At 38.8% G+C, this 66,014-nt stretch overlaps 2 protein-coding genes across 2 annotated transcripts; both read left to right on the forward strand.

Annotated features, from left to right (window-relative positions):
* Positions 1-540: 540 nt before the first annotated feature.
* On the forward strand, positions 541-55,628 carry Mettl14 (methyltransferase like 14). Its single transcript, XM_083142054.1, has 8 exons — positions 541-649; positions 24,634-24,700; positions 31,831-32,004; positions 39,830-39,973; positions 41,107-41,280; positions 43,646-43,855; positions 48,920-49,092; positions 55,196-55,628. The coding sequence occupies exons 2-8, from the start codon at positions 24,635-24,637 to the stop codon at positions 55,398-55,400; spliced, it is 1,146 nt and encodes a 381-aa protein (XP_082998180.1). The 5' UTR covers positions 541-649; position 24,634; the 3' UTR covers positions 55,401-55,628.
* LOC146003507 (histone-lysine N-methyltransferase SETMAR-like) lies at positions 20,437-21,357 on the forward strand. Its single transcript, XM_083141794.1, has one exon. The coding sequence runs from the start codon at positions 20,437-20,439 to the stop codon at positions 21,355-21,357; it is 921 nt and encodes a 306-aa protein (XP_082997920.1).
* Positions 55,629-66,014: the final 10,386 nt, after the last annotated feature.

Below are 66,014 nucleotides of genomic sequence, written 5' to 3' on the forward strand. Positions count from 1 at the left end.
TGGAAAGGTTATTTTATAAGGAATTCAACAAAGTAAATCCCAAGGCGAGGAAAAGTTTCCTGGATGAGAAACTCGAGAAAAACTGATGTTGTCCGGATATGAGTGATTGAATGTACTGAGGACATTTTTCGATGATGAAGCACATATTTAGGGGTGAAATGAGTGCTAATGGAACCTAACCTAACAGGCCTAACCTAACCTCGTAGGCATACCTCGTTCCCGTGAATGGTTAGTGACAGAAAGTGTAAAAAGAAAAACTTACTTACTCTACGGATGCCGGAGCGCCGGCTGTCTGCTAGCATGGTTTTGTCAACGAGCAAGAAGGAGTGCGCAAGAAAGACGTAAACGGATAAGAAGGAGTGGGCAAGGACGTAAACTAGACTCTAGCCTTTTCCTTGATTTGAAAATTTTCTGGGCGCACCCACGGTTATTATTAATTAATTATTTTGTGATCAGATAACTAATCTCATCATGCCCCGTATTACGTAGATATTTTACGAATGCACTACAAGCAATAATTATTGAACTACCTGACAACACTGATAGAGTTTAACATGGCGGTGTTTCATGTATAATAGTCTAAAATGTAATTGAAAGAACGCCGCAAGCGTCAAGGTCTTTACAAAAGTGATATATCACTCGGTCGTAGGTGAGTGCGTAAAATATTCTGAAATCTCTTTTTTTAAAATATAATGCTTCAATTAAAGATATGTTTTTTTTAAGAAAATAAGTCTAGAATTGAATATGTTGGAAAATGCCACAATCGCTTCAGAAACCTCAGTATTTTCAGCAATAGACAATGCCCCTAATATACATATATACTGTACATATTTATTTTTTTCTGATACTTTAAAGTTCCCTGTGCATATATCGCCACTGTGCCATCAAGGCACATTTAGGGGATGTGGGGGGTAGGGCCCCACACATAGTAGTTATCATAATAATATTTATTTGCGTAAACCTGTGATACATAGGCATTGATAACGTCAAGGGTAACATGTGGAGTATTGAGAGTTTAGTCTACAAATAGTTTACAATACATGATTGTTAAGAATGATATATCCTAAAATGTCACATTGAATTTATAATACACAAAAGGAGATGTTACTGTACAGAATTTCATACATGAGTGCATATATGTTTTAAACAGTACAAACTAATTTATAAATTTAAAGTTAAAGTAAATAATAATGAATAAATATGGCAGAATTAAATATGATAATAACTAGAGGTATTGTCACACTTTTTTGATATCTACCATTTCAGAGGTGATGTGATCAGCATCACGCTCTGGCCACCTTTGCTTCCCAGGGTTGCCCCAAGGTACCCCCTTGATTTGAGGTTGGGTTAATCCCAGAGCTGCTTTATGTGGGAACAAAGCTAGAAAAATTCCGACCTTAGATCACCCAACCATGGTCTCCTGCATGCCAGTCATAAGACTTTTTTTTTTTGTTATAAAAGGAATACCCCTATGCGGTAGTATACCTTCTCAACTTTCATACACATCAATTTTCACTATGTTCTCAGTTTTCTCATGGACAAACACAAACATCCATGTCCTAGCTGGGATTCGAACCCAGGACCCCTCACAAGACCAACGTGCCTCTTTACTGAAACTGCTGGTTGAAGTAATAGGCCAGTCAACAAGGGATGATTTTGGGGTCCAATAAGGAAAAAAAGGAGCGATTGCAGAATGTATAGAATGTCTCCAATTTTGTTAATATTTGGTATGCTAACTAAATTTGGCCTTCTAATCACGAATGTGTTGTTAAAATTTGGGTGTCACGCCTGGAAATCGCAAAAAAAGCTGATGTAAGTTGAGAATTTTTTTTTTAAAGCTGAATCACGTTGTTTTACGAACAAAATTTTAACTAAGCTTGCCTAACCTAACGTTACCGGAAATGGTTTGTGGTGCTATCCATCAATGGTTTGTGGGGTTACCCGTGCATGGTTCATGGCAACATATATAGACGTAAGTATACAATTTTTTCACGTGACCCCCGCATTTTAACAACAGATTCGTGATTAGAAGGCCAAATTTAGTTAGTATACCAAAAGTTAACGAAATTGAAGACATTCTCTATATTGTGCAATCATACCGAAAAAAATTAGGGAAAGCTGGAACAAATTTTGGTATAAATTTACAATACTGGAAGTATCTCAGATTGCTTTCAAATTCGGCATACTCACTAATTTTGGCCTCGTGATCACGAATCTGCAGTTAAAAATTGCCGCTCATGTCTAGAAATTGCAAAATTATGTGCAGATATTACCGCTATGATTGTCAATACACTAATATGGTAGCCATGTTTCATGATGTGAACAAGTGAAGTTCACTATTCATTACGCTGTCTGAGAAAATGGAGTCTTGCATAAGGTGGAAAAAATGTTTGCCCCACAAACCATTTACGGTAAGGTTAGGTTAGGCAAGCATAGTTGAAAGTCAGGGTTATCATAAACATAGTTATGAAATGCTAATCATGGCAAAAAATAGTTGTTTTCTTCATAAATCAATGGTGTTTACTCCGTTCACGGACCCACTTATTTCGGCTTATTTTGCAATTTCTAGATGTGACTGCCAAATTTTTACTGCAGATTCGTGATTACGAGGTCAAAATTAGTGAGTATGCCGAATTTGAAAGCAATGGAAGATACTTCCGGTATTGTAAATTCGCTCCCAAATTTTATTATCTTCCTAAAAGGGTTCTTAACAACATATTATTTTTGCACCCCTTTACCACCCCAGATTTAGCTGCCATCTTTGAAAAATGGCACTCAAAATCAGTTTTTTTTTTCCAAATATCTCGCTTGGAAAGCACTTTACAGCAAAAGAGGTTATGATGAAAAATAATCTACATAAAATTCTCTACAAAAAAGGTTGTGCATTTTTGTTGTAAGAAGCACTGTTAGGGTGCTTAAGGAGCAAGTAATTTCACTTATTTTTCTCCACTCTATTTTGTAAGAGCAATAGACAAGAAAACTTTCTTACATGGTAACTTATTTCTTATTATAATACCTATGCTAAATGTATGAACCATGGTAGATCAGTCTAGTCGACCTCCGTGGTGGAGTGGTTTTCACAGCAGGCTGCAATGCCAGGCATCCTGGGTTCGAATCCCGGCTAGGACATGGATGCTAGTGTATGTCCGTAATGAGAAAAACCTAGAATATTAGTACAAAGTAATACGTGTGAAAGTTGAGAAAATGGTGAATGACTGGGAATACTTCTGCATAGGAGTATTCCTTGTGAAAAAAAGAGTCGTTAGGGCATCTGACCACCACGTGAGAGACCTGGGTTCAATCCCCAGCGGGGAAGAACTGAGATTTTTTCCACCTGTTCAAGCAGCTCCAGCACCCAGACAGCATCGTATAAAGTGGGTACCTGGAGGAAACTGGGGGTAAAGGTAGCATGGTGCTGATCACATCACCCCCACCTTCGGCCGTGCTCAAGAAAGTGTGGGGCCCTAACTCCACACCACCCAACTCCAAACTCTGCATGAGATGGAACAGAATTGCAAGGAGGGGGGAAAACTATTGTAGCTATTAGCCGTTTACAGGAGCTTGTAGTGCGTCGCACCGCCCACTCACTTTATCCCCTTCTCTACTATAATGTGCATGGCCTTGCTCCAGATATTCCCCGGACAGAGTATAGAACAGTGTAAGTTTTTGAACAGGTCAATCTTTGCAATGTTCACAGATCACTGAACACTTTAGCCCAATTTTCTACAGCTACAAGGCCCCTTGTGGAACCTTGAAGGCGTTCACAGAATATAATGCGAACAAACTCTGGTGGTGCAGCTTCCTTGTCTGTTGATACCATCTGTGAAACTTTCAGAGAGTGGTTCAAAGAGGATCATAAAGAGAAGGCTTTTTGGTTTTCCACATCCCTACTTCATCAGCTACAATGGATATGGGACAGTTTGTACTCCGAATAGGTCTTGTGGTATTTTAGTAAAATATTATTTTAAATAAAAACTCTGGATCAACTGGATACAATGCATCTCTGATTTTCAGTTCAGAAGTGACTGATCCAGTGATTATCTCTTATTTCATTCAAACTTGACATTTGCCAAATACCTACTCAACATTGAAGATATTCCAACATCATGAGCAGCCGAAGGATTGGTTTTCTTGTTTCCTGTTAATTCTGTAATTATTGACTTTATACCATCAAAACCAGGGAATGGTGGGTGAGAGAGAATCACTGTCAAAAGAACTGGAAGTCTTTGCTTATCCCTTGATATAAGAGACTTTTGTACATCGACATGCAGCTCATCTATTTTATCTGTGAACTAGTAGGCATGCCAAAAATCCACTTGATTAGCATTGAGTCAGTCACTTCTCTGCCATCTCCCACAAATCTTCATGGGGCAAATCACGGCTCAGTCGTCATATCAGACCAGATCAGAGACCAAAACTTTTGTGATCGTGTTTTTGTGGTTTGATTTATTGTTTTAAGTCTACTTTATGCACGAATAGGCTAATCGAGACTGGACCCACAGGTCAAAATGGACTCCAAACCACCAAATGTGCCTCCACCGGGTATTGAACCTGGGACTCCTCGATTAGATTGGCGTTTTATTGTTAAATAGCCCTTTTGGACAAAGTCAACATGTTCCTTATGAAGATACATTGACTTTTCAACTAAACATATTATCTTCCGCACACACTAAACTGGCATGGTGCAATGCGGAAAGAAGCTTGTTTACCTTTTTTTTTACCTTTTTACACACTAAACTATTTCCTATAAAGTACTGCATGCAATGATAAAAGCAATTGAACCATAAATGACATTCTTAAAGAAAGAACAAATGTAATAAGTCCAGTTTTATAGAAGAGATATACTGCAAAACATCATGTAACAGGTGCTTCCTAGAGTTCCGCGCTTGCAAAACGGGGTGGGAAAATAACCTAAACTTTCTCGCTCATATAGCACCCAAACGAAGCATCCTAGAAGAAAAATGCACAACATTTTTTGTAGAGAATTTTATGTAGATTATTTTTCATCATAACCTCTTTTGCTGTAAAGTGCTTTTCAAGCGAGATATTTGCAAAATATCTGATTTTGGGCTCCATTTTTCAAAGATGGTTAAGAACCCCTTTTAGAAAAATAATGAAATTTGTTCCAGCTTTCCCTAAGTAGTGTATATTAGTCGTTTCAACGCAGTACTTAGTAGGTATGCCTTTTTTTTATCAATCGAATATCACTTTTTGACATATTTTGACAATTTTTTGTCGATGTTTTAGCGTTTAGCGATGTTTTAGTACAAATTTTCACCATACTCATTTTTTTCCACTCGTACTTGGTAGGTATATTATGATCTTACGTGATACAACTTAACCTATCCTTTTTTTACGATTATTTAATTTTTTTTACGATCCTAAGTGATATAACTTAACCTATCATTTTTTTTATTTATGCACTGTTTGAACGTTATTATTTGAGGATCATATTTTGTAGGTATTTTTTTTTTATCAATCGAATATAAGTTTTTGACATATTTTGACAATTTTTTGTCGATGTTTTAGCGTTTAGCGATGTTTTAGTACAAATTTTCACTGCACTCATTTTTTCCATTTATACTTGGTAGGTATATCACGATCTTACGTGATACAACTTAACCTATCTTTTTTTTACGATTTTTTAATTTTTTTTACGATCCTAAGTGATATAACTTAACCTATCGTGGAACTCGCAAACACCCACTCTACAAAAATTCTACTATATGATCTTTCACTGGCTAAGCTAACCTACAAATAGGAATTGGCAGCACTGACTTATAAACCCACTGGGTCTTCTTGGCATGTTTTTTCATGATGTGTTGCCAGGCTATTGGACATCTTGGCGTATACAATGTATATATTTTGAGAGGGGGGTTATAGCTTTTTATGCTGTACGAATACTAAAAACTTGACAGTGACAACCAACAGAGTAGGTAAACCTACATCCAGGAACTGGCAACACTAGTTTCTGACAGTGAATTTGAAATAAAATATTAAACAAAATACATGAGTAAGCACTGTGATTACAAATAGTACCAGTGTTATGCCCCCAACTCCAACTGGGCAACTGGGGGAAATAATTGTACAACAATTTGTACCTAATTGTACAATACTTGTACCTAATTGTACAACATATACACAGACATAAAAGAGAGAGCCTTCCTGTAACTTACCTCATGTACAATTTATATGTTTTTACAACTGTGAAAAGAAAGCATATGTGTTCTGTATGCACACATTTATTCTTATTTTTCGAAGTTGAATGAAAACACGTGTTTTTACGCTCTCGTAATACTGACCTTGCCCCAGTGATTTTAAATTGCTTCCATCCGCTTTTTTTCTGTGTTATTTCCGCATGCACGCAACATTCGCTTTCAATAGACAGAAGGAGTTTTAGTATAGCAGGCTCCGAGTTTTACAATTTATTAAATTAAACAATAATTTATGTAAGAATATACTTGTACTTACCGAACACAAAATAATAAAAAGCACATGTGAATATTTGCGTGTGTTCATGTTATATGACGGCTGAGTAAAAAATAATGTTGACGCCCCGAAAGATAAAAGTTCCCGGTTCGACATCAGATGCATGCAAATTTTATGTTTTGCTCTCCAAAATCTTGATTTTTATGTTTGTGCTATTTGTCATACAGCAGAGGAGAAGAGGGGAGAGGGGAGGGGAGGGGGTACTATTAGCGCCATCTATTAGCAAACAATAGAAATAAAAAGTAGGGTCAAACTTTTTCAACACCCAAAAATTTTAAACGTCCTTGCTTAGTAATACGATCTAGCTGAAGATGTTTGAAGGAGTACTCTTAGTCGACGAAGCTAATTGCTAGGGCCCATATATTGCTAAAATGTTCTTTAATTTACATATTTCTCATACCGCCATATGTTGTTCTAGTTGACTTCTTCCAAAAAAATGCTAATTAGCGAGAGTTAATTAAGCAAGGCAAGTAAAAGAAGCAAATAGGACAATATGTGGTGGCGTGGAAATATGTAAAAATTCGATAAAATTCGAATTAAAATTGGGGGACATTTTGCAGTTTTTTCCTATAATATACAAAACATTTACCGTACATAATTTTTTCTATTTACAACAGTATAAAATAAGAGGAATGTGTGACAATATCCATATTAATTAGGAAGGTATGTTGTATGCTAGGTTAGCTAATTGTGTCTTCTACAACTTTACTGTATAGAGGAAAGATGGAAAAAAGAGAGCTCTACAAAAACTAACGCTCTTAACAATATTGAACGCCCCGTGAAAATTACATATAAATAAGGCATAAGCGTATTATCTGCTTTCATGTCAGATTTTCCCGACCTGTGAGCTGTAGTGTTTAGGTGACAAGCGACCTGCTGAAATATAATACCGTTGACAATATTGAACGCCCCGTGAAAATTACATATAAATAAGGCATAAGCGTATTATCTGCTTTCATGTCAGATTTTGCCGACCTGTGAGCTGTAGTGTTTAGGTGACAAGCGACGCACTCAAATATAATACCGTTGACAATATTGTACGCCCCGTGAAAATTATATATAAATAAGGCATAAGCGTATTATCTGCTTTCATGTCAGATTTTGCCGACCTGTGAGCTGTAGTGTTTAGGTGACAAGCGACGCACTCAAATATAATACCGTTGACAATATTGAACGCCCCGTGAAAATTATATATAAATAAGGCATAAGCGTATTATCTACTTTCATGTCAGATTTTGCCGACCTGTGAGCTGTAGTGTTTAGGTGACAAGCGACGCGCTCAAATATAATACTGTTGACAATATTGTACGCCCCGTGAAAATTATATATAAATAAGGCATAAGCGTATTATCTGCTTTCATGTCAGATTTTGCCGACCTGTGAGCTGTAGTGTTTAGGTGACAAGCGACGCGCTCAAATATAATACCGTTGACAATATTGTACGCCCCGTGAAAATTATATATAAATAAGGCATAAGCGTATTATCTGCTTTCATGTCAGATTTTGCCGACCTGTGAGCTGTAGTGTTTAGGCGACAAGCGGCCTGCTGAAATATAATACTGTTGACAATATTGTACGCCCCGTGAAAATTATATATAAATAAGGCATAAGCGTATTATCTGCTTTCATGTCAGATTTTGCCGACCTGTGAGCTGTAGTGTTTAGGTGACAAGCGACGCGCTCAAATATAATACTGTTGACAATATTGTACGCCCCGTGAAAATTATATATAAATAAGGCATAAGCGTATTATCTGCTTTCATGTCAGATTTTGCCGACCTGTGAGCTGTAGTGTTTAGGTGACAAGCGACGTGCTCAAATATAATACCGTTGACAATATTGAACGCCCCGTGAAAATTATATATAAATAAGGCATAAGCGTATTATCTGCTTTCATGTCAGATTTTGCCGACCTGTGAGCTGTAGTGTTTAGGTGACAAGCGACGCGCTCAAATATAATACCGTTGACAATATTGAACGCCCCGTGAAAATTATATATAAATAAGGCATAAGCGTATTATCTATTTTCATGTCAGATTTTGCCGACCTGTGAGCTGTAGTGTTTAGGCGACAAGCGACCTGCTCAAATATAATACTGTTGACAATATTGTACGCCCCGTGAAAATTATATATAAATAAGGCATAAGCGTATTATCTGCTTTCATGTCAGATTTTCCCGACCTGTGAGCTGTAGTGTTTAGGCGACAAGCGACGCGCTCAAATATAATACTGTTGACAATATATTGTACGTATATTGTATTGTATAGGAGACTAGAAGCATATAATTTGGCGAAAAAAACCCAAATAAGATCATAGAAAATAGTTAAAAAAAAAGTGAACAATTATATTTTGCATTGCACAGCATTAGGTATTAAATAACATACCCCCAAAAAATCTCTGCATTATGCGTTCTGTAAAAAATTGCCCTACGTGCCAAACTGCTGTGTCAAGTAAACATTTTCAAAGGCACTGTCGTACTTGTGTGCCGGGAAAGCGAATATGTGCGACCAAACTGTGCTCTAAGTGTTGAAAAAATATTTCTATTGCCAACTTCAAGTTGTTGTTTTTTTTTTTGACGTATATATATTATTATTTTTTTAACAGAGGAAGAAAGTCCGTGCTTCGGAAAACGCGATGATGTGCGTAATGATATCTTCCGTCTCCTGCATAGACTTGTACCAATCTACTGTGTACCATCTTCTTCCCTGCCTTGCCTCCTCTAGTTCGTCCAACCTCTCGTCCAATTTTTCCCCTGCAGCCGAAAGCAGAATGTTGAGATCACCGCACCTCAGGCCGCTGATCCCCCGAAGACGGTCCTTGAGAACCATTTCACAAGGGATGCGAAATTCCGGCGTTGTTCTTGCTATGATTACAAGTTTCCCTACATCTCCGTTTACTATTTTTTTTGAATATTTTAGATAGTAGCTCGGGTGGCAAATCAGTTATACGAGACATGTTGTTATTATTATTATTTTTCACTTTATGTTATTTATATACCCTACCCCAATTTTTGTTTCGTGTTCATGGCGATGGTGGTAGAGTGCCACACACGTAAATTTGCCGTTGCGTAGAAACGAATTTTCGTTTCGTCTCCCTCTCTCTTAGCATCATGTGTTCTACCCTGCTCGATAACCTTCGCTATTGTTGCCACATTGTTATTCTATTCCTGGACACACTCGCGCAAACATTATTGAAAACAATTGAATAGCGCTCCAGCTCGCGGTTCCCACCGTTCGGTAGGGACGCTAATGTGGCAATATAGCACGGCGTAGTGCTTGCTTTTTTTATGCAGTGCATGTTTATTGGCTAGCTAGTAACTAGTGTTGCCAACTGTAATAATGAAGCACTATTTCTGTCATGGAAGGGGAAAAGGCAGGTAAAGTGGCGGTGAGTTTTGTTGGATTGGAAGCACCATATTTTTATTTTATACTAAGTATTTGACCGGTTTGACGTTGTGTGCGTGTATTGCGTGTGTGTATGTAAAAGTGTGTGTTTGCTAATGAACGTTAAATTCCATAATGCCTCCAGTTCTGTCGAAGTTGAAATCAAAAACCTTGCATAGCCAAGCTCGGGAAATTCTAAGCAACGTGCACGAGTTCATGAAGGAGGAAGCCAGTCATGGTGTTAGCATCCCAATAAAGCATTTTGGCAAGAGAGCAGCGAACAGCAGCAACAAATTGTTCATATTTCATAATTTTGGAATTATTCAAAATAAATAAATTATGTAGCTCCAACATCATTTCAACTCTGGCTCCGGCACGTGTTCTTGTAGAAATTGCATAGAGGAGGCTGTTATTTTTGCTGCTTAATGCGATACATATTGTTTTTTGTGTTAAAATTGCCATGTTTTGATGGGTGATAAGCCTATTGAAAACTGTGATCGAGCGAGATATTTTTTTGCGCTGAATAGTATTGAAATAGCATAAGAAGTTTTATTATTTATTTTATATTTTGATGTTTTAGTTAGGAATATATTGATTTTCAATTTTCTGTTGCTGCGTAATGACCGGGGGGGGGTCGAAATAGAGCGGCATCTGCCGCTACCTCCCAGGGAGGCAAAATGACTAGCGCCGGCCCTGGTTCATAACAAAAGAAAAAGCCGCGCAGCTTATCGTCTAGTGGCAGTATATGTACTTGTTATTGTTGTGGAAGCCGGCATTTTTTGTAAATGTACAACAAAGGCAACCGACTGTCGCCGATCTCAGAGAGGAAATAATAATACTGCTTCAGGAGGAGTGTTATGGTGCAATTGTAGCGGTTTAACACGTTGGCATGTTATTATCTGCCGCTGCAGTTCCATACCAGTGTATACGGGTTTTGGAAGTGAAAAGTTAGAACGCCACCAGTGCATTAATGCAATGAAAAATAATATATATATTTTTTTATTTTGTTTGAAATCACTCAAATAAGGAATCGTATGAAGAAGTCTTCTTTGCAGCATTTTTGGTAATTTTACTTATGTGTTAGTTTATATTTTGCGAATTTTTAGTCCATATGTATGTAGCTACATACAAAGTTACTTGTTAGTACATATTAATCCTAGTCCTGGTATAATGCATGACGTTTAAAACTCAACGTTAGATAGACCTGAATTCTCTAATTTTATTGTTGTACGTAACAGCTGTGCATCGGCGCACTGCAGCGATTTTTCTATCTGCTCCATTAGCAACACTGCTTCTTTAGTTGTTTCGCGCATCGCACGGCAGAATTATCTGCGCTGGACTCTACCCAGTGCGGCGACCCGTTCACCCAGCGATGCGTCTCTGCTCACGAACTTTTCGAAAGCTGCGTGCTCTAATTTTCTGTCTGCTTTGTGACGTGCATCCAGATCCGTCTGCGTGGTGTTGTAAGCGATGTCGTGATTTTTGCATGCGGCGTCCAACGGATTCACACCCTTGCCCCCTCTCTCCAATTTTTTCTCGAGTTTGGTACCCGGTCCGCAGTACTGGTAGCCAGGTAAATGCATCTGAAAAGGTAACTTGTTACCTTTTGAGAACAGGCACCTGTACGTGTTCTCGAAAAGTTTGGAGCAATCCAAATACTAGCAACTGATGAAACTGTACGATGGACTGGACATTGCAACGTTCGCCTCGGAAATAAAACCACTCGACGATTGTCGTGAAAATTCAGTCGTTGTGTTCGACGACGCCATCCCGGAAAATCAAAATGAAATTCGCAATTTTTTCACGCAAGGTCGTCACAAAAAAAATGGATTGCTTCTACCTAGCTCAAACGTTTTCCAAAATTCCAAAAACAGTTAGTATGCGACAACGCTAATTTCATATGCTTGTTTCGTCAAGATCACACCAACCTCAAGTACGCGTACGATGACTACGTAGGCGGAGACATGAACTACAATTAATTTTCGGAACGCTGCTGCTCTACTTGCTGGAACGGTGACGATTTCGGATTCGCGACGATCGACATGACGAGGAAACCCAACGACGGAAAATACAGAAACAAAATCAACGACTTTCTAAACGTTGCAACGTTGTGAGAAACGACGTTTATTTATATACGTATATAAATAAACGTCGTTTCTCACAACGTTGCAACGTTTAGAAAGTCGTTGATTTTGTTTCTGTATTTTCCGTCGTTGGGTTTCCTCGTCATGTCGATCGTCGCGAATCCGAAATCGTCACCGTTCCAGCAAGTAGAGCAGCAGCGTTCCGAAAATTAATTGTAGTTCATGTCTCCGCCTACGTAGTCATCGTACGCGTACTTGAGGTTGGTGTGATCTTGACGAAACAAGCATATGAAATTAGCGTTGTCGCATACTAACTGTTTTTGGAATTTTGGAAAACGTTTGAGCTAGGTAGAAGCAATCCATTTTTTTTGTGACGACCTTGCGTGAAAAAATTGCGAATTTCATTTTGATTTTCCGGGATGGCGTCGTCGAACACAACGACTGAATTTTCACGACAATCGTCGAGTGGTTTTATTTCCGAGGCGAACGTTGCAATGTCCAGACCATCGTACAGTTTCATCAGTTGCTAGTATTTGGATTGCTCCAAACTTTTCGAGAACACGTACAGGTGCCTGTTCTCAAAAGGTAACAAGTTACCTTTTCAGATGCATTTACCTGGCTACCAGTACTGCGGACCGGGTACCAAACTCGAGAAAAAATTGGAGAGAGGGGGCAAGGGTGTGAATCCGTTGGACGCCGCATGCAAAAATCACGACATCGCTTACAACACCACGCAGACGGATCTGGATGCACGTCACAAAGCAGACAGAAAATTAGAGCACGCAGCTTTCGAAAAGTTCGTGAGCAGAGACGCATCGCTGGGTGAACGGGTCGCCGCACTGGGTAGAGTCCAGCGCAGATAATTCTGCCGTGCGATGCGCGAAACAACTAAAGAAGCAGTGTTGCTAATGGAGCAGATAGAAAAATCGCTGCAGTGCGCCGATGCACAGCTGTTACGTACAACAATAAAATTAGAGAATTCAGGTCTATCTAACGTTGAGTTTTAAACGTCATGCATTATACCAGGACTAGGATTAATATGTACTAACAAGTAACTTTGTATGTAGCTACATACATATGGACTAAAAATTCGCAAAATATAAACTAACACATAAGTAAAATTACCAAAAATGCTGCAAAGAAGACTTCTTCATACGATTCCTTATTTGAGTGATTTCAAACAAAATAAAAAAATATATATATTATTTTTCATTGCATTAATGCACTGGTGGCGTTCTAACTTTTCACTTCCAAAACCCGTATACACTGGTATGGAACTGCAGCGGCAGATAATAACATGCCAACGTGTTAAACCGCTACAATTGCACCATAACACTCCTCCTGAAGCAGTATTATTATTTCCTCTCTGAGATCGGCGACAGTCGGTTGCCTTTGTTGTACATTTACAAAAAATGCCGGCTTCCACAACAATAACAAGTACATATACTGCCACTAGACGATAAGCTGCGCGGCTTTTTCTTTTGTTATGAACCAGGGCCGGCGCTAGTCATTTTGCCTGCCTGGGAGGTAGCGGCAGATGCCGCTCTATTTCGACCCCCCCCCGGTCATTACGCAGCAACAGAAAATTGAAAATCAATATATTCCTAACTAAAACATCAAAATATAAAATAAATAATAAAACTTCTTATGCTATTTCAATACTATTCAGCGCAAAAAAATATCTCGCTCGATCACAGTTTTCAATAGGCTTATCACCCATCAAAACATGGCAATTTTAACACAAAAAACAATATGTATCGCATTAAGCAGCAAAAATAACAGCCTCCTCTATGCAATTTCTACAAGAACACGTGCCGGAGCCAGAGTTGAAATGATGTTGGAGCTACATAATTTATTTATTTTGAATAATTCCAAAATTATGAAATATGAACAATTTGTTGCTGCTGTTCGCTGCTCTCTTGCCAAAATGCTTTATTGGGATGCTAACACCATGACTGGCTTCCTCCTTCATGAACTCGTGCACGTTGCTTAGAATTTCCCGAGCTTGGCTATGCAAGGTTTTTGATTTCAACTTCGACAGAACTGGAGGCATTATGGAATTTAACGTTCATTAGCAAACACACACTTTTACATACACACACGCAATACACGCACACAACGTCAAACCGGTCAAATACTTAGTATAAAATAAAAATATGGTGCTTCCAATCCAACAAAACTCACCGCCACTTTACCTGCCTTTTCCCCTTCCATGACAGAAATAGTGCTTCATTATTACAGTTGGCAACACTAGTTACTAGCTAGCCAATAAACATGCACTGCATAAAAAAAGCAAGCACTACGCCGTGCTATATTGCCACATTAGCGTCCCTACCGAACGGTGGGAACCGCGAGCTGGAGCGCTATTCAATTGTTTTCAATAATGTTTGCGCGAGTGTGTCCAGGAATAGAATAACAATGTGGCAACAATAGCGAAGGTTATCGAGCAGGGTAGAACACATGATGCTAAGAGAGAGGGAGACGAAACGAAAATTCGTTTCTACGCAACGGCAAATTTACGTGTGTGGCACTCTACCACCATCGCCATGAACACGAAACAAAAATTGGGGTAGGGTATATAAATAACATAAAGTGAAAAATAATAATAATAACAACATGTCTCGTATAACTGATTTGCCACCCGAGCTACTATCTAAAATATTCAAAAAAAATAGTAAACGGAGATGTAGGGAAACTTGTAATCATAGCAAGAACAACGCCGGAATTTCGCATCCCTTGTGAAATGGTTCTCAAGGACCGTCTTCGGGGGATCAGCGGCCTGAGGTGCGGTGATCTCAACATTCTGCTTTCGGCTGCAGGGGAAAAATTGGACGAGAGGTTGGACGAACTAGAGGAGGCAAGGCAGGGAAGAAGATGGTACACAGTAGATTGGTACAAGTCTATGCAGGAGACGGAAGATATCATTACGCACATCATCGCGTTTTCCGAAGCACGGACTTTCTTCCTCTGTTAAAAAAATAATAATATATATACGTGTCAAAAAAAAAAAACAACAACTTGAAGTTGGCAATAGAAATATTTTTTCAACACTTAGAGCACAGTTTGGTCGCACATATTCGCTTTCCCGGCACACAAGTACGACAGTGCCTTTGAAAATGTTTACTTGACACAGCAGTTTGGCACGTAGGGCAATTTTTTACAGAACGCATAATGCAGAGATTTTTTGGGGGTATGTTATTTAATACCTAATGCTGTGCAATGCAAAATATAATTGTTCACTTTTTTTTTAACTATTTTCTATGATCTTATTTGGGTTTTTTTCGCCAAATTATATGCTTCTAGTCTCCTATACAATACAATATACGTACAATATATTGTCAACAGTATTATATTTGAGCGCGTCGCTTGTCGCCTAAACACTACAGCTCACAGGTCGGGAAAATCTGACATGAAAGCAGATAATACGCTTATGCCTTATTTATATATAATTTTCACGGGGCGTACAATATTGTCAACAGTATTATATTTGAGCAGGTCGCTTGTCGCCTAAACACTACAGCTCACAGGTCGGCAAAATCTGACATGAAAATAGATAATACGCTTATGCCTTATTTATATATAATTTTCACGGGGCGTTCAATATTGTCAACGGTATTATATTTGAGCGCGTCGCTTGTCACCTAAACACTACAGCTCACAGGTCGGCAAAATCTGACATGAAAGCAGATAATACGCTTATGCCTTATTTATATATAATTTTCACGGGGCGTTCAATATTGTCAACGGTATTATATTTGAGCACGTCGCTTGTCACCTAAACACTACAGCTCACAGGTCGGCAAAATCTGACATGAAAGCAGATAATACGCTTATGCCTTATTTATATATAATTTTCACGGGGCGTACAATATTGTCAACAGTATTATATTTGAGCGCGTCGCTTGTCACCTAAACACTACAGCTCACAGGTCGGCAAAATCTGACATGAAAGCAGATAATACGCTTATGCCTTATTTATATATAATTTTCACGGGGCGTACAATATTGTCAACAGTATTATATTTCAGCAGGCCGCTTGTCGCCTAAACACTACAGCTCACAGGTCGGCAAAATCTGACATGAAAGCAGATAATACGCTTATGCCTTATTTATATATAATTTTCACGGGGCGTACAATATTGTCAACGGTATTATATTTGAGCGCGTCGCTTGTCACCTAAACACTACAGCTCACAGGTCGGCAAAATCTGACATGAAAGCAGATAATACGCTTATGCCTTATTTATATATAATTTTCACGGGGCGTACAATATTGTCAACAGTATTATATTTGAGCGCGTCGCTTGTCACCTAAACACTACAGCTCACAGGTCGGCAAAATCTGACATGAAAGTAGATAATACGCTTATGCCTTATTTATATATAATTTTCACGGGGCGTTCAATATTGTCAACGGTATTATATTTGAGTGCGTCGCTTGTCACCTAAACACTACAGCTCACAGGTCGGCAAAATCTGACATGAAAGCAGATAATACGCTTATGCCTTATTTATATATAATTTTCACGGGGCGTACAATATTGTCAACGGTATTATATTTGAGTGCGTCGCTTGTCACCTAAACACTACAGCTCACAGGTCGGGAAAATCTGACATGAAAGCAGATAATACGCTTATGCCTTATTTATATATAATTTTCACGGGGCGTACAATATTGTTAAGAGCGTTAGTTTCCGTAGAGCTCTCTTTTTCCATCTTTCCTCTAAACAGTGAAGCTGTAGAAGACACAATTAGCTAACCTAGCATACGACATACCTTCCTAATTAATATGGATATTGTCACACATTCCTCTTATTTTATACTGTTGTAAATGGAAAAGATTATGTACGGTAAATATTTTGTACATTATAGGAAAAAAATGCAAAATATCCCCCAACTTTAATTCGAATCGAGTCGAATTTTTACATATTTCACGCCGGCACATATTGTCCTATTTGCTTCTTTTACTTGCCTTGCTTAATTAACTCTCGCTAATTAGCATTTTTTTGGAAGAAGTCAACTAGAACAACATATGGCGGTATGAGAAATATGCAAATCAAAGAACATTTTAGCAATATATGGGCCCTAGCAATTAGCTTTGTCGACTAAGAGTACTCTTTTAAACGTCTTTTGCTGATCGTATTACTAAGCAAGGACGTTTAAAATTTTTGGGTGTTGAAAAAGTTTGACCCTACTTTTTATTTCTATTGTTTGCTAATAGATGGCGCTAATAGTACCCCCTCCCCTCCCCTCTCCCCTCTTCTCCTCTGCTGTATGACAAATAGCACAAACATAAAAATCAAGATTTTGGAGAGCAAAACATAAAATTTGCATGCATCTGATGTCGAACCAGGAACTTTTATCTTTCGGGGCGTCAACATTATTTTTTACTCAGCCGTCATATAACATGAACACACGCAAATATTCACATGTGCTTTTTATTATTTTGTGTTCGGTAAGTACAAGTATATTCTTACATAAATTATTGTTTAATTTAATAAATTGTAAAACTCGGAGCCTGCTATACTAAAACTCCTTCTGTCTATTGAAAGCGAATGTTGCGTGCATGCGGAAATAACACAGAAAAAAAGCGGATGGAAGCAATTTAAAATCACTGGGGCAAGGTCAGTATTACGAGAGCGTAAAAACACGTGTTTTCATTCAACTTCGAAAAATAAGAATAAATGTGTGCATACAGAACACATATGCTTTCTTTTCACAGTTGTAAAAACATATAAATTGTACATGAGGTAAGTTACAGGAAGGCTCTCTCTTTTATGTCTGTGTATATGTTGTACAATTAGGTACAAGTATTGTACAATTAGGTACAAATTGTTGTACAATTATTTCCCCCAGTTGCCCAGTTGGAGTTGGGGGCATAACACTGGTACTATTTGTAATCACAGTGCTTACTCATGTATTTTGTTTAATATTTTATTTCAAATTCACTGTCAGAAACTAGTGTTGCCAGTTCCTGGATGTAGGTTTACCTACTCTGTTGGTTGTCACTGTCAAGTTTTTAGTATTCGTACAGCATAAAAAGCTATAACCCCCCTCTCAAAATATATACATTGTATACGCCAAGATGTCCAATAGCCTGGCAACACATCATGAAAAAACATGCCAAGAAGACCCAGTGGGTTTATAAGTCAGTGCTGCCAATTCCTATTTGTAGGTTAGCTTAGCCAGTGAAAGATCATATAGTAGAATTTTTGTAGAGTGGGTGTTTGCGAGTTCCACGATAGGTTAAGTTATATCACTTAGGATCGTAAAAAAAATTAAAAAATCGTAAAAAAAAGATAGGTTAAGTTGTATCACGTAAGATCGTGTGATATACCTACCAAGTATAAATGGAAAAAATGAGTGCAGTGAAAATTTGTACTAAAACATCGCTAAACGCTAAAACATCGACAAAAAATTGTCAAAATATGTCAAAAACTTATATTCGATTGATAAAAAAAAAATACCTACAAAATATGATCCTCAAATAATAACGTTCAAACAGTGCATAAATAAAAAAAATGATAGGTTAAGTTATATCACTTAGGATCGTAAAAAAAATTAAATAATCGTAAAAAAAGGATAGGTTAAGTTGTATCACGTAAGATCATAATATACCTACCAAGTACGAGTGGAAAAAAAATGAGTATGGTGAAAATTTGTACTAAAACATCGCTAAACGCTAAAACATCGACAAAAAATTGTCAAAATATGTCAAAAAGTGATATTCGATTGATAAAAAAAAGGCATACCTACTAAGTACTGCGTTGAAACGACTAATATACACTACTTCCCTAATTTTTTCCCTTATTATTGACTGGCCTATAATAGCAATATTATAATTCTACCACCTCGGTGATCGTGCGCATAGAGTAATTGACTTCCCTAATGAAAGTTTTGGTTTCTAGTCCTAGTTAGGACTAAGGAACAAACGTATGACTGGAGAGGGTTCCATAAATATTACCAACAACAAAATTCTGCGCATTTAAAAATGAGGCCAGTGACCGATTAAACTCCCATGAAAAGTGCGTCATTTTTTGATGTGTTGAAAAATTTCTTTCACGATTCCGAAACTGCAAATAATCCAGATCTATATAACCAGTACTTGTGGAATACCAATGTGTGCCTAACCTATCAAAAACTAAAATTCCTGATGGTATCAGATTAACACATAATTCACACACACAAATGCACAGTTAATATGTAAACATGACCTTTTTTTCAGTGATAGTCTACCAAACAGTCCACTTTCTACACATTGCGTTATTTCAAAACATTAGTAAACAAGCACAAGCCTGAATAGCATACTTAAAGGTGTCCCTCAGAAAATAGAAACCTCTGACAAAAAATAATACTGACAATGAAACAACACTGCCATCTATCGACACCTGATATTTGCAGTGATGCTGTATAATATAAGCAGACAATATAATGTAAGTGATTGGCTTTGCCACAGGGGCCCAAGTTCTGATTGTTTAATTCCAAATTTAGCATGGTGTACAGGCATTTATTTTTACATGGTTTGATTTCTAATTATGTCTGTTAACACATACTGCAAACTGTTGGTGATTAGTTACTGCACATTTTCTGGAGTACGAATCTTCCCTTCCATATACTCCTGTATGATTCTAAGTTTGCGAGCAGCCATTCATTTACTGCTGGCTTGGATATGGACGTGCTGCCATCTACTTGATGTGTATGGGGAGAAAAGGGGTATTTCATCGCTAAATGCTTTCATTGTTAGGTTAGGGAGGCCAAGATTATGTCTCTTAGCATTAATAAAATTTATCTAAATTCTTTTGTTGCTAAGTTAGGTGGGTCAAGTTTAGTTAACATTCACATTAAAATAACGCCCCTAAATTAGCCTCACATCTGCAAAAATTCATGTGAAAGTTGACCGGAAACCAAGAACTGCTTGCACAAGCTACATTTCAAATCATAATTACTTTTGTAACTAATACTCATTGAAGCTTTCAACTGAGCTGAAGAGCTAATCAGTTTCTTCAAGCTTGAAACACTCCCACAATGCTTTCCAGTATTATAAAGCACTTCCTAATATTCCTATAAAACTTGCAAAAAATCATTAAACATTGGCAACCATTGCCCAATTAGGTTTTCTATTCTTTCATATGTAGTGTATAAAATGAATGTAGTCATCACTTCAAAATCTTTGAAAACTCCTGGACTGCTAAACATATATCGCTATGCTTCTGCCCTCCAAACATATGTTACATGATGCATTCTTTCCATTATTGAACATGGGTCTTGTATTTGATATTGTGGCAGCAACATAAAAAATAATTCTTAAACTGCTATTTTTTTTATACGAGGGTGAATCAAATATGAACGAGCCTTGATTGGCTAAGCGTCGGAATGGGTAGCAGGGTGTGATTGGGCATGTGCGGCTGGTAGGTGGGGCTGTCGTGAGTCAGGAACCAGAACAGCTGGCGTGTTGCATGCTTCGTTTAGTAGCTCTCACGATGAGTGAGCAGAGTGTGCCAGTGTCTGTTGCACAACGCATAATCATCAAGTTCCTCACCCAGGAAAACGTCAAACCGGCTGAAATTTACCGGAGACTGCAGGCCCAGTTTGGGAATGGTACCCTCTCGTGGACAAGAGTGAAGGTGTGGTGTAAGGAATTCCAGCAAGGCCGTGAACGTGTTGCAAATGAAGTGCACCCCCGTCGTCCTCGCACCAGTGTGACGAATGACAACATGGCTCGTGTTCGTGAGCTTGTCGAACAGGATCACCGAGTCACTGTGAAGCAAATTGCGGCAGAACTTGGTGTGAGCTATGGAAGTGTCCAATCAATCATCACAAAGCACTTGGGCTTTTGCAAAATCACAGCTCGGTGGGTTCCCAAGCTGCTGAATGTTGCTCAAAAAGATGACCGAGTTCTTCGCATTGCTCGCCAGCTTCACACTCATTTTGACGTGGAAGGGGAAGCATTTTTGAATCGCATCATTACCTGTGACGAGACATGGGTGCATCATTACACCCCAGCATCCAAGCATGACAGCATGGAGTGGAGGAGGAAAGGCGAAGGAAACCCCGTGAAGGCCAAAGTTCGGTTGTCTGCGGGGAAGGTGTTGGCCACGGTGTTTTGGGACTGGAGGGGGATCCTACTGGTGGATTTCTTACACGAACGTCGGACCATCAACACACCCTACTACTGCGGCCTCCTGGATCAAGTTAAGGTGCAGTATCGACGCAAACGACGAGGCTGTCCCACCCGCCAGATCTTGTTCCTCCACGACAACGGCAGACCCCATACAGCAGGTGTTACGTGGCAGAAACTGGTGGAAATGCACTTCGAACCGCTTCCACCGTACAGCCCAGACCTTTCACCATGTGATTTTCATCTGTTCGGACCCCTCAAAGAAGCACTTGGGGGTGAGTGATTTGCGACCAACGATCAGGTGGAAACCTTTGTGCGTAACTGGTTGGCTACCCGCCCAGCTTCATTCTACGAGAACGGCATCAAAAACCTACCACAACGTTGGGGAAAATGTTTCACTAAGGGTGGAGACTATGTAGAAAAATAGGATGTGTCCAGTGGCGAAGCGTCCTATGAGGCCAGGAGGCCGGGCCTACCCACGCCATTACTCTTTTAAATGTGTATTTACTTATTTCGTCAAAACACATGCAATGCAATGGAAAAGTTTGGAATTTTCATTTATGATAATTACAAAAAGATTCTAACCCTGTCCAGTGAGTATACGAACTTTCCACGGAGTGAGGCACATTTGCTGGGGCCTCTTCTCTTCACATTCCGTCCTACGGTGGTATATGCGGGAAGCCTAATCTTACGAGTACTGTACGTATGCTTATAACGCGCTCCTGAGGCCGGCCTCCCGGTGTTACCCACTAGGACGAACAGCATATCAGCAACACTGCATTTCCGCCAGGGTTGGAAATTTGTGGTGTACCGGCATTTTTTATAAACATTAGCCTGTGTTCGTGCAGAGAGACTTCTATTTCATTGTACATTCTCCATATTTTGTACGAAACTTGGGTTTTCCTTCCTTTCATCGACAAGTGTAAGTGAAATTGAAAATTACGGAGTACTGTAGTTCTGACTTCGTTTTCTGGTCAGAGTGCTGATGGTCTTGTCGATTCACCCAACACCGTAGCGTAAACAGAAAGTCCAAAGAACTTATATTTGTAAAGTAAGTCTTCATACCAAATTACGTAAATTAAAATGATAGTTACGCTTTATATTTACAAAGTAGTTTTACTTTCACTGGGAATAGAATAATTTATTTTTATCGTAAACGGGGATTCCCCTCTCGTTCACCCTCTGGGAAAACTTGCCTCCTGCTCACGACGCTAGAAGGGCGCTTGGCTCGGAGCGCGAGGTTCGTGGCGGTAGAGCTTTGTTTTTGATTGGTGTCGTGTGCAGCGATCAGATTTATGCAAGAAGTGCTGGACTGAAATGCAAGAACAAGAACAATCGAGTTCTTAATTGAGTGAAGAAGTAATCATCGGTAAGGTAGGACCCACTTTTGGTCTTTCATGTTTCCTTCTTATAACAATCATTTCTAAAATGTTTTCAAGTATATTTTCCTTTGCAAGTAGCAGTGGCAAGTGACAGCAAAATATTTTTAAAAATTCAAAGTTGTTGAAACGTTATTTAATGCGTTAACACTGTCGTTGAATAAATATTACAAGCAGATATTTTTTTTATGCAGCCGACACAAGCGAAGAGGTAGGCAGTTTCGTTTACCCTGAAGGGATAACAAGAGAAGAGGGCGGCCAAATAAAGTACAATGCAAGGGAAGACTTTTTTTGGGTTTAGGACAAAGAGGGTTATGGGGTTATTGCGCGGGCCATGTCTGTTTCAGGTCTGGCGGAACATGCCAGTGTTGTCACATTGGATTGGCAGAAAAGAACTAAATTGCGCCTAAAATTGGGATTCTATTCTCTCAAGCAACTACATTTATTATAACCTGTTTATATGTTACATAGTAACCTGTCGTGTTGCCGGGTCCCAAACAAGGATCCTATGTTACGTTATCACGTAAGGGTGTCTACTAACACAAGGGGTAGAACAAACTAGGATGCGAAGTATAGGCCTACACACTGAATGAGAGAGGTCACCTTTACTTATGTTTTTTTCTTGAAAGCCCCGTAGTCGTCATCCTAACACGTTACGAAGCCAGGTGACCTAATTGTGGTCATGTCAATGTTTCCTGGTCATCTTTAATTCATTCTCCATACATTCTCATCGTCACGATTAGCATAGATCAGAACAAATGAGACGAAAATATTCAAAATTTAAATTATGTTTACTTGCACATACAGGTGTCAGAAATTCATTTATCTAGAAAGCCAAGACTGGAATTAACTACAACCATTCCTTTAGTTAGACAACAGATAACAATGGTGTTTTCCTCGGTGCGAGGAAGTCTTGCTACAAAAACTAAGTTGGCAGCAATAGAACATACCAAACTGACAGTCGCTGAAAGTGCTGAATTCTGTCGTCTGCTCACGGCACAAACGTCAGACTAACCCGAAAATTATGGGGTTCTTCTAGCCCTTTTCACCTCAATTGCAAAATAAATAAATAAATTTAGAAAAAAGTGATCAAGAATTGACAACAGGGCTCGAGCACTATTCGTTGGATTTTCGCGATGTCTCATGATTGGTAGTTCTTTCTGGAGGTGTGTGCATAAATCAGGGGTTGAAAAAATACAAACAAATAAAAAAAACAGAAGTGAACAAAAATCTAGATCGATGACATCTGGTGGGTGGGGGAGAACGTCTAAGACACAATTATCGTGCTGATGGCCGGTAACAACACTTTTGAAAACGTCATGCCACTGCCAAGTAAAGAAGCGGTCTGGAGAGACATTGAACCACTCTCCATGACATAGCCCCCCCCCCCCTCCCTTTCTTTTTACAGATTTAAGCAACTAATGGAAATTATCGCACTTCTGTGCCTACCCTGCTAGGAACTCTACGCTTCGCCACTGGATGTGTCAATGTCTATGTTTCCTTCAATAAATTTTGTTTTTCCGCACAAGGCTCGTTCATATTTGATTCACCCTCGTAAGAATAGTTAAAACTATTGGAAATCTTTCTAAACATGGCATTTGGTCCAGTGTTCAAATACTGAATCTTAATCTTTCTCTTTACGATAAAGTTTCAGATTTGAGGATTCTTTTCAGAATCATGTACAAATGAGTTCTTGCTAGTTTTCCGCCTTTGAATTTCTGCCATATCAACACCAACATATTTTATACCAACTGCAAGATTCTTAGATCAGAGGTCATTTCTTAATTAGATATAAGCTCTACATCATTTAAAGTGTTCATCCATGCTTCCCAACATGGTGCACAAGTCAGTAAATTTTCATTTATTGCTTCTGCTTGACATGAAAGTGTTACTGTTTTACAGTAGGAATTGAAACCGTGTTCTAAAGTTACTGTACACACTTTTTGGTATTGTAGGTTCTAAAAGCATGCTGTTTTTTATCGGTTATGTCTTGTTTTGTGTTTTACGGCAATTTATTGGCAAAACTGTTACTACTTCTGACCCAAAATCATTTTATCTTTTGACAAGACAACAGTCTCCTCTTTAAACATTTTTCCCCCACATACTTTCTTGAAGGTAGTTTTAAATCGTAAAGTCACTTGCCATTTTCTTGGTATCTTAATGTTCCATTTTCTTTGCAGGATGTGTGACATGTTGAAGCAACTGCGTGAGCGCTCGCAGAAGAGGAAAAAGTTACTTGCACAAACAGTAAGTATGAAAATTTTATCATTAAGACTGTTTATTATATCTATAGAGTGCTCAGAGGGGACTTAGTAGTGATATTTGATCTAGGATTCATCGAAATAAGGTTCATTAGATAGAAGAGTATTGGAATGGAAGTAGAATGTCTGAACTTGTTAGGATGTCTTCGTATAATAGAACCACAAGCAAAGAAACCTGCGCTGACCCGCAACTCCTGTGCACCGTACTCCTGCGAGGAGGGGAAGGAGAGAGTGGAGCATTTCTTCCTTATGGCCTGAGCTGAACGGAAGAAGTTCCATTTCGTCCAAGGTCTTTTTCCTTGTGGTCGCTCTATAGGAGTACCCTGAAATTAACCTTTCAGTACACAGGTGAAATTGTTGTTACGTTACTTGACGGGTTGTGTCTGACAGGCACATAACGAGAACAATGCCTTCCCGCTCACTGACAGCTGATGGAATAACTCCACGATTATGAACAATTGACTCAGGGCAACCACAACGAAAGGTACACTGAGTGACACAGTTATATCTATCTGCCATCTATTGGTAAAAACGAAAATTCTATTCATTTGTCTTCAGGCACAACCCGTCCATTGTACTGTTAACCATGTAGCCCATGGAGAAAGCCTATAAGCAAAACTCTCATGACAAAAGCTGGTCATGGTTCTGAGGTGTACTTATTTTTATAGGTTGTACAGGAGAATACAGAATGATGCATTTATAATGCTGCAAATAATTGTGATAACTAAGGAAGACTCAGTAGTTGATGACTTAAAAAATGACCTAAAAATAATTTTCACTCTTAACCCTAGCTTACCCATGCCGGATGAGAAACTTACTTACCTGATGGAGGGGGACTCACAGGCCCACACTTTCTTTTGTCACTTAAATTTAAGAAACCATTTTGTTATTGAATCCCTGCTTCCTTTGTTGATTATATGTGTTCAGTTATTTATTAATTATAGTAATTACAAAAATTACCATCATTAATAATAAATAATAATAACCAATCATTGTATGAATGTCACACACTAATTTTACTATTTGCCAAAACTCATAAAAACCTTAATAATTTTTAACTAATACTTTTTGTTTAAAAGAAGGCAATTGTTTATTAATTATATTTTAAAAACAAATTGACATCATTACTAACCAATTATGCATTATCACTGGCATGAGTGTCTCAAATAACATGCATTCAAGGATGGTGCTTGATAGGCCCACCAAGTGCATCCTATTTACATTATATTTATGTTTTTATGAACTATAGTAATTCAGAAATATTGAGAACACAATAGGGAACAATGTAATTTATTTTCAATTTTTTATAAAAAATTTCAGTTTAAGAATTGGAAAATTAAAGGGGGGCTTGACAGCCCCCCCCCCCTTCAGGTAAGCTATGGTTAAAATCAAAAATTCATTTTTTTTAATAAATTGCAGGAGAGTAGTTGAATAATTCGATATATCCCGTTGTTTGGTGGTTTAAACTACTGAAGCAAGGGGGGGGGGGGAAGCAAATACCTAAATGCTAATGTAGTTTTCTTTATTTTTTCTTCAAGGTTCCATAATATACACTTCCAGGTTTTTCTGTATAAATCATGTCACGTGCCAGTTTCACACGACACAATGAATGTTGCAAGGAGGAATGTTTTCTCGGAATCGACAAGAGATGGCAGCACGATATATAAATAGGAGCGAAGGAGATTATAAAAAACTTAGAGCGGAGAAGATGGATTATATATATTATAGTAAATTGAGAAACACATAAAAGAAGAGTTCAAATACTATAAAAGAAGTAAATAGAATGATGTATATAGTAAATTAAAAGAATTAAGAATATGGCCGCATATGAAACGTTTAGGAAAGTTATTAAGTGAACAAATGAATTCAGAAACGTATCTCAATTTCTTTTTGATTCTCTGACGAGGAGAACATCGTCAGCTTTTGCATTTGTCCGTTCCCCGGTGGCGCTGTGGTCAATTAGACGCCCCGAAGCACTTTACGGTTGCGCTTCTTTTTAGTCGCACTGGGCCATTGGCAGCGCTTTTTATTAGCGATCCTGGTTATCCCCTTTGGTCGTTACATAGGAGGTGGCGCTAGTGTCAGTTTAGTCGACCCTACTCCTTTATATAAGTATATCTTGTATCGTTTGCCAAAGAAACCGGGAAAGGGAAAGAAAACATATAAAGGGCATAAAGAAAAGGAAGCGAGACGACGCAACTAGATTTCTTATATATAGAAGAAATAATAAAAGAAGTATTTTCCATAATCAAAAGAAGAAGAAGCCTATTCGATAATCAAAAGGAAAAGAAGTAGAAGCTTTTTCCATAATCAAAGAAGAAAAGAAGAAGAAGCCTTTTCCATAATCAAAGAAGAAGAAGCCTTTTCCATAATTAAAGAAGAAGAAGCTTATTTCCATAATCAAAAGAAGAAAAGAAGAAGAAGCCTTTTCCATAATCAAAGAAGAAGAAGCCTATTCTATAATTAAGAGAGAGAAGAAGAAGAAGAAGCCTTTCCATAATTACGAAGAGAAAGAAGAAGATTTCCTTTCAAGAAGAATGTAACCGATGTAAATTTTCGATATATTTCAATGTCGCTATATATTTTTCTCTGTATTTTGTATAGTTCTCAGAATATAGATCCGCATTTAACTATATCCTCTTGGCTATAAAACGCTTTCTTATTTGGAATTCTCAAACAAAGAACCTATCCCCTGAGATTAAGATATCTGTAGCCGTGGTAAATAACATGTAAGTACGTACCCACAAGGGGCGTGGCATTAGTGGCGCCCATAACGTGGAGCTTTACCTTACCTTTACTTACCCACGAATGAGAGGGACGTAGCATTAGTGGCGCCCAACGTGGGGCTAGCAGATTTGTGAATAAGAAAGCAAAGAGAGAAAGCCAAAATGGAGGAAGAAAATAAAGTCGAGGACGAGAACGGAGAAAATACAGTGAAGGAAAAACAAGAGAAAATAGAAGAAATGACCGTGATGGAGACGTGCCGGAAGTTATACAGAAGGATGATGGAGATGCTTGACGGCAAGATAGAAGAAGAAGACGTTTCCAGAATAGAAGAAAACGAAGACAAGATAAAAGTAGCTGTTTCAAGAACAGAAGAAAATGACAGCAAGACAGAAGTAGATGTTTCCAGAATAGAAGAAAACGAAAACAAGATAGAAGTATCGGTTTCAAGAACAGAAGAAAATGAAAACAAGATAGAATTAGCCGTTTCAAGAACAGAAGAAGATGACAGCAAGACAGAAGTAGATGTTTCCAGAATAACAGAAAACGAAGACAAGATAGAAGAGGCGAAGGTCTATATAGAAGATAGAAGTTGGAAGACGAAAGAGGAAAATTCCAATGACAAGCATGACAGCAAGATAGAAGAAGAAGCTATAAAGTTAGGCAAAGTAAACAAAGAAGAGACAGATAAGAAAATAGAAGAAGAAAAAGAGGAAAGTTCCAATGACGATCATGACGGCAAGATAGCAGAAGTAGCTATAAAGTTAAGAGAAGAAACCACTCAGGAACTTAAAGAGGTCAAAGAAGAGGAAGATAAGAAAATAGAAGAAGAAGAAAGAGAAATAGAAAGTGAGGAAAAATGTAGTTGTCAATGTAACTGTGAAGAAATCCATGTCGAAGTGAAGATGATAGAAGAAAGTTCCAGTGACGAGTCTCTGAAGGAAGAAGAAAAGAAGTATAAGCCTAGCAGAAGATGTAAACAAAGAAGAAAGAAAAGTAAAATGAGATTTAGATATATTCACGTAAAGACATGGAAGAAGAAGAAGAGAAAGAAATTAAAAATAGAAAGGAACCTGAAGAAAGTTAAGAATATGATAAAAAGGGTCAACATAGATCAAATGGATTTTGATGCTACTTCGCCAAAGAGAAGGAAGAAGAAGACGAGACGGAAGAGACAAGGAAAGCATGCATTTGATGAAGATGTAGAACATAAGAAGAAGACTTGGCAGAAACCAGATTGGAAGAAGAGAGATATGAAAGTAATTTCTTTACTGGAAGAAAGTTGGAAGAGGAGGAAGAAGAATCTTGAGAAGAATAGAAAAGAAAATAGAAGAAATAGAAGAAAAGAAGAGGAAGGAAAAGAGAAACAAGATAATAACAAGCAACGAGTATCTGAAAGAATCGGAAGAAACAAATATGACTGAATAGTGCAAAGGAAGGAGATGTTATGACTTATTTAGACTGGCAAGCAGACGTTTCTAGGATTAAAAAAGTTATCTGAAAAAGTTCCAGTTTACCAGAAGAAAAATTCGTGGAATTATTAGTGATCTATTTGAAGGAAGAGAATTTTAGTTCTTTAATGTTAGTTCATGTAAGAAGATATATAGATATGATAGTCATCGTTGGAGGAAAATCTATTCTGCAAGTTATATCTAAAGAAAGAATAATGAATGCTAATTTATGTCACCACTCCATTAAACAATGAGACTGATAGTGAAAGATCAAACCTGTAAAAGAAGAGATGCCAAAGAAAGCAATATGGAAAATGGATGTAAACTTTTCAATCGTACGAACAGAAGAACGAAGAAGATAGAACAGTTAGGCGCAGAAGGAAGTTAATTACGAAGAAAACTCTCAAGGAAAAAGGAGAAGACAATATGAAAGAATAGTATCAGTAAAATGAATTCTTTGCAACCTTAGACGAGTAAAAGTCATCGTGTATTTAGAAAAGTGTAAAAGAAATGGGTTGTAATCCCAGAAGTTAAAGAAGAATCGGTTGTATTCCGAGAATGGGTTGTAATCCCAGAAGCTAAAGAAGAATCGGTTGTATTCCGAGAATGGGTTGTAATCCCAGAAAATAAATATATCTAGATACATGCTGATATGAAATTAAGGCTGATGTGAAGAATTATTGTAGCTGATAGAAACACTTAGATGGTCAACTTAGAAAAGAGAGAGAATTCTTTGAAACGAAAAATCTGAGCCAACTGATAATCTGTAGAGAGATTGCTGAAAGAAGAAAAGGGTGAAATGAAAATTATTATTTGGCAGGACATCGTCAGGTAAAAACTATCTTGGAGAAATTAGACGAGCAGACTTGCAGGAGATGAACTATTGAAGAATTATATTTTGTATTTAAAAATAACTTAAGATGTCACGAATATTTCCGGAACGGTGAAAAGATATCTAGAAACGAAAATGGAAAGAAGAGATAAATCGAGAGATGAGAAAAATGCTGCATGCCAGGAGATATAATTTCACAGTGAAAGTGAAAAGCAATGTAAGCTGTATAAATGAGAACCAATGAGAAAAGTCAAACGAGATGTAGAGAAAGTGGAAAAATTTATCTATTTTCAAAAGATTTTTCCCAATATATAAATTTTTATCCTCAAGGAGGGGGATATTGTGTCACGTGCCAGTTTCACACGACACAATGAATGTTGCAAGGAGGAATGTTTTCTCGGAATCGACAAGAGATGGCAGCACGATATATAAATAGGAGCGAAGGAGATTATAAAAAACTTAGAGCGGAGAAGATGGATTATATATATTATAGTAAATTGAGAAACACATAAAAGAAGAGTTCAAATACTATAAAAGAAGTAAATAGAATGATGTATATAGTAAATTAAAAGAATTAAGAATATGGCCGCATATGAAACATTTAGGAAAGTTATTAAGTGAACAAATGAATTCAGAAACGTATCTCAATTTCTTTTTGATTCTCTGACGAGGAGAACATCGTCAGCTTTTGCATTTGTCCGTTCCCCGGTGGCGCTGTGGTCAATTAGACGCCCCGAAGCACTTTACGGTTGCGCTTCTTTTTAGTCGCACTGGGCCATTGGCAGCGCTTTTTATTAGCGATCCTGGTTATCCCCTTTGGTCGTTACATAGGAGGTGGCGCTAGTGTCAGTTTAGTCGACCCTACTCCTTTATATAAGTATATCTTGTATCGTTTGCCAAAGAAACCGGGAAAGGGAAAGAAAACATATAAAGGGCATAAAGAAAAGGAAGCGAGACGACGCAACTAGATTTCTTATATATAGAAGAAATAATAAAAGAAGTATTTTCCATAATCAAAAGAAGAAGAAGCCTATTCGATAATCAAAAGGAAAAGAAGTAGAAGCTTTTTCCATAATCAAAGAAGAAAAGAAGAAGAAGCCTTTTCCATAATCAAAGAAGAAGAAGCCTTTTCCATAATTAAAGAAGAAGAAGCTTATTTCCATAATCAAAAGAAGAAAAGAAGAAGAAGCCTTTTCCATAATCAAAGAAGAAGAAGCCTATTCTATAATTAAGAGAGAGAAGAAGAAGAAGAAGCCTTTCCATAATTACGAAGAGAAAGAAGAAGATTTCCTTTCAAGAAGAATGTAACCGATGTAAATTTTCGATATATTTCAATGTCGCTATATATTTTTCTCTGTATTTTGTATAGTTCTCAGAATATAGATCCGCATTTAACTATATCCTCTTGGCTATAAAACGCTTTCTTATTTGGAATTCTCAAACAAAGAACCTATCCCCTGAGATTAAGATATCTGTAGCCGTGGTAAATAACATGTAAGTACGTACCCACAAGGGGCGTGGCATTAGTGGCGCCCATAACGTGGAGCTTTACCTTACCTTTACTTACCCACGAATGAGAGGGACGTAGCAATCATTCACCTACTTTGAGTGTACCTTGCATGATACAAAGGTGCTCAGCATCTGAAAATATAGTTGTGTTTCAAATACTTAAGAATATATTTACTTATGTAGTGACTATAAAGTTACTTTAAAACCACAGATTAAAGTGATAGATAGTAGTTAGAAAATTTAATTATGTAAGTTATGCTAGCAAATGTATTTAAAATTTCCAGAACAACAGGGAAGGAACAGTAATAAACCTAAAAATTGCACCAATAAATACTGAAAAATGACCGTAAAAAGGTGGAAAAGTTTAAAAAAAAACAATGTTTTGTGGTTCTAACTGAAGGGAAATTGGCTATTTTCACTTTTAGCATTGATTTGTCATCAACTTTCAAGCCCTAGTGATAACCATAATATCGCCATTGGGAAAATTTCATGTTGTTCATCCTTAAAATCTATTGGCATTTATTTGTGTCAGTGAAGTTCATTACCAAATAGTCATGCCTGGAAATTATTCATTAGCAATTGTATTATTTCTTCTTTTAGTTTGGTGTTTCCAATGCTGATGAGTTGCGAGCTGCTTTGGGTACCCTTGAGGAAACTGTGCCCCGTAAAGTATGTCGTGATGTGGAGAAGGAATCCGAAGAAGAGCAGCAGCAGCCGAATGAGGATACGTCAGCCGACAAGATGGTCTACACGGATTCCTCCACGTTCTTAAAGGTATACTTACTATTCTATTGAAGCATTCAGGCATACCCTTCACTTCTTTAACCCCTCGACAAAGTGAAATATTTTGCATGATGATTATGTTGTTTGTGAATGTTTTTAGTTGTTTTTAGCTTGCATCTGGTACCTAGGCATGTTACCTTGCCATGAAGCAGAACAGCCCGAATGCTTCACGCAAATGATTATAGCACCCAACATGAAAATCCACAACAGCAGCTATAATTTTGCATTGTTAGGTTTGGAGAGGTTGGCAATTTCTAACATGTTCTTTTGCTATTGTAATGTACATAAAAATAGTTTTTACTATTAAAAATTTACGAACGTACTCTGAGATGGCTGGTTTTTACTTACATTAGCCATTCTTTAGGATCAAATAACTCCAATATTCATGTTTCCTGCATGCTGGAACTGATGTTATGTTACATAAAACATCAAAACTTCTCCATTAAAAATATAACAATTAGCGAAGGGGTTCAGTGGATAAATGGTCCCATACAAACTTACAAGTATCTCCCTGCAGGGTTGTCAGGTTGCCAAGATAAAAATAAGGGGGACAGTTACAAAACTATAGTTACTATAGCATAGGTACAGTGCCTTGAATAACGTAGTGTGGAAAACGACCCAAGAAACTGGTTCCAGAGACGGATGAGAAACATAGATGGCAGTGCGATCAATGTCGGTGCTAATTTTCTTATGAAAGTAATGCAGCTTTGTTAGTTTTTGGAATATATTATGTAGATTTGTTTGTCTTGAAAGGCAATACGTGAATTGATGGAAACAGTTATATTTGTGGAGTGATTTGCAGTCACGAAATGGCATTAATTTGGAAAGAAAAGTAAAATAAAATTAATAAATAAATAGCATGCGTGCGTAACACAAGAAGAAACATCGCAATGTGATTCCGGACGTCAGGTCTTGGACTGTGTATTAGAGTTTATTTTTCTATGTTATTAGAATATAAATAGTATCCTGAGAGATATTTCATACCGAGGCGACAAACCACAAGTGTCGCTTGAAAGCGAGCAGTCTGTAATCAATGCAGCCTTTCGAACCGTAGGGACACAAGCTCTGACAATACCATTTCCTCAAGGAGATTTTAGACCAAAGCGACTCGCGACAAATGATAACGAGGATTTCACACCAAAGCGACACGGGTCCTTCGGTCCAAGGCAACTTTCATACCAAAGCGAGATGCGACACATGTCGCTTGGAAACGAGCCAATCAAGAGCAACATTCCACATTGTAAAGGCATGACAGGCAGCACAGGCCAGCGTTCGGTTGGTGAAATCCTCAAGCGATAAGTGTTGCGTGCCGCTTTGGTGCGCAATATCCCTAAAGGAAGACACTCATTGCATCGTGCATGAGCGAACAACAAACCACGGCAACACGTTGCAAGCTATTGAGGAAATGGCCCAGTTTGATCGACACACAAGCAACAAAGTGTCACGTTTGGCTTATTGTGTCGCCTAGATCTGTTGTTCGCACAATTAGCAGCAAATGCTTGCTAATAGACTGAAGTGCCACTTCAAGGCTGTCGCTTGTCACTTAGTTGGGAACTCCCCTTGTAGTGTGTCGCTTCGGTCTGAGCACCCTTCCTTTAAGGAGCTTTCCGACCGAAGTAACAAGTAGCATGTGAATACGACATATGAACGTGTCGTTTGCTGTTTCGACCCTCATGTGCAATGAATGCTAGTTTACAGTCTGGAAGTGTCGGTGTCACTAGTCACTTAAGTGTAAACATCCTGTGTCGCTTGTCCCATTGGTCTGAAAGTTTCCTTACACTCATGTCGATGGCATTAAGGACGTTTTGTGGGTTTCCCCTTGTCGTTTCATACAATCATCATTATCATCATCATTGCTGCAATTAGTTTAAAGCGGAAGAAAACATACAGTAAATATAAAAAATATAAATGCTTCAGTGTGTATATCTTTAAAAGAAATGATAATAATTATGAACCTAATTCATACACAAAAATTTAGTTACCAAGAGCATTCCACGTGTATTTTTTCTCCCGTATTATTAATGAAAGTATAACGATAACAGGACGTGGTCGACTGTCTAGAATGTTCGTTAATATCTTCGCGACCACTGTACCAAATATCATAGCAATTATCACATTCATAGAAATGCTTCACGTAAAAGAATCAGACGTTACAGCGAAAACTCCATTTACTTCCATTGTAAGCAGATGAATACCATGCACCGAGACCAACACCAGCGCCTCTAAAGTTGATGTCAAGATAGGATTCGAGCAGTTCGAGTTCTGTCGGTCGCGGAGCTTGTCGAGTCAGTTGTGAACAGGCTGCCAATCAGAGCTCGTTCCTGCCAAGGTCATTCCTGCCTGCAAGTGTTGCAACCTATGAATCGGAACTTTGTCCACGTCATCAGGCTCTTCAGCCTGAGTGGCAACAGACATGTTGCACCGGAAAATTACCATCTTAAATACGATGAAACCTGTAAAACATCTACAGATATTTTATTGGGTGTGGTCCCTCTGATAAAACATCCAATATTCTCAAAATTCTTCGAACGAATTGTGTAAAGCATTGTAATACTTTAAAAACTGAACCTGTTTTACAACACAAGAAAAATGCCTCATTAAGCAATCAATGTGCCATTGTTAAGTGGTTAAGTTCAGCATGGCACAATATTTTCAATAATGCTGATAGAATAAATCAATAAAGTTTGTTAAATGACAAGGACTCCTTACCACAAGATTAAATATATGTACAACCACACATGTATGTCTTTCCAGTGACTCATTGCAAGAGTTGGCTATTGTACTTGATTCAATAAAATAAACTTATTGAGCGTGGCAGATTCATAATAATAAACAATAACGATGATAATAATAATAACCCGTGGCTCGACAGCCCTTGAGGCCGTAAGCCCCTTGGCCTATCTCCCGATTGCCAGTCTCCCTCCTACAATCCAACCCAGAGGTGTGGAGATATTCAACCGGTAATGGGGTCAGCACGTCGAATCCCCCCGTCGTTATAGGAGATTTTTATGACCGGTTAACGTTACTCAATTGTAGCTCCCCAATTTCCTCAAGATCGTGGGTTGCCACCGGCTCATATAGAGGCTGAGCAGGGGGGTTCGGACCCCCCCCCCTGAAAGATTTATCAAGTACTAAAATTAAATAATAATAAATGTATTTGTTTGCCTTTGTTATATAATTTTCTCTGAACTTATTGGAAGACAAGGGTTATATTGGGATCAAACGGCTTTGAATGACATTACAAATAAGATTTATGTACACTACTACTCAAAATAATATACATAAAATATTAAATAGAAATTACTTTCTCCAACTACATGTAACGTCATTTTTTGTTATTCTATAAATATTCAATTATTCATTTATTTGACATTAATTTCATTTGTTTTTATGTAAATTATTCCGATCTTAAGTACAGGTAAGCTACGTAATGAATATGCTCTGTTATATCTCTATTCTTATACAGTCTTTTTACCTATTCGTGTAATAATATAATATTAATTTATGTATTTTAATTAGTATTAATTTGATTTAATATAATTATTTTAATTTAATTATTATTATTATTATTCCTGAGACACTTGGTTCGGACCCCCCCCCCCCCCCCCCGGAAACATATTTCTAGATACGTGCCTGAGGCGGAGAACCCAGAGACAACCCAGGTGGACTCGAACCCATGCCGTCCCACAGTCGAAGCCCATAGCACACAGCGCCTTAGACCGCACGGCCACGGAGGAGGACGAGGCAGATTCATATGAACCAAAAATACCGAAAAATGATAATTTTCCTCAAAATGACAAAAATGTATTTACCTGTTTAAATTTTTCATTCTTCGAAAGGTTTGATAAGGATTTAAGTCCACTTTATGCACAGTAATGCTAATCGGGACTGGATCTACGGTTTAAAGTGGGATCCGAATCACCTTCACTGGTATCGAACCCGCCATCGCGGATGCATCGTTTGCTAAGGAGGATTCTCAAAATCGGTCTTCACGAAATCGAGAGAAATAATGTGCCACTCAAGAAATCTCACAGTTTGTGAAGATTTTTAACACGTTGCGTGTTTTAGGCTGTTTCAATAGTAGAATAGTTATTTGGTGCGAATACCACTACTACTATGATAATCTACATAGGCATCGTGCCACCATTATACTTATTTTAGCGTGTGTTGCCCTCTGATTCGAGACCACTTGTAACTGTTTGCACAAGCAGTCATTCTTCATTCTGGTCACCAACTACTCGAGCTGGAAACATTGTTTGGACGCAACGGCGATACCCAACCCTGCCGGTTGATGGCCTGCGAGGGGTGGAAAGGCCGCTCCCTCAAAATTCCGAGAAACATCGAAGTGCTCGGATCCTACATTGACACCCAGTTTAGTGGTATCATATTCGAGTGGAACCAGCCAGAGAACCCAGAACCATGCCGTTTTCCACACTACGTTATTGAAGGCACTGTAGCATAAGTATACATTTATACTCAGCTTTTCATCCAGAGAACTGTTCTTTCTGAAGAAGAAACTACTTTCCTTACAAAGCAGATTTCCCTAACCCAACTTAACCTTTTCTTTGTGAACGATTCAGCACACCTTTGTGTATCTTTTTTATTTTCGTTAAATTTCCCATTGTACATTATATATAGCAGCAATCAACAGAAAACACCACAGAAGATTTGTTTTCCAATTATGGTCCCAGTCGTCAGAATCCCATTAGCCTACAATGTGTACTCTTTGGAGTTATGTACAGGCATGGGCGTCCGGAAGGGGGGGCAAGGGGGGGCCGTGGCCCTCTCCTGGAAAATGAAAGTCAACCAAAAAAATATGGATTTCACACATATAAATTCATTTTAGCCACAATAATATGTGTTAATTATTGCATGAACACCATAAATTCAAATTTAAGCAATGTTTTTTAGGGAACAACACTATTTTGGGGAAAAATTTGTCTTCGTTTGCCCCCCCCCCCCTGGAAAAAAATACCTTCCTTGCCCCTCCCTGGAAAAAATCCTGCGGACGTCCATGTGTACAGGGTGGAGCAAAAGTCACCGTACAGCTAACATATACATTTATGTGTTTCTTACTGACATGTATTACAGAACTTACAGTGCTTGAATATGAATAATAAAGGTCATAGGTCTGCTTTTAAAGAACATGCTCGATGTTTCCTCCTTCAAACGCCATGCACAGGTGAATCCGGGCCATCCAATCATCCTGCACTTTTTGAAGGGTGTCGCCAGTGATGGCATCATATGCTGCTGGGATGCGCTGCTTGAGGTGGTCCAAGCTCCTGATATTCTCTTCGTACACCTTGGCTTTCACGTGACCCCACAGGAAAAATCCAGTCAGGCAAACGCGGTGGCCACTCCATAGGACCTTGTCTCCAGAATCCAGTGCCCTGGGAAGTTTGTGTCAAGCCACTTCCGCACGTCAATCCCAAAGTGTGGAGGAGCCCCGTCCTGCTGGAAGAAGGTGGGGACGGTTCCATCAGGGTTGGCCAACATGGGTGTTACAGAATCTTCCAGCATGTCCAGGTACCTTTCGGCATTGAGGTTTCCGTCGATGATGCTCATGTCCCAAATTCCGCACCACACCATTACCTTTTCACTGCCTGTTGCCTTGCTGTCCATGGTCCAATGTGGATTATCCTTACTTCAGTATCGCATGTTTTGCTTATTAACCTCTGCGCTAACGTGAAACATAGTCTCATCCGAGAATAGAATGGTTCTTGTGAAATTCAGGTCGAGAGCCTGCATTCCGACAACCCACTCACAGAACTGTAGTCTGCGATCAGGATTATCTTCACTCATATGATGGAGCAATTGCATCTTGTAGGGATGCCAATTATTCACTTTGAGTATTCGCTGGATGCTCCGACAGCTTACACCTGTCTCCTTTGACAGTCGATGAGTACTCTTCTTCGGGCTTTTCACCATGGACGCAATGATAAATGTCGACATCTGCTCATCAGTTGCTGTCTTCGGACGTCCAGTTTTCTTCTTGTCTTCCACACTACCTGTTTCCTTTAACTTAGCTATCAACTTAGCAACAGTCATGTGTGATGGGATCATGGTCCGGGTGTTGTTTGTTGAATTTCTTGGCAAACTGCTGAGTCCAATTTTTGCTGACAAGAAGGATTACTTCAATTCTCTCCTGGATCGTCAGTGGCATGTTTCAAACTGGAAAAAAAGAAAAAAAAGAATTAAAACCTAATAATATGAAAGAAAAGGCAACATCAGCTCTATGGAATCTTCCAAAGTGGGGGAAAAAAACAGAATTATAGCCTAGGAATGTAAAGAAGGGCATTTTGTCGGAATCCCCTATTACAAGGGGGTTTCCGAAAAGATGGCAAAAACAATGAGAAAATGTGGCATAAAATGCAGGATAAAGGCCCCTAGAAATATTGAAAAGAATTTTATCGGGTACAAAAAAAGGGGGGAACAAGGATAACCCGGAAGAACAGAAAGGGGTATACCGGATCGAATGTGAATGTGGGAATGAATATGTAGGGCAGATGGGGAGAAATATGCACACTAGATGGGACGAACATGATAAAGATATTAAGGAAGGGGTACCTAAAACAGGCCTATCCGAACATATCATAATGAGCGGACATAGGATTATAAAAAGGGAAGTAACTAGGAGAGAGGAGAATAAATGAAACAGGAACGTTTATGAAGCTGCATTTATATGCACAGGAGAAAGGAATAAGCTTAACAGAGATGATGGTAATTTGGAGGAAGGGTGGATCGCTTTTCTTAAAAAGTGGAATTAAGCAGTAAATACCAACAGTAAAGTGGGCTTTCATGTCACTCCCGAGGTTGTGAAGGCCGTCTAATAAGAGAGGGAGTTCACCTTGGAATGGTGAAGTATGCGATCGTAAGAGGGGAATGCTGTAGGGGAAATTTCCCCTCCCATGCAGGATAGGAGCACTCACAGTCCATGTGTTCTACCCAACACTGACGGAAGTAACTATGGGATTGTAATAGGTCTTCGATTTTTATTTGTTTTAGTTGTGGTTTTTAACATAGGGATTTTTAACCAGCGAAGACTTAATCGGAGTTTTTATGCTGTCACCGTAAGTTTTTTACCTTTTCTGTCCTCAACCTGAATCCTCAACTTACGATTTAACAATGCGGGACCATGTTTGACACCTAAAGTTTTTTATTACTTGATGAAGGAAGTAGTACAGACTTCCGAAACGTCGTTCTGAAACATTCCTACTCACTCACGTAAGTTATTTATATATTTTTATTTTATTATCATAGAAGTCATCATATGATAATGTTACTGGGAACCAAATTTCTGTTTCATAAATCCATTTTTTAAATAAGCAACACACTGTTCAATTTCTGGGATTATACAAAATTTCAGGAGCACAGAGAGAAAACATACCTGCATTGAGGGGGTTTGCGGGGGTGGCTGCTACGCCACTGGCAGCAAGCCATTCTCTGGGTATGATCACTGCTCAAGGGAGCAAGGAAAGAACATGCCAGCCACCCTCTCCCTGTCTTGTTTTGGTGGAGGGTACATGGCAAGATGCTTGGCAACTCCGAACTAGCATCTCTTTGTGTGTAATACACCCCTAGATTCATGGCTGTGGTTTTCTCTCCGATTGTTTAAGAAACAATGATCTCTGATGATGAGAGCAATATATGAGCTTGAAACACTGGAAGTAAACACAACTTAACCTAGCTGGTAACCCAAGGACACTTGTTTGAATCATGTTGCCTGGGAAGTTACAATTACTAATGTGAATATGTGGATAAAACTTTAAAAACCATTATAACAGTTATTGTAAAGAATTACTTCATGTTATTTCAGGGGACCCAGTCATCAAATCCGCACAATGATTACTGCCAGCACTTTGTTGACACAGGGCAGCGTCCCCAGAACTTCATTCGGGATGTGGGACTAGCCGACAGGTTTGAGGAATATCCGAAGCTCAGAGAGCTAATCAAGTTGAAGGTATGATGTATAAGAAATTTTTCATATTTTTTGTTTGACTAATATACTTTTTATAATGTTTTATATAACATTTTTTTTTGTTTGTATTATATTAAGCAATATTCCAAGCTGAGAATGGAGTTTCATGTGATTGGAGCATCTCCATTAACTCTTTCCTTGGCACCACACCAAAGCAATTCTAACCATTTTGTGATTAACTGATAGATGCTTTATTATCTTAGATATAAATCTTTGATTCTTTTTATCAATGTATATACAGGGTGGCACATATTGTATCTACTAATTTGAGTTGGCAGACCTGCCAGAATGCAGGTGCACATGTGTGACATACCTAAATCCGTGGAGAATTGGGAGTCAGGCAATTAGTGTACCGTGGAGCATTGGCCGGTGCAGACGTGGATTACGGCAGCGGAAGCCTTCATCCACCAGGCACCGGGCACTGCGGAGGAACAATGAAGATCACCAAGCACCGGTTCCGGAAACGCACATCATTCTGAGGTGGGTTAGACAGTGGAGAGCCACGGGTAACGTTTTCACAGGACACAAGTCATGAAATCCTCCTGCATCGTCTCTAACGTACATCCAAGCAGAAGAACATCATTTAGATGCTGTTATCATCAAGGTGCACTGATGTATATATTGTCCATATTATAAACTGTATTAAATGCCTATGTGTATATTTTTATTTCACAACCATATAATGTTACTACAACCAGTCACTGTCTTTCCGTTGTCATTTGAAGTTGGTAGATACAATATACGCCCACTCTGATAACCTGCATAAATATACTATTAGAAAGGAAATGTTTATTTTGTGTAATAAGTGTAGTTTTTAAAAACAGATTTAGGTTATGTTCACTATTTTAACACCAAACTGCCATTTTATACCGCTTTTGATTCCAAAGTGTGCCCAGTTTTTGTACTGAAATCTTGATCATTTATTTATCTATGGCTCTAGAAATTCCATGTTTCAAGGACTCGGCTATAAAATGAGACATTAACGAGCAAGATGTTGTGGAGAAAATTGTTTGTCTTGATATCCTCTAAATGCTGAGTTTTTGTGGGTGTTGTACTGAACCACCCTGTATCTATAAATGTTCCCACCTGTATGTCATTCCTTAATTGTATTGCAGGATGATCTGATTGCTCAAACTGCCACTCCTCCAATGTATTTAAAATGCGACTTGCAAACATTTGACATGAAGGAACTGAAGAGCAAATTTGATGTAATATTGGTGGAACCTCCCTTGGAAGAATATCAGAGGACAATGGGTGTGACGAATGTGGAGTTCTGGGCGTGGGAACAGGTTGGTTTAGTAACAAATATTTTATTTTTCTACACCCTAAACTGATACAGATTACAATCAGTGGTATCTGTTAGAAGCTATTAACCGATACTGGCCAATACTGGAGTTTGGGTATATCATAGGATATTTAAAAATTCCAGAACACTTTCGTGCAGTCTATTTATTCTGTAAATTTTGCAAATTTTCATTTATTTTGCACCATTATTGACTGAGAAACTAGATTTTGTGATTATATGATGGATATAATCCTTAATTATTTAACAGCTTTAATTCTTAATTATTTTAAAGCAAAATTCTGTTTTCTGTAACCAGCATCTGATTCTGCAATCATTTTGTTGTGTTTTTATGGGGGAAAACCACTATTGGGTAAGGTTGTCTAGAGTAAAAGAGCGGTTGGTTAGCAATTTTTATTTGAAAATTGCCACTTTAACAATTTTGTGTAAATGTATTTAGACAGAAGTGTGGTGAGCGTGTTAATATTGTAGGATATTTTGTTATTGACAGAAACATGGAATGTGAAATAACGCACTGTTATTTTAATTTTTAATGATTTTGAAAGAGTACAAGGTACATTTTCCTATTATGTTTTCTCACAATGTGATGGGAAATGAACTGCAATATGTGAAATAAACTCTTAAGCACAAAATTTAGAGTTTATTTACGTTCACAATACTTTATGAAGTCTGAATTATCCTGTGAGTTATGCAAGATCATGGAAAAAATGATTAATTGTACTGTAAATTTTAGAATCAAAATTGGACTCCTTTACACAACAGTAAACTTAATACTTGGTAACTACATAAAATGGTAGTGTTATTTTCTGTAAGACGTATGATTTTTTAATCAAATTTAAGAATATTTTCAGCATTTTAATACCAAAATGCCATGTTACATACAGCTTTTACAGTTTTAGTATCGTAATGTTGATTTTTTATTTAACGTAAATATGTTGGCTTGCACTGGATAATTTACTATGTTTATTGTTTTGGTTTACATAGGCATATTTGAGTATGTATTGGGCATGACAATACCTCCCCCCCCCCCCCCCCCAAGGCCTGCTCATCCCCGGTGCCTGTGTTCATCATTTCTGCAATTGGTTCAGGTCTTTGTGGTCACCCCAAACAGGATGTTCCATTGTGCTTGTTTTTTAATTCATCTCAACTAATCATCATTCACTTTCACTTTCACAATTAACTTGAGGAAAGCCATGCTAAATAATGCAGTACAAATAAGTAGTTATAGTGCGCGTCAAATCTCCTGCATATGGCGATAGCCAATAGCAGCGCACTGCAGTGGTGCCATGTCGAAATCTCACATGGAAAAGAGACAGCGTGGTCGAGCGAAACGCCTTGTCACGGAGAGCACGGAACATTAGATAATATAACATATAATAAACTTAATGGGAGAAAAGAACATACCTGATTAGGGACTGCATAATTCTTTCAATATTCTCAAGGTGGAAGTTATAGAGCCTTTGTAAGATATTTTGTCCCGTAAAGAGTACGTTATCTTTTTGGCAGTAGAAAATTCGCCACGATCGTAAATTTCAAAGACTGTTCTACGAACTACGTCTTTTTTCAAAGTCATCTAAATTTGTCGTTCTTTTCGGTATGTTAATGTGCTTTCTAGTCTACGTTATTGAAACATTGGAGCAGGCCCTGATCCACATTGTTTTGCCCCCGAACATATCCGAGAAACGGTAGCTTCATTCACACCACACGCTTGAGCTGTTAGATCCTGGCACTTCTTAAAGTCAATTTTACTTCTTTGTTCGTCACTCAAACACTTTTTTTTTTTTAAAAAAAAATTGTACACCTGAAAAATCACCTGTCGTGCCTGGCTTCGTACAACACTGTATTTTTCTCTCTTCTCTCGCCATCACTACCACTTGGTTTACTCAACGATATGCTGCACACACGCACTAAACACATGAAAAAAAAAAACGAACAATGACGGTATCCTTTTCGTCAACTTCTTCTACCATCACTGGGAAAGAACGTGCCCTGTTCCCTTCGCTTATCGAAAAGTTTCGGAATGCAACAGGAACGAAGGGAGAGCAAAAACGATACAATGCAAATACGTTTATAATAACATTGCTTCTACAAAGGGAACGGTATAAGCTACAATCACGCTTGTTTTTCGTACATATTCGCAAATTCATTATCTTTCCATCTGTTGAACTACTGACACTTGAAATAATATATTTATATCCGAGCGCCAGGTACATGATTTAGTAGCTTCTGAACTAGGCAACGTCGCACGTCCGTGATTCGCTGGTGCTGTTCACTCGTTCAAGGCCATATGCAGGAAATTTGACGCGCACTCTAATATGTATTTGTTGCAGTGATGATTGTTTGATTCTCAGATCATGCAGCTGAACATAGGAGAAGTGGTGGAGTCAAGAGGCTTTGTGTTCCTGTGGTGCGGCTCCTCTGATGGCCTGGATCTGGGCAGGTACTGCCTTCGCAAGTGGGGCTTCAGGAGATGTGAAGACATTTGTTGGATAAGAACAAATATCAACAACCCAGGCCACTCCAAGAATTTGGAACCAAGGGCTGTGTTTCAAAGAACGAAGGTAAAAATACCTAAATATCATTTTTGAGTCCATTTACTGTATTTACTAATGTATAATTCACACTTTTTTCCAAAATTTTTGCCCCCCAAAAACTAATCCATATTATGCATGAAGCCATGCATGTTTTCACTATGTCACTATGTATAATGCTATCATCAGGTGCAAATACAAATTACCAGGTTGGGTTTCTTGAGCAATGATAATTTCTTTAAAAAATAAAAAAACTTAAATGTTTAAGGGTTATTTCCCATGTTTTATTCACTTTGTAATGAAAAATTTTGCGACATCATTCTGGCAGAATTCATGTAACCACCTCCTGTCACACGAATGCATATCAGTGGTAATTGTTGGGCAAGAAATAATAGAAAATAACTTCCCAGGTGCTGCAAATCCATAAGGTAATTTTGATCTTGCTTTCTTCTTCTACTACAGAATAAACAAGGTGGTTGCAGAAGTGAAAGCATTGGGATGGTAAACACGGTGGAGGGAGAGGGCGGAGGTGGAGTGAATTGGTGACTCATTGAATAGGTATGATGCCATTCGCTCTTGATCAGCATAACAGCAGCTTTACGATCTACAACTGAATTGTACTGCGCATTATATATGAAGCAATCGTTTGTCCCCATCAAAAACCAGAGTGGGCATTATACACTCATGTTCACGATACATGCATAAGTAGGGTATTTCTTATTTCTCTCTCAAATCAAAATTTTTGGGCCGCCTCAATGGCGCAGTGGTAGCATCCTCGTCTTTAATCAAGGGGTCCCAGGTTCGATACCCAGTGGAGGCACATAGTGGTTCGGATCCCACTTTAAACTGTAGGCCCAGTCCCTATTAGCCTTACTGTGCATAAAGTGGACTTACAACACCAACTCAATCCAATCAAATCAAAATTTCTGAACCACCCAAATATATAGAGTAGAAACCCTTAGATCAGTGCCTGAGCATCTCTGCCATTTTAAATTCAACCATACAGAAATTAAACATATTACCAGTAAATACTTAGTAAAGTTTTATGAGAAATCCAATAGTGACACAGTTGACATAAGTCTTTGTAAAGTTACATTTGAAGTAATTGAGATTACTTTAGATAAGCTTCAATGCTTAGAATGTTGTATTCATGAACTACAATTCAATTGTTTTCTTGTTTGACCAGGGAATGGATTTATAGGCACTGAAAACATCTAAAATAATAACCCATGGTGTAACAGCCCGTGAGGGCCAGTCCCTACCTACCGACTGTTGGCCTCACTCCCACTAGAAGTGAGAGGTCATCCAACCAGTTACAGGGTGACATTCAGTCAACACAAAGAACCTCAGTCATTGTTGTAGGGTTACACTACTCATTCATAGCTCCCCAATTTCCTCACGGTAGTGGTTGGCCATCGGTCCCATATAAAGTCGTTACGCTTTCTCCAGGAGTCTTGAACCTGCATGCATCCTGTAGCCAGAGCTCAAGCTCGCGCCAGATCATAGGACCACGGTGCAGGACAAACGTCTAAAATAGGCAAGAAAGTTTTGGCACCCAACCAGTGGCAGCTCATGGTGATCCAAAGTGGAGGGGCGATAGTTCACAAATTTGCTCTATTGATTTGCTTTATTTTACTTCGCCTTTTGTGCCACATTTGGCTAATTTGCGAAGATGGGGATGAGTGATATGATGAAATTGATGAATGGACACTCACAAAATTCATGCCCAGGCCGGGATTCGAACACGGGATCCCTGGCGTCGTAGCGCGATGTGCTAACCACTCCGCCACGGGGGCCGGCACAAATTTGCTCTACTAGTAATGCGAGTTTAAATGATGAATTTCGTATAACAGCAAACGTGATAAGAAATTGATACATTCGTGTTTACCGAATATCATGTTTTACACGTTTTAAATTAATAATTATTTAACAGTAATGCGAAGAAGATGGAAGAAGAAATAGAATTCTAAGAGATTTAGTCGTTTAACAGAAGAAGGGATATTAATTTTTACACAACTTGATAAGCACAATGATGAATATTTACGTGAATTGATCGTGAAAATTTCTAGTAAAAAGTTACACAGAAAATGTCTCCTGTCCAACATGACTAATTGATATGTGAAAAAGGCACCAAAAAGCTCTAAAGTAAAAACTTCAAACTTACCAGAAATCTTCAGACATGCTTGTAACTGAACTTGTCCTTCAACGTGAAATTTGCAAGTGAACTCACGACCTCCCTTCTTTGACACTTGTTCTAGATTCAAATTCGGACTAGATTTTTTGTTTATTTTTTCATCCAGACTTCTGACTTTTTGTAGAAAAACTTCGCACCAACAATTTCTCCACACTGTTCATCACGACAAATGCACAACTACCGAAAAAGCTTCACTTCACTTTTCCATGGAAAACGAAGAGTCGTTTTATTGCTTCGGGGTTGCCAGACAATTTTGCCAAATTTTATGAAATTTGTAGTTTACAGGTTCCTGTAGCGACTGTTGGTGAGTTTAAATGACGAGTTTTTAATTTATTTAACATCCACCTTGAAAAGAAATTGGAGAACTTTGTCACATTATCAGGAATTTTTTCAAAGGTGCTAATCAAAACATGTATTTAAATCTACATGATGTACTCCACATCATTGTAATCCAAATGTACTTTTCACTAAATTCAGAAAAAATACAACGCATATAGCTACACGATAATTTTGCATGTAACAAGAATCTATAGCCGACTTCCGTGGCTAGCATACCGGATTACAAAGTCAGGGCTCCTGGGTTCGAATTCGGGCATGGGTATGTGTGTTCTTTGTGAGTGCCCCTCCATCAATTTCATTATACCATCATCACTCATCCTCATCGTCGTGATTACCGAAAAGTAGCAAAAAGCGACGATAAATACAAAAAATCATGCAAGAATCTGTACTTTTTCAGTTAGCGACATTTTCTTTCCTCATTGGAAATTGCATTATTTATTGCTCTACTCTTGTCATAAATGAATAAGATTATGGAATACAGAATATTTTTTTTCAACGGTGGGTAATTTTCTTTCTTACGTTAACTTCATTGCTTCTGGCAACTATTCATTGTTTACCGTTCTCCGAAGAGAGAGCCAGTTTTGCCTAGGGGGTGGGTTTCGGACGACAAACCCTCCGTCCTCCCAGCCAGAGATCCCGCGCATGTTATTCCCTCAGTTTCCTCACCTCTTACCCCTCGCGACCGCGACTGAGAATGCTCTACGTCTCGTAAAGTGGGAGGACGGCGCCCCGCCAGATTTCTCTCGAAGTTCTGTATTCCCCCGCACGGTGGCGTGCAAACTTTGCAATTGTCGCGGAAGAATGAATACAGAACCGACTAACTAACGATCTATAAGCAATGGAATATTTGCAATTCAGACAATGTAAAAGCTAACATATAAATGTTAATGTAATGTTTGTTCACTTGCGGTTGCACACGGTAGTGCGGCGTCCGTATCATCCTGCACCCAACAGTTGTTAATTGGACTGCTGGATGCCAAAATTCTGCTTTTCTTGCATATGATTGTCATTTATAAAGGTTTGTTGAAAAGTTCTTTCAAATGTTCTATCACTTCCTCTTCTCCACAGACTGCATTTTCAGTTTTACTTCAACATGCTAATAAACACAAAATTTTACTTACGAAAATGCAGACGGAAGAAAATCTTACGCTTGAAAAAAATGACACCAGGCAAAACATTTGTTCATAACATATGTATATGTGAAAATTAAAATTCTATTTTTTTACTGTTGAAACATGCCGAAAAGTAACTTATGACTTTAAAAAAAGAAAAAGTAAACGTAAGTTACACGTAACTTGTTACTTCCAAACACTGGTTTTCATTTTCCTCATTCCCTTGTAGTCTACGGTTGTCACAAGCATAAAAACACAGTTTTTTTGTTGTAACGTTTCTTGAGAAGATGCTTAACTTGAATTGAATTTTGTTATCAGTCCACTTTATGCACAGATAGGCTAATTGGGACTGGGCCAACAGTTTAAAGTGGGATCCGAACCATTATGTGCCTCCACCTGGTATCGAACCTGAAACATGTCGCGAAGGAGGTTAGTCATATAAGATTCACCATACAGGAGCTTGTCATTTTTCGAAGTTAACATAGTATAGTTCCAATCTTGTTAGAATGCAGCATTACGATGGCATTACCTAATGGAAAAAGAAACAATACAGTTGGTTATTAATTTGGCACATTTGTATAAATCACAGAATTTATTTGTGAAGAAGTTAAATATTCAATCTCTTCTACAACAATAATAATAACCTGTAATGCAACAGCCTTGTGAGGCCCAGGACCTACCTACCAACTGTTATGGGGCAACGTGTGGTCAGCACGAAGAACCCCCAGTCGTTGTTCTAAGTTTCCACAACCGGGTTACGATACTCATTCGTAGCATCCCAGTTTCCTCACGATGGTGGGTGGCCACCGGTTCCATACACAGGACAAAATTTCAATAATTGGCAATAATTTCTATGTTGCTGAAATCTATTGTGTCGCACTTGTTGATAGAATATTCCACTAGTTCCAACTTCTACAGATAGAAATTCTTACTGTAACTCGTGTGTTCTCTGCAGCATTGTTCAATTTTCCTGCCCATTTGACCAATGTATGCTTTACTGCACTTGCAAGCAATCTGGTAAACTTAGATTGTTTTAAGTCCTAAATTGTCCTTGTGGTTCTATAGTAGGCTCCTGATCTCTGTGGTGGTTTTCGTATTTTGATTGGCAAGAATGCTGCTTATAATTCCGGAAAGGTTTCTGCCATATTGTACCCTGGTTGATAACATGAGAGAACCTATTTATCATTTGTTGCCAGTAAATACTTCAAGACTTACAATTCTGTCAGATTTTATATTTTCCCACATTTTAATTTTTTCTCACTTTGGTTCTCTAAAGAACGTAAAATTGAGATTCCATTGTATGTTATTTAGAGTACGTTCATTCTAAAACTCAAATTTAATTACAAATTAAACAAAAATATTCCTTTTGGATAAAAAGGAAGTTCTGAAATTATGTGGTAGGACAAGGTGTGTTCGCAATATATTTGAGAAAATTGTTTATTTTTGTAGGAGCATTGCTTGATGGGAATCAAGGGGACCGTGAGGAGGTCCACGGATGGTGACTTCATCCATGCTAATGTGGATATCGACCTCATCATATCAGAAGAACCTGAGTATGGTTCCTTGGAGAAGCCTGTGGAGATATTTCACATCATTGAGCATTTTTGCCTTGGGAGGAGGAGGTATGTGTTGCCTATTTTATATTAATTGATTATTTAATAATTATAAATAGAAAAGCTGTGTGAAACTTGTGTGTGGTTAGGAATGTGTGCAAACTGCTTAATAATATAAAGCTTGGAAACACAAATATATTAATCTATTTAACCCCTTAAGTGTGGAATTTTCTGCACAAGTTGCTACTGGAAAAGGGGAGTTTTTAGCAGAATTTTGTTGAACAAAATTAACTGAAATAAAACACGAGTATTAGGGTGCCTTCGTTTGATTGATTGATTTGGTGTTTTGAGTCCACTTTATGCACAGTAAGGCTAATCGGGACTGGACCGAACCACTATGTGCCTCCACCGGGTATCAAACCCGGGATCCCTTGATTACAAGGCAATGACGCAATCACTGCACCATTGGGGAACGTGCCTTCTTTTATGCAGTATTTTTTTTTTTTATTGAATTCCTTTCCTACCCCTTGACAAATTTAATTAGTACAATAATACACAAATACAATCATACAATAATACATAGCATGTTGGCATGTATGTACTTCAGGTTGATGCAGAATAAATCTTTCTGGTGTGGAAGCAAGTGAAGCTCAATGTCCACGTCTCACAAACTTGGTTTTAGAGACATATTTCAGTTTTCTATATCACACGAACTACACCAAACAAGAGCAGATAACATTTTTCACATCTCTCTTTTATTCTTCCGTCTTTTTCATCTTCATCTTCTTCCTCTCCTGCTCCCGTTTTTCTTTTTACTCCAGCTATCATAATTTCGCCTAACATGAGTTTTATATTCTCAACGTCTGGGTGAACTATTAAAGTTCATAACGCACATCTGAATATTATACAAATACAGACAGTATCCCTGAGAGAAATAGGTTCTGAAACATTGAGGTGAATACTAGAACAGTGTTTAATAATGTAATTCTATACTGTTTAGTTTCTACCTTAAAGTAAATGTAAAGTAATAGAAATAAACAGTGGTGTATTCTCCCCATGTTACCTGGTATACTGCAGGTAAACAAACTTTTTTTCATATATATATATATCTAGACTCTCACCTCCAACCCCTCGTCCAAGCCCTGCCCTCCTACCTCCGTGACACCAACCACTTCCTCAACATCATCCAAAACTTACCATCCCTACCACCCAACACCATCCTCACAACAGTTGATGTCACATCCCTTTACACAAATATTCCCCATGCCCATGGCCTCCGTGCCACGGAATCATTCCTTAACAGCCGACCCAAACCCCACAATCCCAGCACTCACTTCCTGATACAACTAGCCAACCTTGTACTTACCTGCAACAACTTCTGCTTCGGTGACCAACATTACCTGCAGATACATGGCACAGCTATGGGTACCCGCATGGCCCCCTCTTATGCCAACCTGTTCATGGGCAGGCTGGAACAGGAATTCCTTGACTCCCAGCAACTGAAACCACTCCTCTGGCTAAGATTCATTGATGACATTTTTCTCCTCTGGACACATGGCGAACCCTCCCTCACAACATTCCTAAACCGACTAAATGAGTTCACCACCCTCAAATTCACCTGGTTCCACTCCAAAGACCAAGTGACCTTCCTCGATGTGGACATCCACATTGCGGGAGACCACTTGGAAACATCCATACATATCAAACCAACCAACCACCTCCAGTATCTCCACTACTCCAGCTCACACCCCTACCACACCAAAAAAGCCATCCCATTTTCCCTTGCCCTCAGAGGCCAGCGCCTCAACTCATCCCCCTCATCCCGCCAAAACTACAACCTACGCCTGCACCAATCCCTAACCAACCGTGGCTACCCCTCCACCCTCATCAACAAACAAATCATTAGAGCTAACTCCCACAACCGCACCAAACAACCCAAAACCAACCCTCCAACTCTGATCACCCAATACCACCCTCACATTACGAAAATCAGACATACCCTCCACTCCCTCCTCCCCATCCTGCACAGTGATCCCGAGACCAGAGACATCTTTCGGGAAAAACCTAGGGTCGTCTTCCGTCGCCCCCCCAACCTCCAAAACATCTTGGTCCGAAACACCCCCACCCCTTCCGCACCCCTTCCCCCAGCCCACAGGTGCAACAAACCCAGATGCAAGACCTGCCCCATACTCATCACCTCCCCCACCCTCCTGATCCCTACAGCGGCAGGTGAGTTCACCCTTCACCCTAAGGGCACCTGCCACTCATCCAATCTAATTTACACCCTCATCTGTCAAATCTGCGGCAACTTCTACCTAGGCGAAACCTCCACCCCCTTGAATCTAAGGATAAATAATCACCGTTCCTCCACCCAAAACTCCGATTTCACAGTTGCCATCCACACCAACAGCCATAACACCACCTTCAATAACTGCTTCCGTGTTGCCATCATCCACCTTTTACCCCCCCCCCCCCCGCTCTGACACATCTTTCCGCAGGCGATGGGAAAGGGCCTATATAGCAGGCATGCACGCCACTATACCCCCCGGACTCAACCTAGCCAACCAGTAACTCTTTCCTCTCCTCCCCGAAACTACCCACCCACCTTACAGTAAACACTGGCTAAAGTATTTCGTGTTTCCTTTCAACTGTTTCTGCGTGTTTCCTTTCAACTGTTTCTGCGTGTTTCCTTTCAACTGTTTCTGGCAACACTGACCGTAGAGACGCTACGGTCAGTATTCTGTGCCTCTACTCACAGTGTCGTCGATCTTTTATCTACCTTCTTGAAAATGCGACTCAGATCGCGAAATATTGAATTATTTCTATTCGTGTGGTAAGTGTTTACTGTCTCCTTCATTATTTGTATATATATATATATATATATATAGAAATTTCCAGAAATTTTTTAAGTTGTTGGATCTGTTTTTGTTTCACTTGCATTTCTGCATTGGGTGTTATTTTAATTATGAGGGTCATCCAGAAAAAAAGGAATGTTTTGGTGTAAAACACAAACAACAAATGATGTGTGCAAAAAAAAATATATATATGATACAGAAACTACATACCTTACTTTACTGTTCCATATATCCACCATACTCATTCAAGCACTTATACAGCATGTTTATAAATGAATGATGCAGTTTCAAATATTAATAATAAATCTATTACTTTACACGGGCAAAACTTACACCATAAGCAACGGCAACTGTCCAACTTTCTTATGCATTAATCACAATCCTTCAATGTGTGCACTCTTGGTCACACAACACTCATCTACACGGTAATCAAATTCATCCCATACTCGGTTTAGCATGTCTGCTGTAATAGTCTGCAGTGCATGTGTTATCTGATCACAAAGTTCCTCGAGAGACACGGGCAATGGCAGTACGCATGGTGTTAAATCCTGCAAACATGGCCAGGGGAGAAGTTGGTTGTCTTCTTTTGCAGCACATCCAATCCAGTTGGTGAAGAAAACGATTGAGAAGCTCTCGTACATTCCTGTGAAATTGGGGGGGAGCACCGTCAAGTTGCAGAATGTAATCATCATAATGGGTGTTCAGTTGGGGTAACAACCAGTTTTACAACATGTCTAGAAATGAGTCACCGGTCATAGTTTCTTGTTGGAAAAAAAATGGGCTGTGCACTTTCTCACGGGACACTGTACAGATAACGTTGACTTTTGGAGAGTCACGCTGGTGCTCTATCTGTGTATGTGGTTGCTGGGTTCCCCAGATATGGACATTGTGTTTGTTCATCTTGCTACTTACATGGAAACTGGCTTCATCGCAGATGAGTCTTTCTATAAAACAATCTTCCTCCATTTTCAAGTGCATCTTTTCACAAAAGTCACACCTTTTCACTTTGTCTGCTAGTGTAAGTGCCTGCACTAATCGCACCTTGTACAGTTTAAAACATAGCTGCTTACGCAACACCTTCCACACCGTATTCTTTGGCATGTCCAATTCCCTGCTTGCTCTACCAAGTGACTTGCAGGGACTTCGCTGAAACGCCTCGTGCACTCTTTCAACGTTTTCATAAGACACACGAGGTCGACCAGAACTCTTGCCTTTACACAAGCATCCAGTTTCCACGAACTGTCGGTACCACCTACTTATGTTATTCTTGTGTGGTGGGTCTTTCCTAAACCGTGCACGAAACTCATGTTGCACTGTAACCACAGATCTGGACACCTCAAAACGGAGCACACAGAAAGCCTTTTCCTGTTGCGATGCCATCTCGAAAACTGGCACCACGGCCCCGCAGTAAGCATGAGAAGCAAACTGCTGGTAGCACATGAGAACCTTGGACAGTTGCTGCTGCTTACGGTGTAAGTTTTAGCTGTGTAAGATAATAAATAAAATTATTATTAATTTTTGAAACTGCACCATGCATTTATATACATGGTGTATTGTGATACCAGTTTGTTGATAACCGTCATTGTACTTGCCGCCAATGTATTCAACCATGTAGTGACAGCATCTTTGAGTGTACTAAATTAATGGATTTGCTGATCGATCTGCTGTTTCACAGCCTCAGTTTGCCAGACAATCTGGCCTCCCATTCTGGTGTTCATCACTGACATTTTGTCTTCCATCTTTAAATCTTTCTGTCCATTCGTACACTCTCCCCTGATTAAACAATTGTCTCCGTACTGAACCTTCATTCAGAAGGTCCCTCTGACCACAAAAATCGAATAACACGTTGTTGCTCGTCTACAGTGCAAGTCAACATTGGAGAGACCATGTTGTACGAGCTACTGCACAGGCGCATACTGCTCAATCGTCATGACACCTTTATGGCATGTTTCTAAGGAACCATTTTGAGTCCAGAAATACAAATTTCTGTTGTGCATAAATCGTCATGAAGTTTAGAATAAAATTCCTGCTATTTAATGACTTCTCCTCGTTGTTTCTGTACCATAAATTCTTTGGACACATTATTTGTCGTTTGTGATTTACACCAAAACCTTCCTTTTCTTCTGGATGACCCTTGTATATCTAATTAATATAATATAAATATGTACAATAAATGAGAATTGTCATAGTAAACCAGGTCAAATTTTCAGAATATTCCACTGGAAATAAGTGTGACAAAAGAGGACAAATATGTGTACCCATATATTTTTTTAACAGCACAGAATTGATGAAACCATGGGCAATGCTAACCTTTACTTCTTCCCCAAACCACCTCTCCTACCTGATGACAAGTTTTATTTTTCGAGTTGATGCAGAGATGTTTTTAGTGTGTAAAGGTGAGAATGTGATTTGTTGGGTTGTAATATGTTAAAAATTTCCTTTAAAAATAACTGGAATTTTTATTAATTTTTATATTGATGGTAGTGATGAAAACTGTTCATTTAAATGTCAGAGAAACAACTTGATAGTTTATGATGTGATGCAGTAAACATGGTTAAAAAATTACGTGCAAACTGTTCCATGTTTCCATTTTGTTTTTTCCTTCCTTCCTTGATTAATTGTAAAGGTTCACAGCCTTTGTTAACATAGGTTATGGCATCTGGGACAAGAGTATCACACCACTTCATTGTTTACAACCATCTGGTGCTGTGGCTGGCACTGCCAACTTCTATATCTGCTCCTGAAATTTTGAATAAGCACAGAAAATAATCCCAATTACATAAAACAAAATGCCCCTTGTTCGTGGGAACATTCATTGCCTTCAGGATGGTCCATATGATGGCCTGTATGATGAAGGAAGTGCACAGATTTCTAATAACGCATTAATATCATTGTTGCAATTGTAAAAAGATAAAGAGAAACTGACTCAAAATATTTAAATCTGTGCAAAGGTTCATGTAGCAACATTTATCTTGTAATTATCGTTAAAAAGAAGTTTATTTTCTTTAATATTTCAGACATTAAAGAATTGATTTCCAATATATTGCAATTTTTGTGAAGGATGCATAATATTAATTTACATTACAATGACCTCTGAAATTAATTACCAGTTAAAAAAAAACATAAGACTTATATGTAGGTTTTTTTTTCTTTCTTTTCTTTTTGTCTCCCTGTAAGACAATTTGAAACTGTCTGTATTACAAAACATGACTGATTGTAACACAGAATATATTTTTAAAGGGTTTCATACATTTCGAGGAGAATGTGGTCATTGGCCGACATGAGAGGCTCAAATGATTGTTTTTTTTTCTCTTCAGGTTGCATATTTTTGGTCGTGACAGTACTATTCGACCAGGGTGGCTTACTGTTGGTCCCATGCTGACAAATAGCAACTTCAATCCTGATGTTTATGCCAATTACTTTTCCAATGGCCAGGAAACAACAGGGTGCACCGAAAGAATAGAGGCACTCAGACCAAAGTCCCCACCACCAAAAGGCAAGGACTGCTGGAGGACGTGGTAGAGGTGGGGCCTCTCGAGGTGGTTTCTCACGAGGGAGGGGGAGAGGAAGGTAGCTTGCCTGTTGATTTTGTAGGCTTTTTTGTTGTTCTGTTGTAGACAGTACTTTTTTTCTTAAATTGTATGTAAGATGCTGATGTATGTGTGTGTGTAGTCTCTTTCTGAGACAGCTAAGATAAACCTCATTTTCTTAAAGGAAAATCATGAAATAAATAATTTTATTAAAAATACATATCAGGTTTCTTAATTAGTTTACCTTCAGTGAGGCCATGGGCTCTTTCCACTTTTCCTTCCATTGTCCTCTCACACTCTTGGTGCATTTAACCTAATGGTACAAGGGCCTCCCTGATGGTGTAGGTGTAACGTCGTTGCCTTGTAACCAAGGAGTCCCGGGTTTGATACCCGGTGGAGGTACATAGCACAGTGGTTCAGATCCCACTTTTAACTGTAGGTCCAAATTATCAGTACAATATAAAAATGACATTGACTGCGTCAGACAAGGCGTGGATCAAGAGGTATGGTAAAAATAGGTAAAAAGGTTAAAAATGACTTAAGGCTGCTGAGCATGTAAAAGTGCCTTATTCCTACCATTACATTAAAAACCACTTTTTCAGGAGTGGCTCGGTAGACGCTGTACAGTAGACTGAAGAGGCCTCTCACAGAATGTCGGAAGTTGTACGGTGCATTTCCCCTCTTACTTCCTTTCCGTCCCCTTTACTTCCGTTGGGTTACATCATATCTAACTCGAAATCTATTATTTCGCGAGACGCGTTAACCGTGGTCGAGGTGACCTGGAAGCCAATTTTTTCCCTTGTTGTGTCCCACCTTTTGAACATTTTATTCCACTTTCCGTCAATCTTCTCATCTCTACAGAGGCTGTTCAGCGTATGTTTGACCAAACTCGATTCCTTCTCCCCGTGCTCAGAATAAACTCGCCCAACCTTGGTCGGGCATGTTTGTCAGTGTAGTGTGTAAGCTGTAAAAGAGTGGTTTTTTTTTCTCACTGGGCCGAAAATCCCGCCCAAACTGAACTACTTTTGGGAGGAGTACGTTGTATAACTTTTCCAAGTGTTTGTGTTTTCTCGCTTGGCTGAAAATGCCGCCAAAACTGAGTCACTTTTGGCAAGGTTATATTGTAGTCCTTTACGATGCAAAGCTCAGTGTCTCAGTGATCAGGAAGTCGTGTAAGAGCAAGGATTGTGACGTTAGTTTGACTTTAATAATCAAGAATGTGATCGGCAAGTGTAAGGATTGCATGGCCCCAGTGTTCAGTTCTGCAACAAAAGGGATGAGAACACGGCCGTACACACAAGCCACCACCAGTATGCAGGAGAAACTTCGCAGAATGGCCATGCAAGAGAATCCACCGACCCAAAGACAGATGACGAATCATCTAGATATGTCTTTGGAAACTGTAAACCAGATCTTGCACCTGCATGCTGGTGGTGACTTGTGTGCACGGCCATGTTCTCATCCCTTTTTTTGTTGCAGAACCGAATGTTGGGGCCATTCGATCACATTCTTGATTTTTAAAGTCAAACTAACGTCACAATCCTTGCTCTTACACTACTTCCTGATCACTGACACACTAAACTTTGCATTGTAAAGGGCTACAACATAACGCTCCCAAAAGCGACTGTTTTGGCAGCATTTTCAGCCAAGCGAGAGTTATACAAGTATGCAAGTAAGTTATACAACTTACTCTTCCCAAAAGCAGCTCAGTTTGGGTGGGATTTTGGTCCCAGTGAGAAAACACAACCACTCTTTTACAGCTTACACACTACACTGACAAACGTGCCCGACCAAGGTTGGCCGAGTTCATTCTGAGCGCAGGGGAAAGGAATCACGTTTGGTCAAACATACGCTGACAGCCTCTGTATTTAGTTTATTCTCCCTCCCTTTGCAGATATAAGCTGCCTCATATACATTTCTACTTAATGGTTTATGTAGGTCCAGTCCCAATTAGCCTATCTGTTCATAAGTGGACCAACCAATCAATCAATCAAACCTAATGTTACAAGTAAGTGACATTAATGCTCTGCTGGACCTTTGGCCGACGCCAGGGCAGCTGTTTTTAAATTTTCCTCTCCTTTTGAAAAATCGCTATGCTACTCCAAAATCTGAAGAATAACATGTTCTTAGAATTCCTTCTAGAGCATTCACATGAATCTTCATGTGATTTACTTTTGCTGTTGCCTAGGTATTTGCAATAGTTTCGTGTAAGACTATTAATCCTCCGTTAGGTGCATCATTGTCCCACACCGTGGCTACAGCGCCTTGAATAACGAAGTGTAGAAAACGACCCAAGAAACTAGTTCCTCAGACGGATGACAAATATAGATGGCAGTGCGATCAGTATGATTGCTTATTTTCTTATGAAAGTAATGTGGCTTAGTTAGTTTTTGGAATATATTGTGTAGATTTGTTTGTCTTGAAATGTGGTACGTGAATTGATGGAAACAGTTTCTGTATTTGTGGGAGTGATTTGCTACTCAAAACGGCATTAATTTGGAAAGAAAAGTAAAATAAAATTAATAAATAAATAACATGCGTAACACAAGAAGAAACATCGCAAAGTGATTCCGGATGTCAGGTGTTGGATTGTGTACTAGAGTTTTATTTTTATATGTTATTAGAATATAAATAGTATCCTGAGAGATATTTCATACCGAGGCAACAAACCACAAGTGTCGCTTGAAAGCGAGCAGTCCGTAATCAATGCAGCCTTTCGAACCGTAGGGACACAAGCTCTGACTGCACCGTTTCCTCAAGGAGATTTTACACCAAAGCAACACACGACAAACGACACGAGGATTTCACACCAAAGCGACACTGGTCCTTCGGTTCAAGGCAACTTTCATACCGAAGCTACACATGTTCAAGAGCAAACATTTCACATCGTAGCGGCATGACGGAAGCACAGGCCAGCGTTCGGTTGGTGAAATCCTCAAGCGATAAGTGTTGTGTTCCGCTTGTCGCTTTGGTGCCACCACATCTCACCCCATAACTGATTGGATGATCACTCACCTTGGCAGAGGAATGTAGGAGTGAGGCCGGCAGTCAGTAGGTATGCCCTGGCCATCACAGGCTGTTCCACCACGGATTTAGGTGCGTCATTTTATGTAACATGCATAGGCAGGGTGGCTACTCACCGGAAATTACTTGAATTTTTCTCCATAGACGTGAAAAATTACAAGTTTTATTAATCCAAATCCTATTCAAATTATACATGTATTTATAAATGCCCTGAGGCAAGTTTTTCAAAGTTGAGCTTTCATTTCTATCTAGGAAGGCAACGAAAGCTGTGTGAAAAATAAAACAATTCTCTCAATCCGTTTACTTTGTTACTGTCCTTTCCAGAAAAATCTGACAGATGAAAGATTATTGCAAGATATCTTGAGGCTGATTAGGTAAATTTGAGTTTGACAATTAACAATTTTTTGTAGATTAGTACATCTCGTAACATCTGTGACTTGTGTTTGTAGATGTATTTTGAGTCTGATTATGTGATAGTGGTTTGGATCCCACTTTAAACTGTAGGGCCAGTCCCGATTAGCCTACCTGTGCATAAAATGGATTTAAAGCAACAACTCAAAGTAAGAAGAATCAGCTTTTTAGGCCATTTTTTTCTTTTCTTTAATACCGAGCGCGACGACGCTTACTTCACCTTGAAGCTACTGTCCACACGAATTTCGTGGACCTCACCTTCGAGGTGCGGTAAGCGTCACCGAGCTCTTCTTCATTTACTGTCAACGTGCCATGTGTCTGGGACTTGTTTATGCTCCCCGGCAGGTGAAGGCAAGCGTACATGGACGTCCACAGGAATTTTTTTCCAGGGAGGGGCAAAGAAGGTATTTCTTTCCAGGGAAGGGGCAAACAAGGCACATTTTCCCCAGAAATAGTGTTGTTCCCTAATAAAAACATTGCTTAAATTTGAATTTATGGTGTTCATGCAATAATTAACACATATTATTGTGGCTAAAATGAAATTATATGTGTGAAATACATAATTTTTGGTTGACTTTCATTTTCCGGGGGGGGGGCATGGCCACCCCCTTGCCACCCCTTCCGAACGCCCATGCAAGCGTAGTGGTGAGTGTGCCGTTTTTTCACTGGAGTGCTGTGACGCTTACCTCATCTCGAAGCTGAGGTCTGCGCGAACCATGGTTGTTTTGATAATGTAAATCACATTTCATATCGTTCAATGTGTGCTTTTCCTCTTAACAAGTGGAAATAGCAGACATGCGAGTGGTGTGCCCAGGATTTTTAAAGGGGCAGCGATTACGTGTACTTTTTAGGAGTCATTCCTGAATTCCTCATTTTGCCATCTTTTCCTGCCTTTTCTTTCTTCCTTTTTTTTAAAAAAAAAATGATATTGAGCCTAAGCAGGGATTATGACCCTCACCAACCCCCCATTGAGCACGCCACTGGACACTCGGAAGAATCTTGACACCAGAGAAACGCTGCTGTGACTGTAAACATGGGGATGGGGCTGAAAAAAAGGGCCTGTTATGACCCAGACCTTCAAGAGTGGGGAAAGTACAGGTCATTGGACCTTGGACCTTGTAGGGTCTCTTCCTGTTCGGAAGCGTTCGGCTGTTCTCGGCACCGGCAGAGACCAGAGAGATTCGCACAATTCTGCTATGAGCTTGCCGTCGAACAACATTGCCTTCAATAGGAAACTTGGCGGGAGGGTTCGGCGCAAGGGGTACTACTGGGGCCTCATTCTGATTCGCAAAGATTAACGAATCTCTTGTGTTTTTCGAGCTGTTTCAGTTTCATGCTGTCGCTTGGCTTATTTCACACAAATATGCGAGTATTCTGACTTTTTTTTTTACTTCTCTAAAATACAAGGGGTGATCAACTGAAACCCGTTCGTTCCATGTATTATTGGTATAGTGTGTAGGAGGATATTGTTTGTCCAATAGTGTGTAATGGCTAATGTCCGTGTGTGTTTGGTGTAGGAATGTTGTTTATACGTGTTTCCGTTTTGCCGGTATAACGAGTGAAAGATGGCGTTCAACATCCCCAATCCATCTAAACAGGACCAGCGTGCTGTCATCCAGTTTCTGAGTGCCGAAGGTTGTCAACCAGCTGAAGTGTACCGGCGTATGAAAGACGTGTATGGTGATGCATGCGTGTGCAAAACAACAGTGGTGGACTGGGCAAGAAGGTTTCGGAAGGGGCGTGAACAAACCACTGATTATCCCCGTCCTGGTCAAGCCCATGTTGTTGCCACAAAAGACATGTGTGAAAAGGTGAATGCGGCAATATCTGCAGATAGACACATGAGTATTCGATCCATAGGGAACTAGTTAAACATGGGTTATGGTACTGCTCACAAAATTGTGAAAGCTCTGGGTTATCATAAAGTGTGCGCGCAGTGGATACCCAGGGTATTGACGGAGGACCAAAAGTTGGAGCATATGGGATGCTCCATTGAACATTTGTCACGTTACCATTTGGAAGATAACGACTTCTTGCTGCGCATTGTTGCTGAGGATGAAACTTGGTGCCATCATTTTGAACCGAGTTCAAAGTCTTCCACTATGCAGTGGAAACACCCCTCATCTCCACGTCCCAAAAAGTTCAAGACGCAACCGTCTGCGGGGAAAGTTATGGCGTCTGTGTTCTTTGATTGCCATGGACCATTATTGCTCAACTTCAAGGAACCAGGACAGTCCATCAACGCCGCACGCTACTGTGAGACCTTGACACAGTTACGGAGAGCCATCAAAAACAAAAGGCCTGGTTTATTGACCGCTGGAGTCATTGTGTTGCATGACAACGTGCGTCCACACGTTGCAAACCAAGTGCAGGATTTGTTTCAACGATTGAAGTGGGAAATGTTGCGACACCCTCCCTACAGCCCTGACCTTTCACCTTGTGACTTTCACATCTTTCGGCCTCTAAAGAAGGCTTTGAAAGGTCAGAGATTTCAGTCTGACGCTGAAGTTCAGGACGCTGTGCGTGATTGGTTTGATATTCAGCCTTCGCAATTTTACATGGACGGCATTTGTAAGTTAGTGACACAGTGGGACAAGTGTCTCAACGCTCATGGTGACTTCTTCTGAACAATATTTTTACTGAGCGCTAACCATAGACGCCTCTAGACAGTGTACCAGTTTCAGCTCGAAATAAAATTTATTTCACGAATTATGACCACTGAACGGGTTTCAGTTGATCCCCCCTTATATATAAAATGCAATGTTTTTATTATTTTGCTTGGTCATCGCCGCCTCTAGGTTTTCTGTCTTTCAAAAATAGTTTGTGTGCTTATTTTCCATTACTATAACTAATGTGAAAATGATCGTGTTGAAAAAATATATCAAATTCTCTGTTCCAACACACATGCTTTAGCATCGACTTCTAACCCCTTTTTATGTGATTTACGAGGATAATAACCAGTGTGCGAATTAATGGGGCGGTTGCCAGGGATTTTTCCCTTACAAAAAATTTTATTCACGGCAAAAGAACATTGTTTTTATCCCCGCCAGGGATATTTTCGTCCCCCCCTAAGAAAATTAAAGTGAAATCATATCCTATCGCATGGCCGTAGTCAGAAAACATTTTCGGGGGGGATTCACTCATAATTGTTCCCATGGGCGTCGCACAAGAAATTTGAATAATAGAAATAGTAACAATAATAATTATTAAATAATAATAATTAAAATTTCATAATTAACTAATTTATTCCAAACGTATTAATATTATTATTATTGCTGTCTATATATCCTTGAGACTTTTCTAAACAAATGTTTTATTTATTATTATTACGTTTCATGCAGTGTGTACTGAAATGCACAGTTATTATATTTTGTTATTAAATTTTAGATACCTTCAAGAAAAAGCTTTAAAAGTAAGGGAGAAATTTTAGTCATAATGTTTATATTCTTTGACCATTCACATAAAACTTAATTTTTGGAATTTTGAAAGTGCCTATATTGTAACCTCAATTTTTCGATCTAATGCCGTTTTCCTTTGGTTATTCTTTTCGAATACTAACTAACTGGACTTTATTTCCGTTATTAACAATACAACTAACAAACGTTCTCCTATTTTGTAACTTGCAATAAACGCTGGCAATTCGGGGGGAGAGGGGCTTTATGGAGCAGTACGATCCCACTTTCCGACTCTCATATTGTTCCTATACTTAGCACTATGCACTATACAAGTATGCGTTTTATGGGACAGCATATAGCACAGGCATATAGGTTAAATGTATATACTGTACTATATTGACCGCTGGGGTAGTGAATGTAACGTGCTACAAATCTGGATATCCTATAGGTTTGAACTCTTATCAAGGGGGATTTAAACCCTTATCGAACAGGGAATTTAAAAGTTGGAACGGGAATTTTGGTAAAATGAAGGGGTCGCAGGTGAGCTGATAGAATTAGACTCGTTTCGCTCAAATTTCAGAATTCAAAATATTTGAAAATTCTAGCTCGATTATTTCAGCATTGTCTCTCTGTTGTATTTTTGTGAATCTGCGAATAAATTTTTGAAAATGTGTTACAAATTTTGGTTTCTGAACTTCCATTAATCCAACATACCAGAAGTTTCGGGAGGTTGAACCCTACCCCCCCCCCCCCTAATTACGGCCATGATACTATGTAAAAAACACAATTGAAAAATCATTCTTGTCCATTAATGGTCCAGTAATCATTCATCAAAGACTTTCCTGCCGAGAAGTATGCACCTTCGTGGATTAAAGGACGCCATTCTGAAACTGACCAACCTCACCGAGCCGACACAACATCGTGCTCAGGTTAGATCATTGAACTGGAACGCTCGATGCAACGCTGATCGGTTGCGAAAACTGAAGTTACTTTTGCGATTAGTTCCTTCAGGGAACGGGAGAAGAAAAGTTGGTGATCCCATAAGCTAACGTGTATTTTCGCCTTTTTGCTTTCGTATAGCACAAAAAGAAACTTAATTTAACAATATTTATGTATTCAATGCTATAAATGAATGTCTTATCTAGTGTTTCTTCGCTACATTAACAAAGGCATGTATTTTTTCGAACAAGTTATCCAGTCTTAAGTTGGTTGGAGTACAAATGGTTCAGATAATTGCCCGGGTGTCCTCTTGTATCGGTATAATTCTTACAACATGTGTATAAGCCTAAATGTAATTTTTAAAAGTATATGAAGGTAATTAAATGTTATAGCGAAAGCTTTCGAATGTGTTTACACCCACGTGTTTCATACACTGTCGCAAGAGACTAAACATTGTAATAACCAATATCATTGTACCTATTGTAACTATGTATGATTTAGAGGATGGAAACAATCAATCAATCATAACTTATAAATATATGAAATTAACTGAATCATAGAGAGAAGCTAACCATTAAGTAACAAAGCTAATTTAAAAAAAAAATAATCTCTGGATAGATGGCCATAAAACATTAGTTTTATCTACGCTACATGCCATGCTTACGAGCAATTTGTGTATTGGCATGTCAAGCAGTAGTTCCGATATTATTAGTGCACAAAAAAAGTGCATCGATATTATGGTCCAGTGGTTTCCAACTTCAAAAGGTCCGAGGGACAAAATTATATCCAGCAGTTGATCGGCGGGCCGCATTTTTTTTTGGGGGGGGGGGGATTAAAAATTACAAAAATTGTAAGTACTGAACTGAAAATGTAGTATTTTCGCATGACCTAAATTTCTAAAATGAGGCAATATAAACAATGGAATCACAAATCAAAATTGTATAATTACAATTTATTTCACAAAAACCCAATCCTTATGGATGAATTGAAAGAAATGAAAAACACACCATGCAAATAAGAATCCTTCATAGTAAGTGTTCAATGTGAAAATTGAAGCCAATCTGCTTCATTTATCAAATTTGGAATGCCCACTTCAATTTCTGTATTTGAAAGTCTCAGAAGGTGAAGCAGTGAAGAATGTGCCAGTCGGCTTTTGTAGCTGTTCTTGATAAACTTCATTGAAGAAAAAACACTTTCACACGTGTATGTGCTGCCGAACATCGATGTCATTCTTTGATCGAATCAATTCTACCTCTGATAGTCTTTCTTCACAGAGCTTCCGTTCCTTCAGTAAAAATAAAACGTATTTTATTAAAAATATATAAAATTAATGTATTTTGCAAACTGGCTTCGAAGGCCGCAAAATAGTCCGCGGGCGGCCAGTTGGAAACCCCTGTTATGGCCCAACTTCCATTCAATGGGTATTTTTCGCAAGACGTAGAGGAAGAAAAAAATCGTGTCGAAGCTTCAAAATGAGTTAAGTATTGTTTGAGATTTGTCGACCATGATTCAGTGTTTTTTTTGTTGTTGTTTGTTTTTTTACTGAAAGTGTTAATTATGATTTAATTTTGTATCCAGCGCGAATCCTTACATTCTAATAGAAAAACGGGCGTCCTGTCGGGTTAATGTCTAGATTTTGTTTTGCGTTTTGTTAGATGTAGCTTGCAGCCGGACCCTGTGGCCAAGTGGTTAGTACATCGCGCTGCAACGCCAAGGGTCCCGATTTCGAATCCCGTTCGGGCTTGGTTGTTTGTGAATGTCCATTCATCAATTTCATCACTCATCCCCATCTTCGCAAATTAGCCAAGAGGCACAAAACGCCAAGTAATATAAACTAAATCAAACTAAACCAAAAGCGGCAGAAAAGCGAAGTAAAATAAACTACATCAATCAGTCAATAATATTGTGGAAAGTTATAACACCATGCGGACAGGAGCTGCGGAAATCTCAATATTAATCAACTTTTACCAAGAAGTTCTTAAAAATACATTGACATCGATTTTTTTAATCTTAAATCTCGTAGTGTTTGAATATACATAGGTGACGTACTCATTGTAATGTTTTCTCATAAATTATAGCTTTCATTTCGTAAATACTCTCGTAAGAATCCATTTGCCGCCATATAAAAATTCGTCTGCTTCAGCTTGTCTTCCCCCGTTTCCTGGCGTAAGTAAGCGAGAGAATGGCTTCACTTTTGCGCCGTAAAGCAGTCCTTCCATGTTATATATAGTCACGGCCTGCTTTGTATTAAAGATGGCCGTAATATAGTTCAATGAGTTAGATGGACGTTACATTTGGCCATATAAATTTGGTCAAGTTTTCTGGTTTATTAGTTCGATAGCTCTTTTTGAGTATGAGTTTGTAAATAAAGTGTTTCTAAATTATGTATAAATATTATCATAAGGTTTAATGCACTTGGTTAGAAACCTCAAGGCAACAGTTTAGTTTTCTGACTGAACAAATTTGCTTAGACGAAAAACCTACCTCCTAAAATAAAATCATAAATACGCCACTGAGTGGTCATCCCCCCAAAGCAAAGAGCTTAATTCGCACAGTGATGATAACGTCTGTAATACTACTACTACTACTAATAATAATATTATTATTATTGGCACGTTTATCCCGGTACTTGCACCCTTAGAAAAAAATCGTTGTTTCGCCTCTGGGTGATTCCTCCTTCATTTGTTTCACGCTGGCTCCTTCGAGCATTGCAGCTCAAGGCGATGTAATGAGTACACCTCGGATTTGTAGGTTCCTAAAATAGGCTCTAAAAATCCTAAAATAGGTTCTAGAAATTCTGAAGTAGGTTTCAAAAATATTAAATTAGGCTCGAAAAA

Source organism: Lepisma saccharinum, chromosome 20, assembly GCF_977018435.1.
Source record: "Lepisma saccharinum chromosome 20, izLepSacc3.1, whole genome shotgun sequence".
Taxonomy (NCBI): Eukaryota; Metazoa; Arthropoda; class Insecta; order Zygentoma; family Lepismatidae; genus Lepisma; species Lepisma saccharinum.

Coding starts and splice junctions, on each gene's coding strand:
- LOC146003507 (XM_083141794.1), top strand. CDS start 20,437: ATGAGTGAGCAGAGTGTGCCAGTGTCTGTTGCACAACGCATAATCATC.
- Mettl14 (XM_083142054.1), top strand. CDS start 24,635: ATGTGTGACATGTTGAAGCAACTGCGTGAGCGCTCGCAGAAGAGGAAA. Junction 41,281..43,645: donor AGTTCTGGGCGTGGGAACAG/GTTGGTTTAGTA, acceptor TTTGATTCTCAG/ATCATGCAGCTGAACATAGG. Junction 43,856..48,919: donor CTGTGTTTCAAAGAACGAAG/GTAAAAATACCT, acceptor TTATTTTTGTAG/GAGCATTGCTTGATGGGAAT.